The 72,089-nt window shown below is 44.5% G+C and overlaps 2 protein-coding genes across 2 annotated transcripts; both read left to right on the top strand.

Annotated features, from left to right (window-relative positions):
* Nucleotides 1-39,092: 39,092 nt before the first annotated feature.
* LOC149436100 (hydroxycarboxylic acid receptor 3-like) lies at nucleotides 39,093-40,101 on the top strand. Its single transcript, XM_089661965.1, has one exon. The coding sequence runs from the start codon at nucleotides 39,093-39,095 to the stop codon at nucleotides 40,071-40,073; it is 981 nt and encodes a 326-aa protein (XP_089518091.1). The 3' UTR covers nucleotides 40,074-40,101.
* A 16,941-nt stretch (nucleotides 40,102-57,042) lies between these two features.
* On the top strand, nucleotides 57,043-58,335 carry LOC149436099 (hydroxycarboxylic acid receptor 2-like). Its single transcript, XM_089661964.1, has one exon. It carries the CDS (start codon nucleotides 57,049-57,051, stop codon nucleotides 58,063-58,065), a length of 1,017 nt encoding a protein of 338 aa, XP_089518090.1. The 5' UTR covers nucleotides 57,043-57,048; the 3' UTR covers nucleotides 58,066-58,335.
* Nucleotides 58,336-72,089: the final 13,754 nt, after the last annotated feature.

The raw sequence follows: 72,089 nt of genomic DNA, 5'->3' as shown, positions 1-72,089 counted from the left end.
CATTCTCCTTTGACATCAAGGCATTTCATCCACACAACTGCAGTTCACTGAATATTTTCTCTTTTTCGGACCATTCTCTGTAAACCCTAGAGATGGTTGTGCGTTAAAATCCCAGTAGATCAGCAGTTTTTGAAAAACCATTCCACATTCAAAGTCACTTAAATCCCCTTTCTTCCCCACTCTGATGCTTGGTTTGAAGTTCAGCAAGTCATCTTCACCACATCTAGATGCTTAAATGCATTGAGTTGCTGCCATGTGATAGGCTACTCCAGAACCTTGATATGCTTCTTACGGAGCCACTCCTTGGTTATCCTGGCTGTGTGCTTCGGGTCGTTGTCATGTTGGAAGACCCAGTCAAGACACATCTTCAATGCTCTGACTGAGGGAAGGAGGTTGTTGCTCAAAATCTCACAATAAATGGCCCCATTCATCCTCTCCTTAATACAGTGCAGTCGTCTTGTCCCCTTCGCAGAAAAGCACCCCAACGCATGATGTTACCACCCCCATGCTTCACAGTAGGGATGGTGTTCTTGGGATGCAACTCATCCTTCTTTTTCCTCCAATCACAACAAGTGAAGTTTAGACCAAAAGGTTCTACTTTGGTCTCATCTGACCACGACTTTCTCCCATGCCTCCTCTAGATCATCAAGATGGTCATTGGCAAACTTCAGACGGGCCTGGACATGTGATGACTTGAGCAGGGGAACCTTCCGTGCAATGCATGATTTGAAACCATGACGGCGTAGTGTTCTAGCGACAGTCACCTTTGAAACTGTGGTCCCAGCTCTCTTCATGTCATTGACCAGCTCCTCCCTTGTAGTTCTGGGCTGATTCCTCACCTTTCTTATCATCAGTGATACCCCACGAGGTGAGATCTTGCATGGAGCCCCATTCCGAGGGAGACTGACAGTCGTCTTTAGCCTCTTTTTTTTTTCTAACAATTGCTCCAACAGTTGATCTATTTTCACCAAGCTGCTTGGCAATTGCCCCGTAGCCCTTTCCAGCCTTGTGGAGGTCCACAATTTTGTCTCTGGTGTCTTTTGACAGCTCTTTGGTCTTGCCCATGGTAGTAGTTGGCATCTAACTGACTGTGGGGTGCACATGTGTCTTTAAAGAGCTCAGACAGGTGCTACTAAGTTAGATTAATGAGTGGAGTAGAGGTGGACTTTTTAAAGGCACAGTAACAGGTCTTTGAGAGCCAGAATTCTTGCTGTTTCTTAGGTGTTTGAATAATTATGTTTAGCAGTGCAAGACAAATAAATTCTTTAAAAATCATACAATGTGATTTCCTGAATTCTTTTTAAAATTCTGTCTCTCAGAGTGGGAATGCACCTACAATGTAAATTTCAGACCCCTCCATGATTTCTAAGTGGGAGAACTTGCAAAATCGCAGGGTGTTCAAATACTTCTGTTCCTCACTGTATATCACAAATTTTTGCATTCTACATTAATTTCTTCTGATTCCTACTGCACTCTGCTCTCTGCCATACTTTTGATCCCTTAACTGTGTGTTACTTAGTCCTGACCCCTGTGCTATGTGGGCATTTTTACTAATAAAGTGGGCTTGCAGATTCTGATAAGCCACCAGCTCACAGACCCCCACAACTACCAGGTTGTAGAGAAGAGGCCCTTGTCTTCATCAACATGGGGGCAAAGTGATTTGGAGGTACTGAACCTGGCGAAGTACCCCCCAATGTTAAGGGCATGTGGCCTGGTATGGTTCAGCAGGGGGGAGGGGCTGTATGGCTGTCTGGTATGAATTTTATTGGGGGAAACTTTTTCCGCGGGCCCCCCTTCCAGATCACGCCAAACCTGAAAAGGCTGGTATGAATTGGAGAGAATCCAACTTTTTAAACTATCCCCAGCATCTTTGTGTACATAGCTAGGGATATAAGTGACATGGCCGGCTATATAAGGGAATGGCACTCAGTGGTGCCTGCACCCATCCGCATCCTCAGAAGGATCCAGTTAAAAGCCATCTTTATTTCAAATAAACATATGAAAGCAGTGAAATCACAATGGGGGAAAGAAAGACATAAAAACACATTTCATCCTAGATTGTAAGCTCGAAAGAGCAGGGCCCTTGAACCCCTCGTGTTTTGTTTTGTTACTGTAGTGTCTCATTTGGACACACCCCCGGGATCAATCCTCGCCGGTGATTGGCCGCCGGAAATGTAGCTCAGGAGAGGCACACAGGCGCCCAATCACCGGCGAGGAGGTGGAGCTTGGAGAGGAGGAGCCGAGCGGCACCGCGAAGATCGAGCGAGTGAAGAGGAGGAGAGCGGCTGGAGAAGGAAGACATCTGACCGGTAAGTGTGTACCATGGGAGAGGGAGGGAGCGAGCGAGCCCAGGCTGGAGCAGGGGTCACCAACGATGGGGCACTATTCCTCCCCCCACTGACACCAACGATGGGGCACTGTTCCTCCCCCCACTGACACCAACGATGGGGCACTATTCCTCCCACACTGACACCAATGATCGGGCACTATTCCTCCCCCCACTGACACCAACGATGGGGCAGTATTCCTCCCCCCCACTAACACCAACGATGGGGCACTATTCCTCCCACACTGACACCAATGATGGGGCACTATTCCTCCCCCCACTGACACCAACGATGGGGCACTATTCCTCCCCCCACTGACACCAACGATGGGGCACCATTCCTCCCACACTGACACCAATGATGGGGCACTATTCCTCCCCCCACTGACACCAACAATGGGGCACTATTCCTCCCCCCACTGACACCAACGATGGGGCACTATTCCTCCCACACTGACACCAACGATGGGGCACTATTCCTCCCCCCACTGACACCAACGATGGGGCACTATTGCTCCCCCCACTGACACCAACGATGGGGCACTATTCCTCCCCCCACTGACACCAACAATGGGGCACTATTCCTCCCCCCTCGGCTTATACTCGAGTCAATAGTTTTTCCCATTTTTTTGTGGTAAAATTAGGTACCTCGGCTTATATTCGGGTCGGCTTATACTCGAGTATATACGGTAATAATAATAATAATGTTATGTTCAGTGCCTACTCATACCTACAGTATGAATAAGCACTAAATCCAGCATGAAACACGTTACCATCTCTTTCTTTCCCCAACTGTGATTTCACTGCACTTGTATGTTTATGTGAAATAAAGATGCTTTTTTTTTTATTTGAAATGGATGGTCTTTATTTCTGTTTCAATAGTTTTTATTAAAAAAATTTTGTTTTAAAAATACAACAAGCTCAACATACGCCCACACAGGGGCAACAGGGGCAGAGCAGAATAATAACACATAAACAGAGACATCCTGCTGACTTGTGTTAGTCTAATAATGAAATATCCAGTGACATCAAGGAGGGACGGCAAAAGCCGAACCAAATAGCAGCAGTAATACAACATAATATCGGAAAAAAAAGAGAAAAGAAAAAAGGTTAGAAGAAAGGAAAAAGAAAATAGAACAAAAAGGGGAATCAGAAAGAAAACATGGAAGAAGGGAAACTAAAAGGATCACGGATCCAGGGCTAGCACAGGCAGTGACTATAAGAGGCCATAACTAGTAGGAGGCAAGGATGGCAAGGAATAACGTATCCAAGGTTCCCAAACCTTAAGGAATCTCGGATGAGAATCATGAAGAATGCTAGACATCTGTTCATTGAACAACATAGCATTCATCTGGGTCCTCACCCCCTGGAAGACAACCAAAGGGGTTCTCCAAGCTTGAGCTATAGCACGTTTGGCCGAAATAAATAGGTAGGATGCCAATTTCTGCTGAGACCTAGACAGACCCAAAATTGGGCAATGCAGGAGGGCCACCCTTCCATCCCTATGGACCGTAATATGAAATAGCGTTTGTAGCAAACCAAAAACCCTAGACCAGAAGCTTATCACTCACGGCCACGACCACCAAATGTGCAAGACTTCCCCGTGTAGACCACAGTTCCGGAAACGCCTATCTCCGCCAGTCAGATTAAAGTGAGCAGTCCGAGCCGGGATCCAGTACCACCGCAGTAGAACTTTGTAGGCTGCCTCAAGAGTGACTTATTGAATGAACATTTCGCCACCATCCCCCAGGCCCCACGCCAATCCTCCGCCGCAATCGAGACACCCAGATCTCGCTCCCATTGAGAGACATAAGACAGAGGTGGGGAGGAGGACCTACTGTTAAGAGAGGCATAAATTACAGAAATGAGACCAGGGGACCCTGGGGAATACTGACAGGCGTGTTCAAAAGGCGTTTTGTGGTAAGGGTATGTAGAGGTATGACGGACGGAGAGGACCCAGTGGCACAATTGCAAATACCAAAAATATTCCCATGGCGGGACCCCCCCTTGATTCTTGAAGAGACTCCCATGATGGAAACATACGAGTGCTCAGAAAATCATGTACAATAACAAAGCCATGGGAGGTCCACCAAGAGAAAGAAGGGGGATGTGCTAGTCCTGGTGGAAATAAAGGATTATGCGTAATCGGCAAAAGAGGTCGAAATTATGAAATCAAATTACCTGAATATTTTACAGAATCCCAGGTTCGAAAACTGTGAAGCATGATGGGGCTCAAATCCAGAGGGCACAACTTAGGTGGGAGCCAAAGCAATGTAGTTAAGGAAAGCGGAGCACAGTTGGGTAAGTCCAAGAGTACCCATAACGGGATATCTGTCGTGGCATGAAGCATAGACAACTGGGAAATCTGAGCCGCCAAGTAGTATCTAGAAATGTGTTGAACTCCCAAACCTCCCTGTAATCTTTGAGTATACAGAGTCGCTCTAGGCACTGTGGGACATTTATGAGCCCAAATAAAACTGAGAATCTGGCTCTGTAGTACACGAAGAAAAGACGCAGGTACATGAATAGGGAGAGTACGGAAAAAGTACAGGATCTTCGGCAAGATAGTCATCTTGACAGCATGTATCCGGCAAATCCATGATAAAGAAGGAAACTGCAAAGAATGAAGCAGGGAGGTAAGAGAGTGCAATAAGGGGTAATAATTAGACGAAAATAAGGCAGAGTAGGAGGAAGTAAGTGTAACGCCAAGATAAGCCAGAGAATGGGAAACCCAACGGTAGGGAAATTGTGTCTGCAACCGTTCAACCAGGTCGTCAGGGAGCATAATATTCAATGCTGTGGTTTTAGACAAATTGATGCAAAGGCCAGATATAGTCGAAAAAAGGTCCAATATGACCTGGAGATTGGGGAGAGTGATGAGTGTATTGAGTGCCAGCATAGGGGACACTAGAAATATCTGGGTGATTTTGAATAGCTGCAGCTAAAGGTTCAAGAGTGAGAACAAAAAGAGCAGGTGATAATGGGCATCCCTGTCTCATGCCCCTGAAAATAAGGAAGGATGAGGAAAAAAAACCTGCATATTTAACAGAGGCCGAGGGAGACGAATATAAAGCCGAGATCCAAGCCAGAAATGCATCACCAAACTCCCATCTAGACAGCGTATATGTCAAATATTCCCAAGAAAGTGAATTGAACGCTTTAAAAATGTCTAGGGATAAAAGGAACCCTGTGTCAAGGTCCTACCTTTTCCCTGAGGTTATGTTACTCCATGTGCTGGCGTCCATCTTGGATTCTGCTGTGCATGATGGGAGTCCTTTTATGCCTTCAGGTTTCTGTGGTCCATCCTCCAGAGGGGTGTGGCTGATGACATATAAGCCTGTGGCCCGCACATGCTCTTTGCACTTGTGTCTTGTGTCTTTGTGTTACTATTACTCTGTTCTGACTCTCGTGACTCTCCTGGTATTCTGATTCGGCTTGTCTTGACTATTCTTTGTATTCTCCTTTGATCTGACCCTCTGTTGCTGAACCCGGCTCGTGACCTGTGATTCTCGTCTGCTGTCCTGTACTGTTCTGTCCTGTTGTTGTTGACCCCGGCTTGTCTGACTACTCTTTTGTCTCTTCCACCAGCTACACGCCATTGGCGGCGGCCATTACCGCAGCTGAGGTGTCTCGGGGGCCGCGACCTGGTTCCTGGCTGCGTCAAGTCCATCCCCACCATCAGGGGCCCTGGTGAAGGGCAGCCTGGGACTTAGACTCCGCGCCCTGAGGGACTTCGGTCTGTGGGTGGTGGTTGTCGTCAGCCAGTGCGTTACATTGTTAGGCCTGCCTGTCCGTTCCTCAGCTCCTGCCCTGACATTCAACAAGTGCCATGAACCCTGACGGTGCAGGCACGCCTTCGCTCCCAATGCTAGTTGCCAGACTCGATCAACAGGATCACCTGTTGGATCAGTTCGCTCAGGCGTTGCAAACTCTGCTCGCACGCACTGCACACCTTGCTCCTGGTGCTATTAGGCCGGTAGTCGCTCCGGTGGTCTCTCCCGCTGCTTCTCCGCCTATTGCGTCCACCACCTCGACGGCTGCATCAGCGGTGCCCAGAGGTATGACTGGTTCTGCCCCTCTTCCACAGCGCTTTGGGGGTGAGCCGAGTCAGTGTCGTGGGTTCCTCAACCAGGTGGGTATTTATTTTGAATTAATACCCCACGCCTTTCCGTATGAGAGGTCAAAGGTGGGGTTCCTAATTTCACTACTCTCAGACAAGGCCTTGGCCTGGGCAAATTCCTTATGGGAGAGGAACGACTCGGTGATTCAAGATTTTTCCGGTTTTGTCGATGCCTTCCGTAGGGTATTCGACGTACCGGCTCGTTCCGCGTCGGCGGCCAAGCTGCTCATGACCATGCATCAGGGTTCACGGACCGTGGCCGAGTACACTATAGAGTTTCGTACCCTGGCGGCAGAGGTCGGGTGGAACAATGAGGCTCTGGTGGCTGCGTTTTCCCATGGTCTTTCTGACACATTGAAGGACGAGATTGCAGCTAAGGAACTGCCTGTGGTGTTGGAGGAGCTCATCTCTTTCCTGATCCTGATTGACACCAGGCTCAGGGAGAGGCCTTCACTCAAGGAACGCCTGCGGAGGCCTTCCAATCGACTGGCACCTGCGTTTTCTGTCCCACCCGTTCCTCCCTCTCCTCCCACACCTCCTGGGGATAGCTTGTCTGGTGGGGAACCCATGCAGCTGGGGTTTGCTCGCCTTTCCGAGGGGGAGCGGGCCGCTCGGCGTCGGGAGGGTCGCTGCCTGTACTGTGGCCTCGGTGGACACTTTCGGCAGTCTTGTCCGGTCCGTCCAGGAAACGCTCGCACCTGAGATCATGTCGGGGACAGATCTTGGGTGGAGTTTCCTCGTCCCCGGCGTTCTGCAAGGATAAGCCACTGATCACCGTGGTCCTTTCTTGGACGGGGGGCTCGGTGACGGCCCAGGCGTTGGTAGACTCTGGGGCCGGTGGGTTGTTCTTGGACAGCTCGTTTGCTGCGCAGCACTCCATTCCCTTGCAGGCTCGTGCTGCCCCATTGGTTCTCGAAGCAATAGATGGCAGGCCCCTGCAACCGCCGCAGGTTACCCACGAGACTCTGCCAATAGAGGTAGCCATTGGGGCTGTTCACAGGGAGTTGGCCTGTTTTCAGGTGATTTCTTCCCCACACTATTCGGTGGTTTTGGGGTATCCCTGGCTCCAGAGGCACAATCCAACCTTCAATTGGCAAACAGCCGAGATTCTCTCATGGTCTCCACAGTGTGGGGCCGGGTGCATCCGGGGGCCGGTTAAGGTATTGTGTGCCTCCTCGGACTCTGTGTTGCCCACCGACTATGGGGAGTACTGGGACGTGTTCGATAAGGTACGCGCTGGTACCTTACCACCGCATCGTCCTTACGACTGCGCCATATCCTTGCAACCCGGGGCCACTCCTCCACGTGGCAGGGTGTACCCTCTCTCGGTTGCGGAGAATAAGGCCATGGAGGAGTACGTTGTGGATGCGCTTTCCCAGGGGCACATTCGTAAGTCTACTTCCCCAGCAGGAGCGGGGTTTTTTTTCGTAAAGAAGAAAGGTGGGGAATTGAGGCCCTGCATCGATTATAGGGGTCTCAATCGGATTACCATTAAAAATGCATATCCAATTCCTTTGATTTCTGAGTTGTTCGACCGCCTTAAGGGAGCAACAGTCTTTACCAAACTCGACCTTAGGGCGGCGTACAACCTCGTACGGATCAGACAGGGGGATGAGTGGAAGACCGCGTTTAACACCAGAACTGGCCACTACGAATACCTGGTGATGCCCTTCGGATTGTGTAACGCGCCCGCGGTTTTTCAGGAATTCATAAACGATGTCCTTCGTGATTTGTTGCAGCAGTGCGTAGTGGTTTACCTGGATGACATCTTGGTTTACTCTACCTCCATGGAGTCCCATGTCTAGGATGTCAAGCAGGTGCTGCAATGATTGCGTGAGAATGGACTCTTTTGTAAACTCGAGAAGTGCGAGTTCCATCGATCCCAGGTTACCTTTTTGGGCTACATAATTTCCGCGGAGGGATTTTCCATGGACCCTCAGAAGGTTGCGGCGGTTCTGCAGTGGCCTCGTCCCAATGGTCTTCGGCCCATTCAGCGCTTTCTGGGTTTTGCCAACTACTATCGGAAGTTCATCAGGAACTTCTCCACATTGGCAAAGCCTCTCTCTGACCTAACCAAGAAGGGGAGTAACCCTCACGAGTGGCCATCCGAGGCCATCATAGCTTTTGAGGCTCTGAAAGCTGCCTTTGCTTTGGCTCCGATTCTTTCGCATCCCAATCCTGGGTTGCCCTTCGTCCTCGAAGTTGATGCTTCCGAGACGGGAGTAGAGGCTCTCCTGTCTCAGCGTCGGTCGCCCGATGGACCCTTACTTCCCTGCGGGTTCTACTCCAGGAAGCTTTCCTCGGCTGAGTGCAACTACCAGATTGGAGATCGGGAGTTGTTGGTCATCATTCTGGCTCTCAAGGAATGGAGGCACCTGCTCGAGGGTTCCGCGGTTCCGGTCCTCATTCTTACCGATCACAAGAACCTGACTTATCTTTCGGAGGCCAAGAGATTGACACCCCGCCAGGCCAGATGGGCTCTGTTCTTGTCACGCTTCAACTATGTGGTTTCATATTTGCCTGGTTCCAAGAATGTCAGGGCTGATGCGTTATCACGGCAATACTCTGAGTTGTCCAGGGAGGACTCTGAGCCAATCTCACTTATACCTCCTGATCAGATCCTGGCTGCCATTCGCACCAGTCTGACCTCTCCCCTTGGGGAGCAGATTTTGGCGGCTCAAACTGATGCTCCTCCCGGGAAGCCGGAGGGTAGATGTTTCGTACCCGAGGGATTGCGCACCCGCCTGCTGCGTACCTACCATAACGCCAAAACTGCCGGGCATCCGGGGAAGAACCAGCTGTGTTGGGTCGTCTCTCGCTTATTCTGGTGGCCAACCCTCCGTGCTGACATTGCCTCTTATGTAGCGGCATGTTCGATCTGTGCCCAGAATAAGTCTCCACGGCATCTCCCTTTGGGTCTTCTGCAACCCATTCCCAATGGGGAGCGTCTTTGGTCACATCTAGGGATGGACTTTATTGTAGACCTCCCGGTGTCTCGGGGTCATACGGTCATCCTCATGATCGTCGATCGGTTTTCCAAGATGTGCCATTGCATTCCACTCAGGAAATTACCCACAGCGCAAGAACTGGCCACGGTCTTTTCCAGGGAGATTTTTCGCCTGCATGGGTTACCTAAGGTGATTGTCTCAGACCGCAGGAGTCAGTTCGTGTCCAGATTCTGGCGCACCTTCTGCTCCCAGTTGGGTATTAGTCTCTCCTTTTCCTCAGCCTACCACCCGCAGTCCAATGGGGCTGTGGAGCGTTCCAATCAGGCCTTAGAACAATTCCTTTGGTGTTATATTTCAGACCATCAGGACGATTGGGCCGATCTCCTGCCGTGGGCAGAGTTTGCCAGGAACTCGGTGGTCAACTCCTCCACCGGGATGTCTCCCTTCATGGCCAACTATGGGTTCCAACCCGCGGTATTACCTGAGAGGTTCTCACCACAGGACATTCTGGCCTTTGGAGAACCATCTTGCTGCCCTGCGTTCTTCTTGGGGGCAGATCCAGAGGGCCTTGAGGGACTCAGCTCAGCGCCAGAAGTTCCAGGCTGATCGCAGATGGTTGCCCGCTCCTTCGTACCAGGTCGGCGATCGGGTGTGGTTGTCTACTCGCAACCTCAATCTTCGGGTGCCCACACCCAAACTAGCTCCCTGTTTTGTCGGTCCTTTCCGCATTCTCCGCAAAGTGAATCCGGTGGCCTATGCCCTTGCCCTTCCGTCTGGGATGCGGATCTCCAATATCTTTCATGTTTCCCTGTTGAAACCTCTGATCTGCAATCGCTTCACTACCTCTCTTCCTCGGCCCCGTCCTGTCCGGGTTGACGGTCATGAGGAGTATGAGGTGAGCCGGATCCTGGACTCTCGATTGGTGCGCGGTCGATTACAGTTCCTGGTTCATTGGCGCGGTTATGGTCCCGAGGAGCGTTCCTAGGTTCCTTCCGCGGATGTCCATGCTCCTGCCCTCCTCCGCGCTTTTCATACCCGCTTTCCTCAGAAACCTTTTGTTGAGCCGCGGAGGGGGAGGGGCCCTTGAGGAGGAGGTACTGTCAAGGTCCTACCTTTTCCCTGAGGTTATGTTACTCCATGTGCTGGCGTCCATCTTGGATTCTGCTGTGCATGATGGGAGTCCTTTTATGCCTTCAGGTTTCTGTGGTCCATCCTCCAGAGGGGTGTGGCTGATGACATATAAGCCTGTGGCCCGCACATGCTCTTTGCACTTGTGTCTTGTGTCTTTGTGTTACTATTACTCTGTTCTGACTCTCGTGACTCTCCTGGTATTCTGATTCGGCTTGTCTTGACTATTCTTTGTATTCTCCTTTGATCTGACCCTCTGTTGCTGAACCCGGCTCGTGACCTGTGATTCTCGTCTGCTGTCCTGTACTGTTCTGTCCTGTTGTTGTTGACCCCGGCTTGTCTGACTACTCTTTTGTCTCTTCCACCAGCTACACGCCATTGGCGGCGGCCATTACCGCAGCTGAGGTGTCTCGGGGGCCGCGACCTGGTTCCTGGCTGCGTCAAGTCCATCCCCACCATCAGGGGCCCTGGTGAAGGGCAGCCTGGGACTTAGACTCCGCGCCCTGAGGGACTTCGGTCTGTGGGTGGTGGTTGTCGTCAGCCAGTGCGTTACATTGTTAGGCCTGCCTGTCCATTCCTCAGCTCCTGCCCTGACACCCTGGTATCCTGCGGCGATGTAAAATTTGATCTCGATGAATAAGTGAGAGTAGATATTTATTAATTTGGGTGCTCAGAACCTTTCCCAAAATCTTCAAGTCCACATTTAGTAGCGAGATCGCTCTGAAAGCTTGTGGTTCAAAGGCATCTTCAGTTTTCTTAGAGATCATAGTAATATGCGCCTGAAGAGACTCCAAAGAAAGCCGGGAACCCTGCTTCAAAGAATTGAAAAAGGCCGTCAAATGAGGAACCAGAACAATGGCGGGGAACGAGGATCACCACCAGTACAGACCAGTATTGCCTAGAAGAATATTTCAAACTGTAAAACTAAAAATAAGCAACATACAAAAACATAAGAAAAGTTTGCCCAAAAAGGGCCAGTCAAGGTCCTTGCCCCATCAGAAACGCGGAGAGTCACGGCAGTGGATCAAGCCATCTGAAAAGTGGAAAATCTTACCCATCCAACCGTACCCAACCTGGATAGGAGCGGGAGGATCCGGACAACGGAGGGGTACTAGGGAAGGAGCGTTTATGGCTACCAACTTTCTCCCATATACGCCCCAGCTGAGAGGAAGGAGGATATGAACCGAAGGGCCGCATCGGGCTGTCGGAGGTATCCCGCGAGGGCAGAAGGTGTAGCGCCTCCAGGGTCGACTGGACCTCTTCCGGATTGTGGACAACATGGCTCTGACCTTGGTACGCGAACGTAAGCTTAAATGAAAAGCCCCATTGGTACTTGATGTGACGGTTCAAGAGGACTGACGTGAAGGGTTTCACCTGTCGATGTTTCTGTATGGTGCCAGATCCGCGAACAGCTGGTACGGATGACCTTGAAAACGAAGATCCTGCTTGTCTCGCACAGAGCAAAGGAGCGATTCTTTCGTACGGTAATAGGTGAATTTAATTATGATGTCCCTGGGAGGACCCTCAGACCTCCTCGGCCCCAGGGCCCAATGAATGCGAACGTACTCCAGACGGTCTATCGGTATCGCCGGATTCAACTCTTGAAAAAGTGCGGTAGCGGTGGACATGAGGTCAACGATGGCTTCAGGCAGGCCACGTAGGCGAAGATTACCCCGACAGGACCTATTTTCAAAATCTTCCAAGCGCAAGAGAGCAGCGTCAAGCTTTCTTCTCAGATCTGAAATGTCCTGTTTATGATTTTCGATCGATAGCTGCGGCGTCCATCTTATCTTCAAGAGCATCAGTGCGACTGCCCAACTCGCGAATTTCCTTGGTGAGATGATTCGCTAGTCTTGAGGTGGTGGTGTGAAGCTCCTTCTGCAGCATGGTCTTGAACCTTGCCAGGAGGTCCACATCCCGCAAAGGGGGCTGTGGGTGGTCTGCATCCCGCAAGGATGGCTGTGAGTGGTCTGTGGTCCCCAAGGAGGGCTGTGGGTGGTCTGCGTCCCACAAGGAGGCTGTGGGTGGTCTGCGGCCCACAAGGGGGGTTGTGGGGGGTCTGCAGAGATGTCAGGCATACTCTCCCTGTCCAAGAATGCGTCCGGCCGCCCGAGGGTAGTGGCAGGGATGCAGCCGAAATCAAGGCTGCGGCTTCTGCTGACGAGCAGGCCGCATTGGCGGGCAGGCTCTGCAATTGAGCGCTGGAGGTGCGGGAGGCCGCGTTTTTTTTCCCAATAGGCGGGGGGTATCAGTGGAGGATGAGGGCAAGGGTGGGGGGCGGAACTGGCTCCCCAGGAGGCAGATTAACTAAGCAATGTGCCCGGCGGCGGAGGAGCGTGGAGATCAGGCGGTTATTCCCTGCGCTGCTCACGAGCGCCCCCCCCAATAAAAATGCTTTTTAATTGGATATGAGGAGTGGAGCTCCACCTTTCACTTGATACAGTTATCTGGGTTTGCACCTTCTAAAATCATGGTTGGTGAGTCCTGTGGTGAGGCAGCGGCTTTTTTATAAAGAACAACCACTGACAGTGGGAAGCTGTCATGTATGATAGCGGTAATAACACCGATTTTGACTTGTGTTTGGATTGAACCATAAACTCAAACCTAATCCCGTATAAAATATTTTAATTTAAATTGTACAATAGGCTTACAATATATCTCTTGTTGTACATCCTCTGCCTACAGTGGTGTGCAGGACAAAGGTGTCCCTGGAAACGTTTTTGAAATGTTGGTTGGATGGAAAAGAATTTGTGCTGGAGGGATATTAGGTAGGAATAGGGTTTTTTCTGGGAGGGGGGATTGTTGGAAAGGAGGATTTGTGCTGGGGAAAAACTTGGAGAAAACGATTTGTGCTTGGAGGGGGAATTAAGGGGGGGTGGGATTTGTGCTGAGATGGGGAAGAAGGTGGGGGTTGTGCTGGAAGGGGAATTGAGGGGGAAGATTTGTTCTAAATAGGACAGAAATTTATTCTGGAAGCAGTGGGTAAGTAGAATTTTGCTGGATTATTTTTTTTTTGATGGGAGGGAGTGGGGATTTTTGCTGAAGGGATATCACGTGCAGGGGGAACTCTCCTGATCCCTGCACTGTGTGTTACATACCACTGACTCTTGCACTCTTTTTTTCTTTGTACTCCTTTTCTCTGTATTCTGTACATTACATACACCTGGTCCCTACTGTTCAAGTGTCATGTACTCCAAAACCCAACACCGACTGCAGCTTGTGTTACATCCTCCTGATCCTTGAACACATTGCATTACATACCCCTGACAAACTGTGTTATGTATTCCTAGACTTGTCAATGCCTGCAGCACTCTGTGGGTTACACACTCCTGCACTATATACACAATATTGTACAGTACATTACATTGTACCAGTGTTCATATTGTTCTAACAGTTGCTGGTTGCTAAGAATGTCCCTAAATATTTTAATGAGGTTTTTTTCTTTAAGGTAGGCTCAGGAAAGGTTTTGCTGTCTGTCTACTCAGTGTGTGCAAAACAATAAGTAATGGAAGCTTTTTTTTTTTTTCTTATATAGCTTTATATGTGTATGTGAGACTCATGCTTGTGGTGTAAAGGTTTGGAACCACAATCAGGTTCAGGTTTGGATGTCTGCCGCTGTTTCTAATTTTGAGGTGTGGATGCACGTGCACGCCGGAAAATGATCACACTGACATCTACTCAGTTCAACCACTTTCTCATCTCGGTTTATTGCAGGGCGGTGCTTAACCTTATATACACAGAGAACAATAGAGTAAATGTCACTATTATGTAGAAACAGTCACAATCTAAAAGGCACATCTTGGTTGGCTGTAATTCAGGAAGAGTGCACGAACTTGATGCATGAGGCATGGTTGCCGCTTGTTATCTCTTTACTCCCTCACATATCCAGGGAGTAGTTACAAGATCTTCACAGCTCGATGGGAGGGGTTGCTGAGCAGACATGTTTGAGTTAAGGAGGACTACAAAGCCCAGCAGACAAAAGATATGCACACAACATATATATATATATTCATACAAAATATTTAGAAATATGAAAAAGTATAAAAGTAGATATGTATAAAATGAAAGAAAAATGTATATATTCAACAGGAAACCAAAGAGGCATTTTACCATATCCATCACAGTGGCACAGCAATCAAAGCATTATTATAGGTAGAAGAAACCATGACCCTTTAGCCCCTACCACTGTTAACAGTTTGGCCACACCCAGCTTTTGCCTTATTTCCCTGAAGTGTCCCTCATTCTCAAGCTCTGAAGTTGGAAGGTATGGGCCTGGAAGCTAGTGGGGATTACTGTAGTCCTACCACAGTGATTTCCAGCTTCCATGGAGATCTTCCAGGTATGACACATACAGGAGTACCTCGGTTTATGAACGCCTCGGTTAACGTAATTTTCGGTTTACGAATGAAAAGCCATTGAAAATAATGGTTCGGTTTACAAATTTTTTTCGCAATACAAACGGATTAATTGGTTTTCAATGCATTTAAAAAAATTTTTTTAATCTTGTCCCTGTATAGTACTATGCCTTTAAAGTGCACTTTATAAAGAGTTTTGAACAGATAAGACTTTTTTTTACTTTTTTCTGACCTCTGGAACGGATTAATTGGTTTTCAATGCATTTACAATTTTTTTTTTAATCATGTCCCTTTATCCCTTTAAAGTGCACTTTATAGAGACTTTTGAACAGATAAAACTTTTTTCTTTTTTTGACCCCCGGAACGGATTAATTGGTTTTCAATGGATTTACGATTTTTTTTTAATCATGTCCCTTTATGCCTTTAAAGTGCACTTTATGCCTTTAAAGTGCAAATTTTTGATGGTTTATATATTTTTTGGTGTTTGGTTGAGCAGTAGCATTTATTTATTTATTTAGCATATAATTTCATGGTTTTGGCACTGGTGATTTTTGTATAAACACTTTATAAAGAGTTTTGAACAGATAAAACTTTTTTTTTCTTTTTTCTGACCTCTGGAACAGATTAATGCATTCCTATAGGAAAGCACATTTCGGTTTATGAATTTTTTTCGCAATACGAAAAGTCCCGCAGAACAAATTAAATTCATAAACTGAGGTACGCCTGTATATACATACATTGATGCAAGCTGGACCAAGGTAACTATGCAAAAATATATATACTTACACTTCAGCTTTACACAAATATGTGTTGGAGATTTGTTGGAAAAATGTATTGCTGTAGTATGTGTTTTCTTATAATTTTCAGTAATCTACAACAGTGTTTCTAAACCTTTTTTTAGTCAAGGCACCCTTTAAAATTATGGATGGCTTTGAGGCACCCCATTCTCAAATGTAAAAGCTATTCTAAATGCAGCATCATCCACACACGTAGGATACCCAACGTTAGAGGTGATTTATTGTTCCAAAGCAAATACACTTTTGCACACTGGTACTGACTAGTATTCCATTGTTTCTCTTCTCCCTCAATTTTTCTCCATCACTGAGCTAATGTGACCCCAACACTGATGGAGAGGGTCAAACAAGGATACTGTGCAAGCAACCAACAGCCTCCTTATCAACTGATGATGTCATTGATTGTCAGGATGCCAGCGGATAGAAGGTCGTAATGGTGCACAATGAAAACCTGTGGCTTTGTGTAACTAAAAGACAGGCTTGTTCTACCAGCTGGCTTGTATACAAGTTTTGGGCAATTTTTAGACATTTGGCCAAGGCACCCCTGAAGAAAAGCTGTAGGTAGCTTGATAGCATTGTGTATGCAAACTGTTTAAAGTGGAATTAAACTCTCAAGAACCCCAGTGATCTTTTCTGTCATAACAACTTCTCCCTGTCTGTCAGTGTAAATGTACACTGAGCAACACATGCGCAATGCACATACATTGCTTTGTGCTGGTGATGTGGCGCACAAGCACATGCATAGGAGTGATGTCATCATAGCCTGACTTCAAGCAGTCCAAGAGTCCCAACCTAAATGGAAAACTGGCAGAAGATGGAAGTGCTTGTGAAAGCCGAGAGCGCTGACCCTGTAGCACTGGGAGGATTGTTAATATGCTGTGTAAAGCTATAGTGTGTTAATATGCTGTGCATTATGGCATATAGCTCTCTAGATTCAATAATAAAGGTACATTTTCTTTAGACTGTGTGCCTGTCTCATTTTTGCAACTTCATTATCACATCTCTAAGCATGTTTGTTTAATTTAAATAAATTAAAAATTAATTCCAGGTATTGATATTTTATACGTAGTTATATTGATCCAGCTTTTTATATTTGCCTGTAGTATGCATTAAAGTGGTTCTAAAGGCTCAAGGTTTTTACCTTCATGCATTCTATGCATGAAGGTAAAAAACCTTTTGTCTGCAGCGTCCCCCTCAGCTGGAGTCTTGGTTATCCTGGGACTCTCTCTTCTCATTGGCTGAAACAGAAGCGGGAGCAATTAGCTCCCACCGCTGCCAATCAACTCCGTGTGTGAATGGACACGGGCAGTGGTTGCTGCTTGTTGTGGCGGCACCCGACAGGAGGGAGGGGCCAGGAGTGCCAGCGGGAGACCCAAGAAGAGGAGGATCTTGGCTGATCTGTGCAAACCACTGCGCACAACAGGTAAGTATAGACATGTTTGTTATTGTTTCTTTAAAAAAAAATAAGCTTTTAAAATCACTTTAAATATATAAATTGAAAATACACTAACCAAAGACAGAAAAAAAATACTACTACAGGAAGAATAACCAAAGCCCAGAACATAGCAACATTTTCAAGTTTATGAAAAGCACATAAGTGCAACTTATCAATATTTGACCAATGAAAGAAAGAGAATGGATATATTGGATTGTTCTTGGCCTCTGTGTTTAATTAAAGAAAACTACTCAACAAATCAAACAGGTGCTATAGAAACAGCTGCTAAATGGGTGATAAAACTCACAAAGGAAAGGATGCGTGAAAAGGACCTGAACATCGCTGGCCTATAAAGAAAACATTGCCTAGTCGTAAAGAACACACAATGATTTTGTATGCTGCATATGCTGCTAAAATGTACAAAGTCTGTTGAAACAGTGATGTTTATACTTTGGCGTATCTTCTAGTTCAATTCATCAATGATGTCCACATGCAGATCATGTATAGGCTACAGTGGATGGTGGACGTTTGCGGGGGCAGTTGGTGACGGGATATTCACAGAGTTGGTCATCCACTCTGTAATGTAAAGGGGCACTGTGAAATGAAGGGACTGCACTGTAAAGGGACACAATAATGATTATGGTGCCCCTTTACCTTTACAGTGCAGTCCCCTTTATATCACAGTGCCCCTAGCAATCACAGTCCCCCATCACAGTGGCCCTTGCAGTCTTGCCCCCCCCCCACCACCTTTTCTCTGTAATCACTGCCCTCTTTTACTCTCTGCCTCCCCTGCACAGTCCTATCTTCAGCAGGGCAGAGGCATGATTCAGCCTGTGTGTTCTCTCCAGTGTCTCCCACCTTTCCGACAATGTCATCCTATCAGGGCAGGGCAGGAGGAACTGCAGATCTGGGTCATATTAACAAGCGGATAATTTCCCAATTTGTTAATATGAAGACAAAGGCATAACTTGAAGCTTGTGGGCCCTGATGCAAAAATTATCCTGTTTCCCCCCCTCCCCCACTATCACCCATCTTTTTCACTGCGAGCCAAGATGCTCTACCGTGTGCCAAGATACTCAAAGTGATTAAAGCAGAGGTAGGCAATCTTTCAGAGGTGGTGATCTACCTGAACAACATGAAAGAGATCAAAGATCACCAGGGTTTAGCAGTCAGCAAGGCAATGGACGATGTGTGAACAGATTCAGTTGGGCAGTGGATGGTGTCAGTAGGGCAGAGAACAGTGTCCGTAGGGCAGAGGATGGTGTTAGTAGGGCAACAGACTGTGTCAGCAGGGCAGAGGACTATGTCAGTACGGCAGTAGAGATGAGCGAATCGAACATGACGAAGTGGAATTCGTTCCGAAGATTTGGAAAAATTCTATTCGCGACGAATCCGAAGATTAGCAAACTTCGGATGCACGAATTGAATTTTCCCAAAAATGGCAGCGACATGTGTGGCAACGGAGAAAATGGACAGAGAAGATGGGGCGGGGATCTCTGAGAAGGCGCGCAGACAAGGCGCGCTGACCCATAATGCATTCATGACATGTGATCGCATTAGCCAATCAGCAGCCAGCCAGCACTGTGTAATGGTGGAGCTATAAATCGCGGCCATCTTAGAATTCTCCATTAGCCTCCGGTCATTCAAGAGAGACAGACCTGTGTGTATTAAGGGACAGAGTTAGGGCCACAGAGACTTTAGGGCCACAGAATCGTTACTCAGGGACACAGAATCGTTACTCAGGGACACAGAATCGTTACTCAGGGACACAGAATCGTTACTTAGGGCCACAGCTATCAAAGAATCAAAAATTTAAAGTGACATACACCCTTTTTTTTTTGGTGGCTGTCGTGCACAGTTGGTGCTGCAGTTTGCCGATTGTGCAAAATAAACTGACTTTCTGCTTCACAACCACTATTGTACGTTCAAAGAGTTAAATCCATTTACACGCCGGCTGGCGGTAATATTTTTTGGGTGATTAGTGCATTCCAGTGACACAAACGTACAGTTTCCAGCCAACGGCAAGCTGCAATTGACCGATTGTGTACAATAAACTGACTTTCTGCTTCACAACCACTATTGTACGTTCAAAGAGTTAGATCCATTTACACGCCGGGTGGCGGTAATATTTTTTGGGTGATTAGTGCATTCCAGTGACATAAACGTACAGTTTACAGCCAACGGCAAGCTGCAATTGACCGATTGTGTACAATAAACTGACTTTCTGCTTCACAACCACTATTGTACGTTCAAAGAGTTAGATCCATTTACACGCCGGGTGGCGGTAATATTTTTTGGGTGATTAGTGCATTCCAGTGACATAAACGTACAGTTTCCAGCCAACGGCAAGCTAAAATTGACCGATTGTGCTAAATAAACTGACTTTCTGCTTCACAACCACTATTGTACGTTCAAAGAGTTAAATCCATTTACACGCCGGCTGGCGGTAATATATTTTGGGTGATTAGTGCATTCCAGTGACAGAAACGTACAGTTTCCAGCCAACGGCAAGCTGCAATTGACCGATTGTGCTAAATAAACTGACTTTCTGCTTCACAACCACTATTGTACGTTCAAAGAGTTAGATCCATTTACACGCCGGGTGGCGGTAATATTTTTTGGGTGATTAGTGCATTCCAGTGACATAAACGTACAATTTCCAGCCAACGGCAAGCTGCAATTGACCGATTGTGCTAAATAAACTGACTTTCTGCTTCACAACCACTATTGTACGTTCAAAGAGTTAAATCCATATACACGCCGGGTGGCGGTAATATTTTTTGGGTGATTAGTGCATTCCAGTGACATAAACGTACAGTTTCCAGCCAACGGCAAGCTGCAATTGACCGATTGTGCTAAATAAACTGACTTTCTGCTTCACAACCACTATTGTACGTTCAAAGAGTTAAATCCATTTACACGCCGGCTGGCGGTAATATTTTTTGTGTGATTAGTGCATTCCAGTGACATAAACGTACAGTTTACAGCCAACGGCAAGCTGCAATTGACCGATTGTGTACAATAAACTGACTTTCTGCTTCACAACCACTATTGTACGTTCAAAGAGTTAAATCCATTTACACGCCGGCTGGCGGTAATATTTTTTGGGTGATTAGTGCATTCCAGTGACCTAAACGTACAGTTTCCAGCCAACGGCAAGCTGCAATTGACCGATTGTGTACAATAAACTGACTTTCTGCTTCACAACCACTATTGTACGTTCAAAGAGTTAAATCCATATACACGCCGGGTGGCGGTAATATTTTTTGGGTGATTAGTGCATTCCAGTGACATAAACGTACAGTTTACAGCCAACGGCAAGCTGCAATTGACCGATTGTGTACAATAAACTGACTTTCTGCTTCACAACCACTATTGTACGTTCAAAGAGTTAGATCCATTTACACGCCGGGTGGCGGTAATATTTATTGGGTGATTAGTGCATTCCAGTGACATAAACGTACAGTTTACAGCCAACGGCAAGCTGCAATTGACCGATTGTGCTAAATAAACTGACTTTCTGCTTCACAACCACTATTGTACGTTCAAAGAGTTAAATCCATTTACACGCCGGCTGGCGGTAATATTTTTTGGGTGATTAGTGCATTCCAGTGACAGAAACGTACAGTTTCCAGCCAACGGCAAGCTGCAATTGACCGATTGTGCTAAATAAACTGACTTTCTGCTTCACAACCACTATTGTACGTTCAAAGAGTTAGATCCATTTACACGCCGGGTGGCGGTAATATTTTTTGGGTGATTAGTGCATTCCAGTGACATAAACGTACAGTTTCCAGCCAACGGCAAGCTGCAATTGACCGATTGTGCTAAATAAACTGACTTTCTGCTTCACAACCACTATTGTACGTTCAAAGAGTTAAATCCATTTACACGCCGGCTGGCGGTAATATTTTTTGGGTGATTAGTGCATTCCAGTGACATAAACGTACAGTTTCCAGCCAACGGCAAGCTGCAATTGACCGATTGTGCTAAATAAACTGACTTTCTGCTTCACAACCACTATTGTATGTTCAAAGAGTTAAATCCATTTACACGCCGGCTGGCGGTAATATTTTTTGGGTGATTAGTGCATTCCAGTGACAGAAACGTACAGTTTCCAGCCAACGGCAAGCTGCAATTGACCGATTGTGTACAATAAACTGACTTTCTGCTTCACAACCACTATTGTACGTTCAAAGAGTTAAATCCATATACACGCCGGGTGGCGGTAATATTTTTTGGGTGATTAGTGCATTCCAGTGACATAAACGTACAGTTTCCAGCCAACGGCAAGCTGCAATTGACCGATTGTGTACAATAAACTGACTTTCTGCTTCACAACCACTATTGTACGTTCAAAGAGTTAGATCCATTTACACGCCGGGTGGCGGTAATATTTTTTGGGTGATTAGTGCATTCCAGTGACATAAACGTACAGTTTACAGCCAACGGCAAGCTGCAATTGACCGATTGTGCTAAATAAACTGACTTTCTGCTTCACAACCACTATTGTACGTTCAAAGAGTTAAATCCGTTTTTTTTTTTGGGGTGCTTATTGAATTAAAGAGTATGTCAGACAACACGCAGAGGAGTGGCAGAGGAGGCAATGTTTCAGGAGCGAGCAGACGTGGCAGCAGAGGAAGGGGTCGAGGCAGCACTAGTCGCAGCCAGAGGCCAGTGCTCCCGGTGTCATCCAGCGGTCGTGTCTCCACCGACAACCCTGCCGTCATCGATTGGTTGACTCGGTCGTCTTCCTCTTCCCAGGTCACCTCTGACACCTACAGCCAACGGTCGGTGGGTACGTCAGACACAACCGTTAGTTGGCATGGCCCGGGAGCAAGCCCACTGAAATCACGTGTCCTCGACCTGCCCCTGTCCTTTGGTGTTCCCTCACCAAGCGAAGTATCGCATGCTGTGGGCTCAGCCCCACTGTACAGTGAGGAAGAGCTAACAGAGGGCGGTCAGGAACGGGGGGAGACATCCGCCTCTTCAGCAGCCAGGCGAAGAAGTACTGGCGAGGAGAGTGGCTCGGTAGCCGGTCTAGAGACAGGTCTGTCTCCTGACCCACACGCAGCCGAGGGGGCTAGTAGTGACGCGGAGACCCTAATTGATGATGATGAGGCTGATCGCACTTGGCAGCCTCGTCGTCATCAGGCTATTGCTTCCGCATCATCAGGAGAAGAGGGTGCCAGCTTGCCAGCGAGCAAAACAGTCGGTGGGTTGCCCAGGAGGCAGCAGGGTCGCAGCAGTGTCAGTGGAGCCAAACGGCCACGGAGTAGAGCACCAGCTCCACTGCAGCCTACCACCACGGCCAGTAGTGGTGCCGGTGTGCACGGAGGAAGTAGCAGTCAGCCAGTGAGGAGTAGCGGGGGCAAAGTTTCCTACTCGGCGGTGTGGCAATTTTTCGTCAAGCCGCCCGAGGAAGTAAACGTAGCCGTATGTCGACTATGTGGCCAGAAAGTCAAGCGTGGCCAGGGGGCCAATGTTGGGACTACAGCGTTGCGGCAGCATATGCAGCGTCGCCATTCGGTGGCCTGGGAAAACCGTGATAAAGATACGGCGGTTCTGCCTGCCCCAGCCCCCGCTCCATCACCCGCTCCGTTACTTGCTCCGTCATCCAACGTCAATCGCCCTCTATCAGCCAGTCAAGGCTCCAACACCTCTGCTGAGGGGAGTTGTCGCTCGTTGGCATCTTCCGCTCGTTCAGATGCTCCTTCTCCTGCTACTCCTCTTCACGGATTCCGTCAGCAGTCTTTCTTGGAATCCATTTCCAAGAGACAACAGTTTGCGAGCACGCACCCGACGGTGCAGAAGCTGAACGTCCTCCTGTCCAAGTTGCTGGTGCTGCAGTCCCTCCCTTTCCAAGTGGTGGACTCAGCACCTTTCCGAGAAATGATGGCTTGTGCCGAGCCGCGGTGGAGAGTGCCAAGCCAGCATTTCTTCGCCAAAAAGGCAGTGCCAGCCCTGCATTCACATGTAGAAGAGATGGTGGGCCAGTCTTTGAGCATTTGCATTCTGCCAAAGTGCACGGCAGCGCCGACGTGTGGAGCTGTAACTACGGTCAGGGACAGTACATGTCATTTACGGCCCACTGGGTGAACGTGGTGCCGGCACAGCCGCACCAGCAACTTGGACAGGTCACGCCGCTTTTGCCTCCATGTTTGCACGTCCTTGGTCCAGCAAAGATGTCCGCCTCTACCACCTCTTCTTCCGCCGTGTCCTCAGCCGCCACCCCCGTGCCAAGTCCCATTACCCGACCGGCATATCACATGTGCAGGGCGCAACGGTGTCACGCTGTGCTGCACCTGGTATGCCTTGGCGAACGTAGTCACACAGGGGAGGAACTTCTGAGTGTAATGAACAGAGAAATCGACAGATGGCTGTCTCCGAGCAAACTGAAAATCGGAACCATGTTGACCGACAACGGAAAGAACATGGTGTCTGCTCTGCGTCAAGGAAGGTTGTGCCATGCGCCATGCATGGCTCACGTGTTCAATCTGGTTGTCAAGCGGTTCCTAAAATCCACCATCCCACTGCAAGACATCCTTAAAATGTCACGTAAACTTTGCATGCATTTCAGCCATTCCTACACTGCAAAGCACACCCTCCTTGAGCTGCAGCGGCAGAACGGAATTCCACAGCATCGCCTGATCTGCAACGTTGCAACAAGGTGGAATTCAACCCTACATATGTTAGACCGCCTTTACGAACAGCAAAAGGCCATCACCGATTTCCTGATGTTACAAGCGGATAAAGGTACTCCCCTGTGTAACTTAGATGTCAGCCATTGGCAGCTCATGCGTGACACCTGCCGCTTGCTCAGGCCCTTTGAGGAGGCCACGCTATTCGTGAGTCGGCAGGACTATGGGATGAACGACGTCATTCCTCTGTTGCACGTCCTGGAACAAATGCTGTTAACAATGGCTGGTCAGGGTGCGGTAGACGTGGCGCACAGATCTCAACGCCACATGACCCCTGTGGGGGCAGGACAGGAAGAAGAGGAGGAGGTAGAGGAGGACATTGGTGCTCAGGAATTATTGAGTGAAATGGGTGGTTTTTCCACTCAGCGGACAGGAGTGGAGGAGCAGGAGCATCTGGTAGAGGAGGAGGAGGAGACAGAGGACCCAGACGCACCGTGGCAGTATGCTGTGGAGATGGAGGCAGGGAGTCCCTCGCATTCCTTGGCACAAATGGCCCATAGCATGCTCGGTTGCTTGCGTAGCGACAGCCGAATAATAACCATCAGACAGAGGGATGACTTTTGGCTGTCCACCTTGTTGGACCCTCGCTACCGTTCAAAAATGGTGGCCTTTTTCACACCTGCTGAGAGGGAGGCCAAAATAAAGTACTATAAAAACCACCTATGTAGTCAGTTGGTCTCTGCCTTTCTGCGCCAACGTCCATCCTCAGACACTGTGGGCCCTGTGCACTCGCGTTCCGCTGCCATGGCAGCAGGGGAGGGGTGGGGTGGTAGGAGCAGTGGCAGCTCCACCAGCAGCGGCTGCCTCAGTCTGCAGTCGATGATGAGTAGCTTTCTTCACCAGCGCAGTGAGGAAACTACTAACCAGCCGCAGCAGCAGCAGCATCAGGTGGACCTGGAGCAGGACCTCAAACAACAGGCTTGGGCCTACTTGGACAGCACCCTGCCAACCGAGGTAGACAATCCCCTTGACTACTGGGCAACGAAACTTGACCTTTGGCCCCAACTAGCTGAATTTGCCCTTGAAAGGCTGTCATGCCCGGCCAGTAGCGTGGCATCGGAGCGCGTGTTTAGTGCGGCAGGAGGTATTGGAACTCCGCGGAGGACACGACTGTCCACCCAAAGTGTGGAGAGACTCACGTTTGTGAAAATGAATCAGGCGTGGATTAGTCTGGATTTCAAACCACCAGTTCCTGACACAACTGACTAAATCCGCCATGAATCATGCCCCAAACATGTTATTAGGGACAAATGGAAGACCTCCACCTGATCCGTACATTTGTATATATATTTTATTGAGAGGCTGCTGGTCGGCCGACTCATGTTTTGCACATTTTTAATGACTTATACTCTGCAGGTCGGGCCCCTCGTGAATTGGGGTTTTTAAATTATTTATACTTCGCTGGACGACCGTCACATGAATTGAACCTTTTTAATGACTTATACTCTGCTGGTCGGGCCCCTCATGAATTGGTGTTTTTAAATTATTTATACGTTGCTGGACGACTGTCACATGAATTTAAACTTTTTAATTATTTATAGTCGACCAGTTCCAGACCGATGGAATAGCAATTTTTTTAAATATTTATTTGACACGTGTTGTCCATCTCATCAATGAGGTGGACTGTTTATTTGTTGGCCACGGTTTGGCCCCCTCCTGTTTCTTACATTGTTAACTTGTTGTATCGTTCACGGTTTGGCCACATGTTTGGTTGTCTTGTTAAGATTTTCTGTAATGTACACAGTTACGCTTGACTTGTCGACTTTCCACAATCTACTAAGGTATAGCATCGCATCAAAGTTTTTTTTTTTTTTTTGGTCTAAACCATTTCTTATAATGTCAATTTGTAGGATACGCCGCTGTAAGGCGACCTACTTTTTTGTCACTGTGTAGACATCTATTTATAGACCGATGTTTGGCCAGAAAGATATATTTAGTAATAACCTAGCCGTTCAAGCCGCTCACTGAACACCTCGGGAATTGCTTTGTATATCTGTCGCCTTAGGGGCCGCTGTCTGGCGACATAATTTTTTGTCACTGTGTAGACATCTATTTATAGGCCGATGTTTGGCCACAAAAATATATTTAGTAATAACCTAGCCGTTCAGGCCGCTCCCTGAACACCTCGGGAATTGCTTTGTATATCTGTCGCCTTAGAGGCCGCTGTCTGAACAGCTCATGAATTGCTTTCTATATGTGTCGCCTTTGAGGCCGCTGGCTGGACAGCTGATGAATTGATTTGTATATATGTACTTATTGTCCGCTGTCCGGACAGCTCATGAATTACTTTTTGTATATAGCCTTCCAAACCACTCTCAGAATAAGTCATGATATTCATGCTGTGTATAGCCTTATAGGCCAATGGTCAATCAAGTCATGATTGGTATAGTGTGTATAGCCTTATAGGCCGCTGTCTTTACAACTTTATAATTCCATGCAGTATATAGCCCTATCGGCCACTTTCTGGCATCCAGTTGCTGTAGCCCCCATCACCACACTGTGCCACGGGCCCCTGTACCGCCTTCTCATACTGCTGCCAGATCCATCCTCTGCCATGTGCGTGTTTGTCGTCTGCTCACGCTGCTGGGTTCCAGTTTTAAACCTAGGCCTGTGTATGGCTTCCGAATACTGCTGCCTCCACCGCCACCCTGCGCCATGTGCCTCTGTCGTCTGCTCACGCTGCTGACGGCTTCCGCTTTTTAACCTAGGCCTGTGTATGGCTTCCGAATACTGCTGCCTCCACCGCCACCCTGCGCCATGTGCCTCTGTCGTCTGCTCACGCTGCTGATGGCTTCCGCTTTTTAAACTAGTCCTGTGTATGTCTTCCTAATACTGCTGCCTCCACCGCCACCCTGCGCCATGTGCCACTTTCGGGTCTCCTCACACTGCTGCCAGGTCCATACCGATTCATGGCCCCCTGTACCGGCTCCTCATGAACGTGGTTCAGCGGGTTTGCATCACTTAACGGCAAATCGTTGACAAATGCTGGGACGTTCAGTGTTGTGCGCATTAAGCCAGACACCAAAGGGCAGCACAGACCTGTTATTACTCGCTCAAGCATGGCTGAACAAAACCAGTCTCTACCACAAATTGGACCCAGACCTGCCCAGGGTCTCGTAACTAGATTGCACGGAGGAGTAGAGTCCGTTATCGGAATTAAATAGACAAAACGCCACACCAAAAAGAGTGGCCATTTCCAACACTTATTCCAGAAAGAGGAACAACCCGTTTCATATACGGCCCGTAGACGTTTCACGTCTGCCACATTCAGTCGATTTAAGACGCAAGCTCCACTTCCTGTGGTCTCTGACCGTCGATATACCTTTAAGTGTCAGCTTTGAAGCTATATTCCCTCCGGAGCACTGACACTGGTGCCCTTCCGTCAACATGCCTTTAAGTTTCAGTTTTCAACCATATTCCCCACAGAAGCCAAACTCTTGGGTATCCCAGAAGCTGCTCAGCGGGTCAGGGCAATAAAGCTCCCGGTTCGCAGGTTGTTCCGTCTTATGGATGGAAGTACGACGGTATATGATCTTCTGCGCACCCACGGCATTACCTCATAAAATTTCTGCATTGCATCTGCAATCACAACGCTGACTTCCCGGATCGCCACTCAGCCATTGGACTCTTGATAGTCGTCTCCCCACACTGCTGCTGGGGGGACTTTTTAACCTAGGCCTGTGTATGGCCTTCAATTGAAGCTGCTTCCGCTCCGCCACTCTGCCATTGGACTCTTGATAGTCGTCTCCCCACGCTGCTGCTGGGGGGACTTTTTAACATAGGCCTCTGTATGGCCTTTAATTGAAGCTGCTTACGCTCCGCCACTCTGCCATGGGCCTTTTGGGTATCCCAGAAGCTGCTCAGCGGATCAGGGCAATAAAGCTCCCGGTTCGCAGGTTGTTCCGTCTTATGGATGGAAGTACGACGGTATATGATCTTCTTCGCACCCACGGCATTACTTCGTAGAATTTCTGCATTGCATCTGCAATCACAACGCTGACTTCCCGGATCGCCACTCAGCCATTGGACTCTTGATAGTCGTCTCCCCACACTGCTGCTGGGGGGACTTTTTAACCTAGGCCTGTGTATGGCCTTCAATTGAAGCTGCTTCCGCTCCGCCACTCTGCCATTGGACTCTTGATAGTCGTCTCCCCACGCTGCTGCTGGGGGGACTTTTTAACCTAGGCCTGTGTATGGCCTTCAATTGAAGCTGCTTCTGCTCCGCCACTCTGCCATTGGACTCTTGATAGTCGTCTCCCCACACTGCTGCTGGGGGGACTTTTTAACATAGGCCTCTGTATGGCCTTCAATTTAAGCTGCTTACGCTTCGCCACTCTGCCATGGGCCCCTGTACCGCCTCCTCTTGCTGCTGCCAGGTCCAGAGTGTGTCATGGGTCCCTGTACGGCCTCCCATTGCTGCTGACTTCATCGCCAGACTCTGCCATGTGCCACTTTCAGGTCTCCTTACACTGTTGGTGGGTTCCATTTTGTGATAGGGTGCTGTATGGCCTTCCATTGTTGCTGCCTCCACCGCCACCCTGCGCCATGTGCCTCTGTCGTCTGCTCACGCTGCTGACGGCTTCCGCTTTTTAACCGAGGCCTGTGTTTGGCTTCCGAATACTGCTGCATCCACCGCCACCCTGCGCCATGTGTCTCTGTCGTCTGCTCACGCTGCTGACGGCTTCCGCTTTTTAACCTAGGCCTGTGTATGGCTTCAGAATAATGCTGCCTACACCGCCACCCTGCGCCATGTGCCTCTGTCGTCTGCTCACGCTGCTGCCAGGTCCATACTGATTCATGGCCCCCTGTACCGGCTCCTCATGAACGTGGTTCAGCGGGTTTGCATCACTTAACGGCAAATCGTTGACAAACGCTGGGACGTTCAGTGTTGTGCGCATTAAGCCAGACACCAAAGGGCAGCACAGACCTGTTATTACTCGCTCAAGCATGGCTGAACAAAACCAGTCTCTACCACAAATTGGACCCAGACCTGCCCAGGGTCTCGTAAGTAGATTGCACGGAGGAGTAGAGTTCGTTATTGGAATTAACTGTGAGGGACTTTTAAACCTAGGCCTGTGTATGGCCTTCAATTGAAGCTGCTTCTGCTCCGCCACTCTGCCATTGGACTCTTGATAGTCGTCTCCCCACGCTGCTGCTGGGGGGACTTTTTAACATAGGCCTCTGTATGGCCTTCAATTTTAGCTGCTTACGCTCCGCCACTCTGCCATGGGCCCCTGTACCGCCTCCTCATGCTGCTGCCAGGCCCGTAATCTGCCATGGGCCCCCGTACCGACTCCTCATGCTGCTGCCAGGCCCGTAATCTGTCATGGGCCCCTGTACCGCCTCCTCATGCTGCTGCCAGGTCCAGAGTGTGTCATGGGTCCCTGTACGGCCTCCCATTGCTGCTGTCTCCATCGCCACACTCTGCCATGTGCCACTTTCAGGTCTCCTCACACTGCTGGTGGGTTCCATTTTGTCATAGGGTGCTGTATGGCCTCCCATTGCTGCTGCCTCCACCGCCACACTGTGGCTCCACACTCTGGTTTTGGCCCCGTGACTGCCCAAATGAGTGAAGTGTGCGGTGATTCTAAGATCGACGGCACTCATCTGCATGTCATACTGACTGACAGTATTATTTCTCTTCCCCAGCAGACTCCAAGGGCATTTAAATTAAAGGTACAGTGTTCTGCACTAATATAAAGGCTCTCTGAAGCCTAGAAACACCCTTTTTATAAGTTAAATTCGCAGCGAATATATTCGGCTCGAAGCGAATTTATTCGGCGAATTCGGCGAATCAGCCGAACCGAATTTTTGAATAATTCGCTCATCTCTATACGGCAGTGTACTGTATGAGTAGTTTTTTATTATTTTTTTATTGTTTTATTTTATTTTTTTCTTACAATATTTTAACAGCCCTGTTGGGGGAAAGGGGGGCTTTTCTGAAACATCAGGCATCTAAACTCACTTTTGAAACAGAGAAAGAAATTGAAGATATTGATTCTTCAATTCCTTTCTCTGCAGCCTCAGCTGCACTGAAGATGAAAGGAAGGAAGGGGTCAGGAAAAGACATATTAACCGGCACCTTCCCCTGCTTTCTATCCTGAAGATCCCCCACAGATGATGCGAGGGAAGCCATCTGTGCTGCTGGAGTGCCACTTCTGCCAATACCAATGTTTACTATCTGCTCTGCACCACCTTTCACTTACTTTGTCCACTACCCTCTTCCCATTTTGCCCACTTAACCTTCTACACACTTTGTCCATAACATATATCATTCATATTCTGCATTCTATCTCCTTCCCATTCTGTTTCCTCCAACTTCTGCCCAGTTTGTCCCCACCAACTTCTACACACTTTGTACATCAAATATTCCTTCAACTTTGTGCATTTTATCTTCTTTCCATTATGTCCATGCCACGTTCTGCCTACTTTTGCCATAAGTCTTCTGCCCAATTTGTCCACATCATCTTCTGTACACTTTGGCCGCTTCAAATTATGTTCTGTCTGTCTACACCACCTTTTTTCCACTTTCTCCAAACAATCTTCTGTCCATTTTCACCATACCATTGTCTACTCACTTTGTCCACACTGTCTTCTTTCCACTTTGTCCACTCTAGCTTCTCTTCTGTCACCTCCATACCACATTAAAAATCTTTTGCTCGTTTTGCCCATCCATCTCCTGTCAACTCTACCTACCAGTAATAGAGTAGAGTTAGAGCTGCAGCTGCTACTTCCTCTGCTGACAGCTTGGCAGATCTGGGAAAAGGCGCATCAGATTGGGTGTGCCCTTCATTCAAACACCCGATGACATCACCATCCACAAATTGCCCTGCTGCCTTAGGAATCCGGCGGGTGTGGCCAGAGAGCCGGGAGAGGAGACACAGACATGGCCACATGGAAAGAGGTGAACAGTAACCGCTGTCTATATTAGCCCTGTCCGGACCATGATTGCTGCTTACCTCCCGCTGTGCGGCCAGGTCATCAACAGGCTATGGACCGGGCAAATGTCCGGTGTACCCTATGGCCAGTCCTGGCCTGGTATGCATTAAGGTAAAAAACCCTCTGCGTGCAGCTCCACCCACCCAGCCCGCTCTCCTTATACTTGAGCCCAATCTTGATCCAGTGCTGTGCATGAGAGGAGGATTGCTCTTTTCCTCTCTCCTTCATTAGCTCAGACACCTCAGCGGGAGCCATTGGTTCCTGCTGCTGTCATTAACAGCCAGTAAGCAGACAGTGGGGGTGAAAATGGACACACAGAGCACGCATTCGTGTCCCCACAGCAAGTGGCTTGCTATGGGGGCACTCAGCAGGGAGGAGGAGCCAGGATCACCGACGGGGACCAGACCCTTTTATGGGAATGCTTCTAAATGCCTTGTATGGGAATCACTTCTAAATGTCATCAGTTGTGAACACAATTTGAGTTGTCTTTTTTCTATTCCCCTCCTGCTCCTCCCCTCCTCTCCTGTGTTATAGCTGGTGGTTAAGGAGCAGGCTGGCAAGTCAGCCGCTGCGTCCTTAACAACCGATGACTCATCAGCTGTCAGTTTGGTTCCCGCTGACAGCTGAATGTTAACAAAAGAATTGCTGGCAATTAAAATTCAGGGAAAACAACAGCATGGGTTCCCCCCCAAATCCAGACCAGGCCCTTTAGGTCTGGTATGGATTTTAAGGAAAACCACATGCCAAAATGTAAAAATAAAATGGTGAGGGGGTCCCCCCAAAGCCCCTATCAGACCCTTATCCAAGCATGCAGCCTGGCAGGCCAGGAAAGAGGGGATGTTGAGCCCCCTGAACCATACCAGACCACATGCCCTCAACATGGGGGGGTTGCTTTGGATGTAGAGGAGCTCCCCCCAAAGCACCTTGTCCCCATGTTGATGGGGACAAGGGCCTCTTCCTCACAACCCTGGGCAATGGTTATGGGGGGTCTGTGGGCAGAGGGCTTATCAGAATCTGAAAGCCCCTTTAACAAGGGGGCCCCCAGATCCTGGACCCCCACCATGTGAATGAGTATGGGGCACATTGTACCCCTACTCAATTACCAAAAAAGTTAAAAATAAATAAAAATACAGAGACAGTTTTCGACAAGTCCTTTATTAAAAAAACAAAAAACCTCCCACAAAAACCATATCCCCCGAAATAAATCCACATCTATCACGATGAACGTTGCTGCCACTGAGCTGAAATAAAAAGAGCCTTGTACCCGATGCTAAATAATCTAAGGGGTGGGGGCCACCCAGTGACGTCATAGGGTGACCCCACCCCTTGTGACATCATTGGCCGGGGGTAACATCACCGGGTGGGCATGCCCTTAGTTTATTTAGCGGCAGGAGGAGATGAGAGGTACAGAGCTTTATTTGTTATTTGGGTGGGTGGCGGGTGGGATCTGGTGGCCCCCTTGTTAAAGGGGGCTTCCAGACTCTGATAAGTCCCCCACCCACAGACTCCCACAGCCACCATCCAAAATTGTGCGGAAGAGGTCCTTGTCACCATCAACAAGGGGACAAGGTGCACTGGGGGAAGCTCTCCAACCCCAAAGCACCCCCCACATGTTGAGGGCATGTGGCCTGGTATGGTTCAGGAGGGGAGGGCGCTCACTTGCCCCCCTCTTTCCTGGCCTGCCACGCTGCATGCTCAGATAAGGGGAACCCTACGCCATTTTTTTTTTAAATTTGGAGTGGGGTTCCCCTCAAAATCCACAGCAGACCTAGGGGTCTGGTATGAATTTGGGGAAGGATGGGTCAGGCCGTTTTTTTTTTATTTTGTTTGGAGTTCCCCTTAAAATTCAAACCAGACCCAAAGGGCCTGGTATGCATTGATGGGGGTTCCCATGCTGTTATTTTTCCCTCAATTTGAATTGCTGGCAATTGTTTTGTTTACATTCAGCTGTCAGCGGGAAACCGCTGTCAAGGATGGGGCGACCAGCTTTCTGGCCCGCTCCTTAACAACCAACTATTGTTAGGACACTGGCGGCCACTCGTTCCTAACATTCGTGTTAGAATCTGACTTGCCAATTCACTTCAGAGCTGTATCTAAATCGCAGCTGAACTGCTGAACAGCTACTTTGGAATGTCTACTTCGCACTGCACACGTGTGAACCTGGGCTCAGACCTGCTGCCCACAGGCATTGTTGATCATATTGTTTACATACTGAATTCTTCTTGACATGAAAATACATGGGATTTTTTTATGCTTCGTCCTTTCTTTAGTGATCATCTTATTTAGACTTGGGCTGTGGAATGCTAACAGGAAACAATACTGATGTGAACAGAAGAGTGTGCAAGATTTACTGGCTCTTGTATCTACAAGACATAGAATAATCATTAATCCATGTGGTGGATGTATGTCAGGGAGCTGTCTGTGCCAGCACTCCACCTCCTATATAACATGCTAATGACAAGTCTTCCAAAATAGTACAGTCCACACAGATCTCCAGATCTAAGCTTCCCATAGCATAGCATGCATTGCTTTCTGAACGATACATAATGGAAACATGTTGAGGGACTTATTTTTGAAAGTGTACAATGTATAATCAGGGTGTCCTTAGGCAGGTGCGGGGGTGCGCACCACAGCGGGTGACACCGGAGTCCGGACCCGCTCCACAAAAAGGTAAGCTGTAAAGCAAGCCGACGATCCCCCCAGGATGGATCGGATCTGCGGATTGAGCATAATGGATCGGAGTCCGATCCATTATGCTGCCCAATCTGCAGATCCGATCCATCCTATGGGGATTGTCGGCATGCTTTACAGCTTACCTTTTCGTGGAGCCGGTCCAGTGTTACCCTGTATGGGCTGCATGCCGACGATCCCCGCAGGATGGATCGAATCTGCGGATTGGGGAGAATAATCGTTCAGACTCCGATCCATTATGCTCAATCTGCAGATCTGATCCATCCTGCGGGGATCATTGGCACGCAACCTATATGGGGTGACACCGCACCCTCTCCACGAAAAGGTAAGTTGTAAAGCAAGCTATCGATCCCTGCAGGATGGATCAGATCTGCGGATTGAGCCTTATGGATTGAAGTCCGATCCATTATGCTCAATCCTCAGTTCCGATCCATTCTGCGGGGATCGTCGGCGGGGGTGTCACCAAGTGTTATTGCACCGGGTGACACCAACCCTAGGGACGTATGCTGCTTTTATTTTCTGGTCTGGTTGTTTTTTCTCCCTGTTTTTCAGGGAGGTGAAATTACCAGATCGCTGTTCCCTGTACACAGAGTTCTGTGTTTTTGTAAACACAGAACTCTGTGTGATTGGATACAGCCATTCAGCTGGTTTTGGCTGAAATCATTGGCTGAAATGTTCTGCCGAACAGGTGCTGTGTCCAGTCACAGATTGGTTTGGCAGGGGGCACGCGCATCAGCTCCCAAAACTGGGGTGATGGCCATCACGTACGTGATTGTGCCTGTACCTGCCACTCAGTTGCAGTATATTTACTGTGAGCAGTTGGCGGGTGGTTAAGGGGAAAAGAACCCCCTGTCTACTGTCACTGGGGGAGGGGGGGGTTGGAGGCTTGTTACCCCGTAAACACTTCACAGGCATTAGAATTGTCAGGCCCCCCTTTTTTATGTGGTGTATACCAACCAGGCTAGGTATGTTTTTTACTGCAGTTCACTGCATTGTTTATTTTGCGCCATAATGTTTTCATATTATTCAATAGGCTTTGTATGTGTACGCCTATATTTTATTTACAATGATTTTTGTCATTTCAATGTAGAAGTAATTAAACCCCAAAACAATAATTGTATTATATATAATTGCTTACCTGTCCTTAGATGTAGGGACCACGTTAGTTTTCATTTTGTAGGCTAAGGACATTTCAGCAAGTACAGAAAATACCTTTTAAATTTTGCCAGAAATGCAGTGCCCTTTTACTGAAAGTACAGGACCTTATTATGTGTATGTGACTTACCAATCCCATTGTAACATACCTGGTGATGGAGCCGGAAGAGCTGGGGAAGGCCTCTCTTACAGCTCTGGCTCCGGAGCCCTGGTAAAGTGACAGACAGAGCTGGAGTACAGAGCGGCACGAGTGCCTGGTGGGTCTCTTGCTGGCAGGTGTTGCTGTGCGTCTGGAATGCAGAGATGGCTGGATTGGATTCCACAGGCTGAAGGGCTGGAGCAAGGAAATAATGCAGGCTGGCTTGGCACAGGAGCAGGATGGCAGCAAGGTGTAGTCAGACAGTCCAGGTTGGCAACTGGCAGGCAGATCATGTTCAGACGGCAGGCAGAAGAGAAGTCAGGTGACAGGCCAAGGTCAATAACAGCAGGATGAGCAAGCAGCAGGAGCAGGCAGAGCGTACTCCAGAGACAAGCCAGGGGTTGGTACAGGCAGCGTTCGAACAGAGTCAGAGGCGGATCAAGTCGGCAATGTGAGATCAAATCAGGAACAGATAACAGGAACTCAGGGAATGTAATAGATCACACGGCATTGATACACTGCATTAATGCTGTTTAAATAGCCCTCTTGGCACCATGCGCATTCATTTGTGCATGAATGTTCGTTCGTGCATGTACACCTGTGAACCGCCAAACAGGCAGAGTTCCTTAATCCAGGGCGTCTAGCTACCCTCTTGAGGACCGCTGAGTTTTTGGGTCCCCCTAAGTTCTGCACAGCCATGCAACATGCATTTTCCACACTTTCATCCACAGTCAGTAAAATGTCCATGAGCTTGGTTTTTGTTGTTTTATTAGGGGTCAACAACTTAGATGGGGTCTAGGGGTATATGGGATGCCCAATGGAACTGAACAACTTGGAGGATAACTACTTAGACAAAAATGGCAAGAATCTAGCAAACAGCACAAAAATGGATCCTAGGCTATCTACTCCTTCAGGAGTGGCTCTTTCCTTCTGACCAATTAGCACAGTCTTTGCAAGGAGCACTTGGTCCCCTTAAAGTGTTACTAAACCCACAACAGTAAAATCGGTCTGTATATGCATTAAAGAATGCTTGTTATACTCACTGTGGAACCTAAGGGGTTAATCCTCTGCATTGTGTAAAAGTGACTTCTCTGATCCTCCTTTTTTCCAGTGTCTACATCTTATCTCCTAATAAGACATATCATGTGAAGACATTGCATATGCTCAGTTTGGTGTGTATTGCCAGAGAGTTTTTTTTTCTTGGGAGAGTGCATGTGATCAGCACAGGACCAATCAGCACTGCCCAGACGGAGGCCAGGGGTTCTACATCCTCCTAGAGAAATCTCCTCCTACAAGCTTTAACCAGTGCTAGCTGGACACTGATAGAAGTCACAAGACTGCTCTAACTGCTGATGAGAAAAGGTATTTAGCCGTTTATATTTACTAAAATAATTGCATTTCCATGTTCTGTGTACTGTGGGAGACCAGATATAGTGAATGCAGAGTCCTGGGTTTAAATATACACTTTAAATGAACCTCCTCGGACCCCAGATGAAAATCCCCTCATCCACCTGGCTGTCTTGAGAGTATCCCAGGGCAAGGGATTCTGAGACACACACAAGTAATGTAGTTCCAGGGAGAATTAGTTGGGTATACTGTGGGGCAGTGGAGGTCCTTCTGTCCATCTTCAGCCTGCAGGCAGACCCCCCTCCACTAGTGTCCCCTCCCATGCAACACACCAGCAGCACTTCCTCACTCCATCTTCCACATGACTCCCCTGCAGACCAGGCTCTCGCATATTTAAGGGATGATCTAGCCACCATACCAGGCCTCCTGCCTAAGTATGCAGATCAGCCCCTCCTCACCCTCATCCACTGCTTCTAGAAACTTCTCCATGTTTCTAGAGCAGGGGCAGGTATCAGATAAATGACCTGCAGAGCCCTTCAGCCTTAACCTGAAGTAACCTTGCTGACTCACTCCCAGGCTTCTAGCAAGCCTCTAACTATGCACACAAAAAACTATCTTACACTAGAGGGCGTTACACATGTAACGTGGATAGAAAAAGGCAGACAAGTTTAGAGTCAAGCCTGTGTGACAACTATGACTGCCTCTATAAATACAGCAGAGAAAAAAGCATAACCAGGAATGGACATGCAGTGTGTTATTTGCAGGATATTTAGATGAAAATAAAGGAAAAAATTGTCTGAGAAAACATTGGCACTCACCACATCTAAGGACTGGTAAGCTATTTGCTTTTGTTTTTGGCATTTGGGTACCCTTTAAACTGGAACAACAGCCATGACACCCATCTTTCCTCACTCCCAAATTCTCCACCCCATCATATTTTTTTAACCCACTATACTTATTGTTTTTCATACATTCTTCCAGGACAGGTGACAGTCACGTATTGACCTGTAAGAACTGCTCAGTCCTGGAGTTCTGCAAGCCCAGCCTGCATGATAACATGTCCCCTGGGGGGAAAAGGGAAATGCTTGAAATGAGCAGAAAATCAGAGTCATAGGACCAACGATCCTGGACTGAGGAGGAAGCCAGGGACAATACTGGAGCATGGAGAGGGTGAGTGAATTTTGGTATTATTTTTCTTATACAGGAGGTGGGAAATCCTGGAGTTCTGCATTAAGAAAATAAAACATATAGAACATATACAGGATTTTTTGTATAGTACTGACTTTTGCATTTAGGAAATATATTGTGCGCACATGTGCAGGTAGACCCCAATTTACAGCAGCATCAATATTTATACCACTATGGCTACATACAACTATTTACTTGTATGGCAAGCTGTACACACCAGCTGTGGCTAGCAGGACAAGGGAAAACTTTGGGAATGTTACACTAGACTAGACATATAAAATGCCTGCAAATGTCCACATGCATGAGTCCTCAATTGTTATCAGGTTTGTGTTAAAAAATGTTCAAAGCATAGAACATTATTCACAAGTAGATTATTGTATTAATTATTATTACAGGTACTTATATAGCACTATCAATTTACTTATGCTTTATATATAGTACATTTGCATCAGTCCCTAACCCTCATGGGGCATACAATCTGAGGTTCCTAGCTCACATTCATACATACACATACTAGGGCCAATTTAGACAGGATCCAATTAATCTATTAGCATGTCTTTGGAGTGTGGGAGGAAACTGGAGTATCGAGAGGAAACCCACGCAGACACACGGAGAACATACAAACTTCAGGCAGGTAGTGCCATGGTTGGGATTTGAACCAACGACCCTAGTACTGCCAGGCAGAAGTGCTAACCATTTAGCCACTGTGCTGCCCAATATTCATGTGCAAGTATGTTCTTTGACAAAAATCTAGGATAAAACAACTTTTAATAAAAACCTCCTATACAGTATCACACTATTTCCTGTTCTGTTCTCTTCCTTTTGAGCGTATATGTTATATGAAGATCCGTACATTATAAGAAACATCTTCTGTTGCCGGTCATCAGTCTGCAGACCATTGCTCCCAGAGCCAACATGCAATTTGCTAGTTTATAATTTCATTTAATTGAATTCTATTGGTTATGGAGTCTTGCACAATTGGTGGTGGATTTTCAACAATTATGAAGCTTTTGAATTGAAGAATATTAGGGACATTTTTATTTGAGTCGTTTATTGAATATTTGTGGTTTTGAACATTTATATATTATTTTGTTATGAATATTTGCACATTTTTTTGGTTTATGTATCATTGTCACAACAATATGTTTGCTTAATTAGTGCTACCTTTTTCTTTTGATTTTTATCATTATTACCTCTAGCAGAGGGTGAGGTTTAGCAGCTTGATTTTTGGATTTTAATTTTATTTTTGTTTGGTGCTGTTCCTACTTATATACTATTTCACAAGGGTGTTCTTTACTATATTTTTTATTATTATTGTATTCCTTTATTGTTATTATATCTCCTCCTCTAGCATGTGCAGTCGTTGTGCACAAATCAGATATGATGAATATGAAAGCAGGCATCACTGGCAGTACACATTGCCATACTAGAGAGTATCATAATGACTATGCAATTAATGTGTGAATTGTTTGCTAAGAGGCATGGGTTTTTGGATTGTTTAGGCTATGCTATGTGTTAGACTACAAACCTCCAGAGTATGTTCTTGCACTGTGTCTATGGGTTTTGAAGAACTTGTGCTACTGCCAGCACTGTTATCACTACATCTAAATAGCTTTGGCGCCAGAGTGTGAGAACTGACATTGTAACATAGAGACACTAAATTTAGAAGTGTAATCACCTCCAGGATCCGGGGAATCACAAAGCATGCTGAGAACCAGCTCAGTTCACTCTTCAGTTTTCCCTGTTTATACAACTTCCTGTTCTTTGGCCAGAACAGACAGCTTGTGCTTCAATCCATCATAAACTCAGATAAGAAGGTTTATACAATGGTACTGGATGGACTGCAGTCATCCCACAACCAGAGCAGCTGCACCTGCTGCTTCTTTGAGGACCCTCTTCTCGCCTACATGCTTCCTCCAATTCTGATTATCATCTTTGTGTTGGGATCGATATTTAATGGCGTAGCTTTGTGGGCCTTTTGCTTTCACATTAAGACATGGAAATCTAGCACAGTCTATCTCTTCAACCTGTCAGTGGCCGATTTCCTGCTCATAATCTGCTTGCCCTTCAGAACAGACTATTACTTGAAGAAGAAAATCTGGATCTACGGAGATATTCCTTGTAGGGTGATGCTCTTCATGTTTGCTATGAACAGGGCAGGAAGCATCTTCTTTCTCACGCTAGTTGGCTTGGATCGATACTTTAAAGTTGTCTACCCACATCATAAAATTAATTCTATGTCCATCAAGGCTGCTGTGGTTATTACCTGTGCTGTATGGATTGTAGCTATATCAGTGACTGCCTTCATTCTCACCAAAGACCATACTGGAGGAAACATGTCCAGGAAAGCATACTGTGACAGCTTTCTTGTGTGTCCTGCAGACTCATGGTGGCATGATCTCCTTTTCATTTTTGAGTTTTTCCTTCCCCTGTGCACCGTCCTGTTCTGTTCTTACAGCATTATCTGGAAGCTCAGAAAAAGGAACTTAGACAAAGACTCAAAGATTAAGAAAGCTGTCAAATGTATCACACTTGTTGGTGTGATGTTCTCCATATGCTTCTTACCAAGTGTGTCCTCCAGGATTGAAATCTTAAGACTCAAAGAATCACCACAGGGAAAAAGCTGTAGCATTTACAGAACTGTAGAAACTGCTTTCTTCATCACTTTATGTTTCACATACATGAACAGTGTGTGCAATCCTTTGATTTATTACTTCTCTAGTCCTTCAATGAGAACTTTTTATTTGCAGATTCTAATGCAATTTAGAATACGACACAAATTCTCCTGTCCAAAATCACATGTGTGACGAATTCCAGCTTCAGACCTATCCTAAAACCAGTTAAACTGTTATGGACAAGGCATCTGAACTAAGGTCATTGCCTTTCATTTATTGTTTATTATTGGGGAAATGCTGATTTGGATATAGAGGAAATTGGAAAGAAAATGTAAACTTATACATTCAAGAATATGTTATACAGTAGTGTCATGATAGTTACTAGGCACATTGTACATAGGTTAAAGGTTTATTATGTATATGTGAATATATTGAAACTTTGATGTTAAAGCATATCTCAACCTAAAAACAAAATATTTATATGTTGCAGCTTACCAGTCCTTAGATGTGGTGACTGCCTTAGGTTTCTATTTTTATGCTTTTTTCCCTATTATTATCTTCTGGTAAACCAGCCAGTAACAGATTTATTGTCTTTGGCTACGTTAACACCTATGCAGTTTGCTTTTTGTCCGTTTTTTGCAGTGCTTTTCGCAAGCTCGTTTTGCATTTTTCTACGCGCATTTTTTGCAGTGATTTGCGTTTTGTTGTTGGTTTTTTTTTTTCTGTAAAATGGAATTTTTTTTTTGCTGGGCAGAATAAAAATGCAAATCATGGCAAAATTGTGGCAAAAATGCACTACTATGCATTTCAGTAGATTCTCCTTTGAACTCTATTGTAGCAAAAACGCTGCTTTTGGCTTTTAAAGTCCCTGATCCTTTCCATAAAATGCAGCAGCTCAAAAGGCATAGATGTGAATATGTTCCATAGGAAACCATGTTAAATGGACTGTAGTGCGTTTCTGCAAAAAGCACAAAAAACGCATTGGTGTGAACAGAGCCTTAGGGTGGCTACACTCAGTTCTCCACTATATGTGGAGGAGTAGCAAAGCCACCTTTAGACAGGAGCACTGTCAACCTGCGGAGGGGGCATTGTTAGTTGCACTAGAAGATTTAGGTGGACTTTACATGAGTGACTAACAAATTAAAGCCAAGCTCCAGCTAACACTTATGAGCAGTTACAGCAACAGTTTTTTTTCTTTTTAGGATAAAGGTTTTACATAAATAAAAGCTGATCATTGTAAACACCCCTGTCAGTGTTCAAAGGTTTGCCTCAACTCTCGAATTGCCACTTTGGTAAACACCTCAGTCTGGTATAGGACGATGAAAAAAAAACAGACTTATTGGCTGGATCATTAGGTTAAAATAAAGGGGAAAAAGATTAAAAAATCATGCTGCAAGCACATCACAAGAAATGTTCGGCTGCAATATATTAAATTTCTGTCTTGGGGTTTAGAAACACCTTAAGAATTTATAATTATGTTTTAAATGACTGGAATAATTGTGGGGTGTTTATAATACAGAGAGATGCCCATGGTGGTTCCTCCTCCCCAATTATATAGCTCAATCTTGGACACCCAATGGGAGTGGAGGCTGTCTCCTTTCGAACTTTATGTTACATCTACTAAATATGTGGTTCCTTTTCTTATCCTTGTTTTCATTCCATGTTTATACAATTTTTACAGCATCACTAGCTGTCATCTTTTTGCACAAGCTTTTCTGCTTTTCCCTCTTATATATATACCATCTGGCTGGTCTTGGCACTTGTCAGGCCTTGGCGATAACGTTCAGAATTTACAGCTTAACTATGTACTATGTAATATATATTTCAAGTGGGACCCCCTGTCTACCCACATGTAAATTGGTTTACAAGATCTGCCCAGGTGGAGGGAAATGTACAGGGTGGTCCCACTGAATTAAATTGGTTGTTGAATTTGTCATATTTTGTTGCATTATATATTTGTTTTACAGTATCTTAGACCATACATCTCATCTGTACTCCTGAAGAAGCAGAATCTAATTCAGAGAAATGCGTTGAGTTATGGGATGAACCCACCCCTAGATTAATGTGTTATAAAGTTGTGGTTTTCTTGTGTTTATATCTATTATGCCCTTTAGAATGTATACATTATGTATGATCAGTTTATATTTTTGCTGGTATAATTTTTTTAACTTTACATTTTAATTGACTGTAAAATAAAATGTTGTGATTTTAAAATATAGTTGTCTGGGTACCTTAAAAGTCCATTTGAGTCTGTGCTTTTTTCAATACCTTTTTGATCTAAAATAAAATTAGGAGGTGGTACCCTCTTTTTACATCTTATGCCCACCACTGGTGTTCCTCTTTTTCTGACTGGGTGTTTCTATGCAAGGACGGTTAGACTGATATTCAAAATGTTTTGAATCATTGTATTAAACTAGTGTTTCTCAACCTTTTTTCAGTCAAGGAACCTTTAAAATTATGGACAGTCCTGAGGCACCCTTTAAAATTATGGACAGTCTTGAGGCACCCCATTTTAAAATGGGGTGCCTCAAGACTGTCCATAATTTTAAAATGGCACCTATTCTAAAACTATTCTAATAGTTTTATATAACACAGCAACATCCACACATGTAGGACAACAAACGTTAGAGGTGATTTATTCTTCCAAAGCAAATACACATTTGAAAACTGGTACTGAGTTTTACTCTTCCCCCTCAGCTTTCTCCATCACTGAGCTAATGTGACCCCATCGCTGATGAACAGGGGAAGGTGAGGGTCAAACTAGGATGCTGTGCAGGCAGCTGACATCCTCCTTATCAACTGATGATGTCATTGCTTGTTAGGACTTGTTCCACTAGCTGGCTTGTATACAAGTTTTGGGCAATTTTTAGAAATTTGGCCAAGGCACCCCTTAGGAAACCTCAAGGCACCCCTGGGTGCCTGGACAGACTGGTTGGGAAAGGTTGTATTAAACAATTGCTTGATAAAATTATTAAAAAGTAAGACTGTTTTTTTTCAAAAGCCAGTGGTCAGAATAGAAATATGGGTGCTGTCAATGTTGATTTGTCTTTGAAGTCGCAAAGTCAGGGTTGTCATCCTTATTTTTTTTTTACTACTTGTTGGGCCATTGACATGGAAGAAGCATTTGTATATCTGGTGGGTCACCCATTGTGTTTAAACCTATACCTGGTTAGAGGCTTAAAGCTGAACTCTGAAATATTATCTAAATACAGGACTCATGTATTGTTATTTGAATCTTGGTGTGCTTTGAATATTTCTTCCAGATCTATGAAGTAATCCAGTGTGAAACTTTACCTCTATGCAGGAGCTTTTTGAATTTTATCTCAGAATTGTTTAATTTATGGAAAATTCTACCAAATATAAGTGGCATCTGCTAAACATCACATACTGTATAGCCTATAGGTTGTTCTCTGCCTGCAACTTAACAATTTAAACATTTCTTTCCTAGACAATACTAGCCATGCTTAACTGCTGCACTGTGGCGATGCAGGCTAATGTACCTGTATGTCGGCCCATATCGCTCCCAGAATGCGTACCCTGTAGCCCGGCGATCAGTGTGTCGCCCGGACACAGCAGATCACATTACTGCTGTATCCACGTGATCATGGTGTTTTACCATGTGATTGCTGTGACCAGGGGTGGACTAACAACTCATGGGGCCCCCAGGCAATAGGGGATCGTGGGGCCCCTATGTCCTTGCCCACACTCAAAAAAAGCCTATAAAAGGTACCAGGGGCATTTTATGGGGCCCCCTACTGACCCCAGGCCCTCGGGCAGTGCCCGAGTGTTCCAATGGTCAGTCCGCCCCTGGCTGTGACCAATCTCTGCAATCACATAGTAAACACTGAAAGTGAGTTGATCCAGGGAATATCCTCTTGGGGGCTCAGCAAGGAATTTTTTTCCCTGCAGGAGCAAATTGGATTGTGCTTTGCTGGGTTATTTTGCCTTCCTCTGGATCAACTGTGGGTATAGGATTATAACCCTTTTTTTATATATGGTTGAAATGGATAGACTTTTGTCTTTTTTCAGCCAGACTAACTATGAAAGTAGAGATCGGTTTTCTCTGTTCTCAGGGCTGGTGCTAGAATATTTTGGGCCCTAGGCAAGACCAGCTACTTGCACCTCCCCCCCCCCCAAAAAAAAAAAATAAAGCTCCAACATTTTTAAAAACAGTAGAAATAGGGAAACCTGTCAGTCCATCACAGTGTTTTGTTATATAATGACACTTTTAATTATTTCACTGTGTGCCCTTATAAAAAGTATCTGTGATGAAGTTCTGCAGACCCTAGCATACAATGTCTCAGTCCCAGCATGGCTCACACACGTGGCATTGTACATACATGTCCATCATCACAGAAGCAGCAAAGCCAATGGTCACAAAACTCCAGAGTGCCTGTCTAGCTCTGATTTATCAATGAACTTACACAATGAAACCAGTAGCTATCTTGTTAGCTTCATTGTCCTCTGCCCCCCCTCGCCAGCACACTCACCCTGTTGTCAGCTAGCACCAGAAGCTGCACCCACTGTACTTCTGACACAGTCATTCCAGTTGCAACAGCAGCAGATACACACATAGAACAACAAGGAAAGTGGAACAGCAGCCCTGGCACCGATGTCAATCACAATGACTTCCAGACAGGGGCGTGCCAACTGGAGTCATGACGTAGGGTTGTTTGTCAGTGGTCCCCACATTGGTCTTACAGGGTGCAAAGATCAGGGGTAGAATGCTGGAGAAGCTCCGAGGATCGCTTGTCAGCTACAGATTACACGCTTTTGTTGTCTGCAGCTTTTACATCTTACAACAAACGATACATGGCTCACATCTGCGTTTGTTTACATCTGATTCTCTCGGGAGATGTTATCTTGAGCTAGCAAAGAGAGATTAGGGAAGCCAGTGGCCGTGCTGTGCCCTAGGCAGATGCCTAGTTAGTAGAGCCGGCCCTGTCTGTTCTCACTGTGAGAGCAGAGAGAACCGATGCAGCAGTCAGTGAGTATACAGCAGTCTCTCAGGCTTCATGTACACTCACAGACTGCTGTGCCAGCCACCCCAGTGTCCTCGATTACTGCCCCATTGTCCTTGATAACTGCCCATTGTAGTCAATAATAAACATGCAGCTAGCACCTGTCACCTGTCCCAGTGCTCACAATAACACCGCCATACACCATACCAATGACTGCCATACCAGCGTCCTGTTCATCACCATATCCCATACCAGCACGCTAATTACCACCATATGTCATACCAGTGTCCTTATCACCGCCATATGCCATATCAGAGCTCTGATTACCACTATACGCCATACCAGCATCCTGATCACCACCATACCAGCACCCTAATTACCACCATATGCCATACCAGCGTCCATATCAATGCCATATGCCATACCAGAGCTCTGATCACCACCATACAGGCGCCCTGATCACCACCATACACCACATTAGCACCTTGATCACTGCCATACACCATACAAGTGCCATGATCACCGCCATACCCCATACCAGAATCCTGATCACCGCTATGCCGCATACCAGCATCTTGATCACCCCATATTCCATAACAGCGTCCTGATCACCACCATACCCCATACCAGTGTCCTCATCACCACCATACCCCATATCAGCGTTCTGATCACCACCATACCCCATATCAGCATCCTAATCAACACCATATTCCATACCAGTGTTCTGATCACTGCCATACTGGAATTCTGATCACCACCATACCCCATACCAGAATCCTGATAACCTCCATACCTCATACCAGCATCCTGACCATCCTGATTACTGCCATACCTCATGCTAACTTCCTGATCACTGCCATACCCCAAACCAGCGTCCTTATCACTCCCATACATCATACCAGCGTACGGCATTTTAGGGTCTCAACTGATCAATTTTCAAATATATCTATATATTTTCAAAAAATTTTGCAGAATACATTTTGGACTAAATTTATGAAGACAAATAATTTATTTACAAATATTTATAACAAAAACTAAGCAACAAAATGTTTTAAAAAAAACCCAGTGGTGATCAAATGCCACCAAAAGAAAGCTTTATCTGTCTTGAAAAATTATTAAAAATTTCATAATGGTGTTGCATGACTGAGTAATTGTTGCTGTGTGTGCTGAAAGTTGAAATTGGCCTGGACTAGGGGGTGAAAGTGTCCGGACTTGAAAAGGTTAAATATTGGGTGAGTAGGAGACATTTAAGAACATCATCTTCTGATATTAAGATATTCAATTCTGGTATTGTTGATTAGAAAGAAAATTATTATATAAAAAGGGAAATTGTATAGGATGGGACTTCCCCAGAAATACATATCTATGCAAAAGAAGTGAATAAGTGATACAGTTGCTTATAGCTAGCAATTAAGCTAACAAAATGTTTTAATTGAAAATATTGCAACCAAGCTCCTCTTGATATAATTGAGGGATAGAATAATTGGGAAAGTGGTTGTATAACACATTCCTAAAGACATGGAATCATGTAGGAAGGTTCAAGTGTTCGCCAATGTTAAAAGGATGAAGAGTGGAGTGGCCTTCAACTACACCATTTTCTTCACAAGCTCTCCAAACTGCCAGGCATTGCACAGCCTCTTACTGAACTAGAGTCTGTGCCATAAATTCGAACCAATTTGCCAATGTCTTTCCTCTATGTAGGCTTGCCTACTCTGACCAGAAATTGGGTACACTCCACCTCTACCTGGCAGATACTGCTAGCAGTTATCCTGTTTCTACTCCTGCCCTTTTCACTGTACCTCGTATCCTGCTGACTTGTACCTGCTCCTCCTTGTTCCTGATCCCAGTTTTGTTTCCCCTTCCCATCCGCTCCCTGCATCTCCAGTTTTCCCCTGGTTTTTGGTGTTCCTCATTTTGTATATATTGTATATAGTTCATTGTTAGGCTTTTGTTTGTTACTGTTTAGTTTGGTATTCTGTCACTGGGTTTTTGGCTCATTTATAATTTTATGTTTGCTGTTTGCTGATGTGTGGATGGATTTTGTTTCACTGTAAATAAATCTCACTTAACACATACACAGTCTGATTCCAGTTTCCTGAGGGTAGCCATGTAGATCTGGCCATCCCTGCTGCTGATTCCTAACACAGAGCTCCACTAACCCATACATAACCCATATATAAGGCCATTATTTTATCCGCCTCCAGGACTTCTCCAGGGTGTCACTCATCTTCTGGAACTCCCTGCCCCAACCCATCAGATTATCACCTACTCTCCTCTCCTTTAGGCGCACCCTGAAAACCCATCTCTTCAGGAAAGCCTACCCCACCCCCTGCTAACTTGCCGACCTCCTCCACTCTTCCTACCACTCCATCCCCCACAGCTATCTCCTCCTGTACCACTATCCCCTCCCTCCTAGATTGTAAGCTCGAAAGAGCAGGGCCCTCGATCCCCTCATGTTTTGCATTGTATTGTTATTGTTCTGTCACATGTTCTGTCCCCCTTTGTAATGTGCAGCGCTGAGCGAACCATTGGCGCTTTATAAATACTGTATAATATTAATAATCCACAAACTTGTGAGAGAAAACTGCATGTAACAACATAGAGTGTAAAAAGCGCCAATTAAGGCCTCTTGCATGTAATAATTTACTGATGTTTATGCGCAGGATCTTGTTGACAAAAAGATCCAGTGTAAAATGTTCCATAAAGACCTTGCATATTTGTATATTTGTATACATGCATATAATTCTTCTTCATCTTCTTCTAATGGCCATTACTGCAATATATGCAGGTATGTGCGTGTAAACATGCATCTACACGCATATGTCCGCAAAATACTGCACTCAAACATTAAATGTTCTTTTTTTTAACAGGAATATATTTATTGAATTTTTAATACAAGAAAAATGTAGAAAAAATGTTTACTATCAACCAGAGTACGTACTGTAAGTTGGCAAATGTATGTATATAATTGGGCAACGCCAAAAAGAAGAGAAAAAGAAAGATATTAAGTCATAGCATTATAGGCATGCTACTTTAGAAATATACAAAGTATACTTCTAATGTAGCCCAGTTAGTAGCAGTTGAAAAAAGCAGTGTGTAGTATCTCAGCAAGGTGTGGGGGAGGTAAAGCAAAGAAGAGCTATGAAGGGGGGAGGAGGGAAATGGAGAGGTCTCGGGAAGGGGAGGGGGCAAAAAGTAGGGGTAGTGGAGGAAACAACAATAGAGTCTCTGCACCAAGACTTAAATCAATTTAAACAAAGAAGGGGGGGGGGGGCAGAAAGGGGATTCGGCTATAAAAATATCAACTAGTAGTGGATTATGCTGGGTTTCTCCAGCTGGCCTAGATCTTACTGATTTCTATGGGCAGTGTCTACTCAGAAATGACCACTACCTCTTCTCTCCTATAATTGTGCACATGGGGACAAGCCTTGAGGACCTGAATAAGTATACCTGTTTCCATACCACATCTATTAAACGTAGTTGATGTTTGAGGGTATATAATTGAGAGCCTTTGTGGAGTTCTAGTATGCCCAATGCAGGAGTATAAGTTGGACAAACATGTCTTTAGCCGAAATCATAGCAGGAAAAAACCGTTGCAGATATTTATCCCAGTCTTCTTCAGTTAGAGATGGGATGTCCCCCAGCCATCACTGAAACAGTACAAATAACCTAGATGTAAGGGTAGTGTTCAACATGCAATATAGGGAGAAGTATGAATTGATCAAGTTATCAGAAGTCAACAAAGTTTCCATAGGGTTGGAGGTCAAAGCATTTTGAGATGGAAATTGTGCTTCCACTGCATTTCTCAGTTGTAAACAATGAAAGAACATAAAAATTAGGGAGTTGAAAAGTAGCTTTATCCCCTTCACGCCTAACGGTAAAACAAATCTTAACACCTAAGCACAATTTTGCAACTTTGACATGTGTTAGCAAAACCTGCATATCATCACAACTACGTTGTACATCCGGATGGATTATACCTTGTTTTTTCAGGACAAATTGGGATTTCATTTGGTGGTAAATGGTAATGGATATCTCCTGATTTTCTTTTTATTAAAAAAGGAAAGTGTCCCAAAATAGTAACAAAATTTTTTTTTTATATTTAGGTGTATATTTCTTGCTACTGCCATAAGCTATCACCAAAGAATAACCAAAAATACTTTTTTCTGCTCCTGACGATCGCAATGATACCACATGTGTGTATGTTGGTTGTAGTTTGTACCAGTAGTACAGCCCAGAAACTATGCGCAATTTGCTTTTTTTTTTTATTCTGCCACTAACTGACAGTGATACCAATTTAAAAAAAAACAAGCCCGACCCCCCTCCCAAACCCCCCTGATCATGACCTTTGACCCTGATCTTGACCTTTGACCCTGACCTTGACCAAAACACTAACCCTGACACAGACCTAGATCAAACTTTGATCTAGGTATTTTAGTTTATTTTGTAATTACTTTATTTTATTTTTTACATAATTTTTTTTTCTCTCTGAAAGGACAGAGAGAGAAAACAAGGAGGGCGAGTTTCACAGTGACTGATCACTGTGACAACCAGTCAGAGGCTATCACTGTGATCAGGTGACCTGGAATCAGGAGTTCCGGGTCTCGAAAATTAGAATGGGACCAGGGGCTCTCAGTGAAACACTAGTCTTTGTGTTGGGAGCGCACCTTGCGATGCACTCCCAGCAAAAAGACAGGTATGCAAATTACAGAAAAAAAAACCAGTTCTGTGAGACCGCTAATTTGTGTGCAATCGGTGTCAAGGGGTTAAAGTTGTCAAAAGTTAGCAAAGACCCATGAGGCATGATAGGTTGATGGAGTTTAATTCCACGTCTCACCCATATTTGAGGGTCCTGGATTTGTGTGGAGATGGGGGAGATTAGGATTCCTCTGTACAATAACAAGCACTAGCTTGTCTCCAATCATAGGAATAGTCCCAACTGGATTAGAGCGATGGCCAATGAAGGGTAAGTTTCCCAGTACAGAAAAAGAGACCATGAGGGCAGCCTCCAACATAACTGCTGCATTGTCTCTGGGCTGGAAGAACCAACACAGAATTGTACTTAGGACTTCCACTCACTATTACAATAAGAAGTTAGGGTGAGCCAACGCACCCAACCCAGAGTAAGTGGTACATATTCTTTCTCTATCTATCTATCTATCTATCTATCTATCTATCTATCTATCTATCTATCTCAAAGTTATCCTAAAAGTGCATAGCGTGTCAGTCCAAAAAATATATTGACTAGAAAACACATATTATAGGAAGAGGAGCAATACTCCATAGTCTAATTTTGCAAGTGGAATGTTCTATAACAGGGGTCTCCAAACTTTCTGATCATAGGGCCAGTTTACTGTCTATCAGACTTTCGGGGGGCCAGACTGTGGCCATTGGGTGTAGAAATGATCCTGGCATCAGTGGGAGCAAACACATCTTTGGTGTGAGGGGGATGAATTCATTCCCTTATTGGTGTAAGTGGGAGGAATAGTGCTCAATTGTTGGTGTCAGCGGGAGGAATAGTGCCCAGTTGTGTCATTGGGGGGAAATAGTGCCCCAACGTTGGTGTCGGTGGCAGGAATAGTGCCCTATCATTGGTGTCAGTAGGAGGAATAGTGTCCTATTGGTGATGTCAGTGGGGGGAAATAGTGCCCCATCAATGGTGTCAGTGGGAGGAATACTGCCCCATCATTGGTGTCAGTTTGAGGAATAGTAACCCATCGTCGTTGTCAGTAGCAGTAATTATGCCCCATTGTTGGTGGGAGGAAAGGAATAGTGTCCTGCTACAGTGAGAGGAAAAGTGCCCTGAGGGTCGGATAAAGGCAAGCAAAGGGCCATATTAGGCCTCCGGGCTGCAGTTTGGAGTCCACTGTTCTATAACATTAGAATAGCCTCAAGCCTTATACATATATCATACTCGCATAAGGAAAACTATATACCTTATTTGTCTCATTACAGAGCTCCTCCTAGTTGAAGGTGTAATGATATCATGCATTGGGCACATGAAAAAGTATGAGGCAGCCATTTTGTTCAGGTCACAAGTCCCCCATGCCATTTTATCATCTGAAGTGACATAGCTGCAGTGCCCTTCCCCCTCCCTTCAACTTCAGTTTATGCAATCAACAAATTCTTAGCTGCATGCCAAACACCCTTATCAGTACTTTGATAGGATTAGCAGAATCTAACCCCTATACACATCTCAGTGACCTGTCAGACTGGCAAGCTGCAGTAATAAGAGTTTTAACACATACCCGGCCTGGGCTCAGTCATATCAGTCATTTAACTGTCATAATTAGCTCAGCTGGTGGAATGGCCAATACACATTCCTGATTGACTGGTTATTAGCAAAGACTCAAACACTTCAGTGTATTTCATAACGTCTGAAATAATAACAGAACAGTAAGGTCATATTTACCTCTTAAAGCGGAGTTCCACCCAAATGGGGAAGTTCCGCTGTAAAGATTGGTCCTCCACTCCCCATTAAGGATTGGCACCGTTGGGGAGCAGTGGGTACCAGAAATTGACAGGTATCCGCTCCAAATACCACTGTGATCGCCTAGGTGATCGGAAGCGGAAGTTGTCCTCCTACCCTCCCTCCCCGCAGTCTTGTGGGACACGTGACAGGTCCCAGAAGACGACGGGGCCATTCAAGAAGCGCAGCACAACTCGCACATGCGCAGTGGGCACTCGGCTGTCAAGCCCCAAGCTGTCACAGCTGGGTGCCCACACTGAAGATGCCGGCACCTGGAATACAGGACGGCCAGTGAAACGGGCTACAGCGGGGGCACCACGGGATCGTGCAACAGGTGAGTGGCTGTTTTTTAAGAGTCAGCAGCTACAGTTTTGTAGCTGCTAACTTTTATTTTTTTACAGAGTGAGTGGAACTCTGTTTTAAGGTCATATTTACCTCTGTCAGTTAATTGGTAGCATTTTGAGCCCAAACATCCCTATACTAGGAGGTACCAGAGTGGATTAGGCTCCATAGGAGAAACATATCTGACACCCCTCATATATATATCAATTCAAGACATAATTGCATGCTGGACAATGATATACAAGTTAACAGACTGAAAAAATGCTGTAAATATATCATCAACGTAAACATGAGTAATGTTACTTCAATGATAAAATACCACATCTTAAGAATCAAAGTATTAAGATACCTCACAGAATAGTCTCATGTAAATAAAAAAAAAGGAAATAATAAAAAGCGGGGCACAAATAGTGGTAAATACCTAACCACTCATTACAGAAACCTAATCTAGAGTCACCCTATTACTACTAATTACCCCTCCAACAGTGATCCCATAGTACTAGTATTAATAATACAGCACTTAAAGGAAAAAAGTGCTATAAACATACCATAAATGTGAACATGAGCAGTATAACTTTAATGATAGTATACCACATCTAAGCATTAAAATATTACAATATCTCAAAAAATAGTCCCAGCAAGTGAGTCATATTATGTTCCAGAAGGAAATTTTTGAAGCTATACACTCATTTACCTTTCCCTTCAAGAGTGAACCCTATAAACATACTCATAAATAATATTACTTAAATAATAAAATACCACATCTAAATATTAAAATATCTCACAAAATCCCAAAAGGCGTAGTTTGCAAACAGTGATCAAGGTAAAACATTTTAAGGTCTCCCATAGGTCACCATTAAACATGTTTACAAAACATCTACCTGGTTCACGCTTAGGCTACGTTCACATACATGCGAGTGCAGTGATGTGTGTAAATCGCACACATTCCCACATCCACAGGCAAAATGTGCTACTATTTAGTAGACATATGGGGCACCCCCATACTGCGCTGCGTTTTCAGGTCCAGGTCACAATCACATGGTGCAAAAGCACCATATGATTTTTCTGTGATTGTGATCTTAAAAAGGTGCAGGGATCTCTTTTCCGCAGGAACAGCAGCCCATTTAAATTAATGTATATAACCATAAATCACCAGCGCCAAAAAATAAAAATACATAAATTATAAACCAAAACAAAATTAAATGCTGCTGTACATAAGTGTACCTTACACCAAAAAATGTATAACATCACAAACAGCGCAAAATAATTTGTTATAGTGCTAAATCAATAATTAAGAATATTATAAGATAATAAATTCACTATAAAATATAGTCCCACTCCAAAATTCATGAAGAAAAATATGTCAAGTGAAAAAAAATATATATAAAAAATGAAGGAAAAAAAAATGAAGGAAAAAAAATCCTTAAATATTCAGAAAGTCCTTATTCCAAAAACGTGTGCTTCCACCAGAAATTAGTGCTCAAACCAATATATACCGCACTCACCAGATTAAGGTCAGAGAAGTTTAAGACGTCTGTGGATTCCATAAATATACTGGTTTATATCTTATATAATGTGAGTGGCCTGGTGTTTTGACGTTTGATTTAGCCGGGTGTTGCAGTATTATGCTATGTTATTTTATCTCTTCTACATTACATTGAGTTTCTCTGGGAAGTGGAGCCTGGTGGTGTTGAAAATTGGAGGAAAGCTTTCTTGTGGTGGAGTGGAGTTCTGGAGGCATATCATAAGGGTCTAGGATCCCATAAATACCTAAAAGGCGTTTATTTCACCTTAATCTGGTGAGTGCGGTATATATTGGTTTGAGCACTAATTTCTGCACTTTTTTTTTCTTCATTTTTTATATATATATATTTTTTCACTTGTCATATTTTTCTTTACGAATTTTGGAGTGGGACTATATTTTATAGTGAATTTATTATCTTATAATATTTTTACTTATTGATTTAGTACTATAACAAATTATTTTGCACTGTTTGTGATGTTATACATTTAAATTAATGAATGATTAGGATTGGTATAGCCGACACTCGTCTTCCCAAATAATAAACTTTAGTGAGCAAATAAAATGTGCATATAAAATGGCTTACACTTTTCTGCAATAAGCCTTAGTCATAGCCATGATGCCATAGCCAGATAGCTATGACTAAGGCTTATTGCTGAAATGCGTAAGCCATTTTATAAGCACATTTTACTCGCTCAATAACGTTTATTATTTGGGAAGACGAGTGCCGGCTATACCAATCCTTACCATTCAATTGCATCTCTGCTGGGAAGACACACAGAGCCAGAGCACTGACATTCCACCTCCATGGGGATTATCTCTGGGCGTAGCACCTACTTGTTCATTCAAATGAATGGGCTGCTGTGCCCGTGCAAATGCACCACCCAAAAAACCGCACATAAGTGAACCTAGTCTAAGACCCTTAAATCAGTCCAGGATGCTACAGAAACTTGCCAAATGTTATTGGTACATTCTCCACACCACCGGCAAGTCTCACTTTTGTAGCAAAGTAGTACTGAGAGCATGATCATAACCACTGAGGAATGAGACCTCTGTCCCATAACAGATTTTAAGAAAATAATGTTATGGTGGGTACAAATTTCTAATTTTCTTTGTCTTGAGGGGTGGGCAACAGAAAACAAATGCTAACAGCCCCCCCCCAAAAAAAAAAAAACAAACAAACAAAAGAAATGGTAGCTTATGAGGGACAGATGACTGACGGTGACCGAAATCACTGTAGATGGGCAATAGGAATAGACCAAAGATTGGAGTTATATGTGGCTCTTGGCATCTTTACCAGATTTCTGCTGTCTAGGAGAACTAGTAAATCCATGAATTACCTTTGTTAAGGTAGACATTCACAGTATACACTGACAGAAATATAGGATAAAAGCTGATTTAAAAAAAAAAAAATATATATATATATATATATATAATGTTCAAAAAAAATTAAAGGAACGCTTTTTAATCAGAGTATAGCATCAAGTCAATTAAACTCCTGGGATATTGATCTGGTCAGTTAAGTAGCAGAGGGGGGTTTAATTCATTTTCAGCTTCTTTGGTGTTAATGAAATTAACAGGTGCACTAGATGGGCAACAATGAGAAGACCCCCTAATAGGAATAGTTTTACAGGTGGAGGCCACAGACATTTTTTTCCCTACTCATCCTCTCTGAATGTTTTTCACTAGTTTTGCATCTGGCTAGGGTCAGTGTCACTACTGGTAGCATGAGGCGATACCTGGACCCTACAGAGAATGCACAAGCAGTCCAACTCCTCCAGGATGGCACATCAATACGTGCCAGAAGGTTTGCTGTGTATCCCAGCACAGTCTCAAGAGCATGGAGGAGATTCCAGGAGACAGGCAGTTACTCTAGGAGAGCTGGAGAGGGCCATGAAGGTCCTTAACCCATCAGCAGGACTGGTATCTGCTCCTTTGTGCAAGGGGGAACAAGATGAGTACTGCCAGAGTCATACAAAATGACCTCCAGCAGGCCACTGGTGTGAATGCCTCTGACCAAACAATCAGATACTGACTTCACGAGGGGACCTGAGGGCCCAATGTCCTCTAGTGGGCCCTGTGCTCACTGCCCAGCACAATAGAGCTCAATTGGCATTTGCCATTGAACACCAGAATTGGCAGGTCCACCACTGGCACCCTGTGCTTTTCACAGATGAGAGCAGGTTTACCCTGAGCACGTGACAGACGTGAAAGGGTCTAGAGAAGCTGTGAAGAACATTATTCTTCCTGTAACATCGTTCAGCATGACCGTTTTGGTGGTGGGTCAGTGATGGTCTGGGGAGGCATATCCATGGAGGGACGCACAGACTTCTACAGGCTAGACAATGGCACCCTGACTGCCATTAGGTATCGGGATGAAATCTTTGGACCTATTGTCAAACCCTACGTTGGTGCAGTGGGTCCTGGGTTCCTCCTGGTGCACGATAATACCTGGCCTCATGTGGAGAGAGCATGCAAGCAGTTCCTGGAGGATGAAGGAATGGATACCATTGAATGGCCCCTATGCTCGCCTGACCTAAATCCAACAGAACACCTCTGGGATATTATGTTTTGGTGCATCCGATGCTGCCAGGTTGCACCTCAGACTATCCAGGAGCTCAGTGATGTCCTGGTCCAGATCTGGGAGGAAATACCCCAGGACAACATCCTTTATCTCATTAGGAGCATGCCCCAACATTGTCAGGCATGCATACAAGCACGGGGGGACCATACAAATTACTGAGTACCATTTTGAGTTGCTGCAATAAAATTTCAGCAAAATGGACTAGCCTGCTGCATCTTTTCACTTTGGTTTTCGGGGTGTCTTGTAATTCAGTCCTCTGTAGGTTGATCATTTTCATTTCCATCAAATGATGGGGCATCCTTATGTTCCTAACACATTACCCAGTCCATATCAGTACAGATATCCAGCATGAGATGTTTCCGCATTGAGACCTGATGTGTTTTCAAAGTGTTCCTTTAATGTTTTTGAGTAGTGTATTTTGTAAGAAATAGCTGTGCCTATAGAAAATTATGCAATTAAATGTGATGGTAAAAAATGTTTCCCCTCCCCCCTCTAAATTAAGTTCTACGCAATAGACATACATGCACCCAAATACTGTATATTTAAATTTGCAAACAAATGAAAGTAGAACTAAACTTACCTTTCCTTCGGCGATCCCGTCTCTTTGTGGCACCGGCATGTTCTTCTGGTTGTGGGCCTTCGGCCATCTTCATTGGTTGGCATGGCCTGACATCCCTCCTGCACATGCACATGCTACACTGGGACGGTGTCAGTGATATAAGCTGAGCTGCACATGCACAGCTCAGTTTACATGCTGGAGAACGCTGAAAGCAGGCAGGTAGGTGTATTGTATTGCAGAAGAGACTTTGCATGTCTCTTCTGCAATAAAGAGCTTGCCTTATCCCAGTTGGTAATAGCAGAACTTTAGTTCCATTTTAAAACTCTATCTGTTCCTGAGAAGCATTATCTGTCATCATTTTCATAACTGATGCTAAAACAGTCAATTGGAATTTGAACAGACAGGAAACAACCACCAACATTTAACCAAAAGTGTAACTATAAGAATTGTGTGTAAAAGAAAAAAGAACTATTTTCTTGTTTTGTGCAAACACAAAAGAGGAAATGTGAGAAGAAATGTGTGTTTTAGTAAATGCACAACAAAATATTTTGCATGATGGTAACTGGCCAGTTTAGATACGTGATCACTGATGACCAATATCCTTTTTAGCAAAAGCTAGCTTCTAGCTGCAGTCATTCTTCAGCTGTTGTTCTGTGTGTACCTTCCTGTTATCTGTGCAGTAAAGACAGCAGATACTGAAACTCTTTGAGCAAGTAAGAAAATCTTGGCAATGCTGGAACAAGGATTTGAGGGCTGCCAAAATGGCAGCAACTGCACTTGCTGCATGTTTGAGGACCCTCTTCTCTCCAACATACTTCCTTCAGTTCTGATCATAATTTTTGTGTTTGGGACACTACTTAATGGCTTTGCCTTGTGGGCCTTTTGCTTTCACATGAAGGAATGGAAGTCTAGTACGGTCTATCTCTTCAACCTGTCAGTAGCAGATTTCCTACTCATGATTTGCCTACCCTTTAGAACGGACTATTACTGGAAGAACATGACCTGGATCTATGGAGATATCCCATGTCGGCTGATGCTATTCATGCTTGCCATGAACAGGACAGGAAGCATCTTCTTCTTAACTCTAATAGCTACAGATCGGTATATTCGAGTTGTTTATCCTTATAGTAAAATCAACTTCATACCAACTAAGCTTGCTGCTGTTATTGCTTGTGCTATTTGGTTTGTTACAATACTAATGACTGCTCTCATTCTCACTGAAGTCCATACTGGAGGGGCCATGTCAACAAAACCATCATGTGACAGCTTTATGGTATGTCCTAAGGCCTCATGGTGGCATGATCTTCACTTCATCTTTAATTTTTTCCTGCCTCTCTGCATTGTCATTTTCTGTACTTGTTGTACCGTCTGGAGGCTTAGACAACGAAACCTGGACAAAAATGTAAAAATTAGGAGAGCTGTAAAATGTATCATGCTGGTCGGGATGGTGTTCTTCATATGTTACTTGCCAAGTGTGTCAACCAGGATTGAAGTCTTAAGGATCCGAGCTTCTTCAGAGAGAAATAAATGCAGCATCTACAGAACCATTGATAATGCATTTTACCTTACAATCTGCTTCACGTACATAAATAGTATGTGTAATCCTTTGGTTTATTATTTTTTTAATCCTTCATTCAGAAAATTCTATTTAAAAATTCTGCAATGCTCAAGCCCAGCAGAGTCGGAATCAGAAGCAGGACCAATCGACAATAATACCAGCATGACTCTGAGGAATAACCGGCTCTAGTAACATACATGGACAAACTAAAGACTTAGAAATGATTAAGTCACATACTGTACTATGCAGAGATAGATTGTCCACAACGCGTTGTGTCCAGGAAGCTATTTTGTCTTCATGGTCCTTTGTATTAACTTCTTCCTACACAGTTGCTAGATGCAGAGTATCCATTATTATAATAGTTCTAACATGATAACCCTTTTCCATTTAAATACAGAATATTATTAACCTGTTATCTTTTAACACAAATTCTGTGCTATGCTTATTTTTTTACATATAATGCTGATTAATTGCTGTTTTTTGTGTACCCTAAAATTTCAATTAAAGATTTGAACAGTTTTTTGTGTACACTAAAATTTAAATCAAAGATTTGGACTGTTTTTTGCGTACCCTAAAATTTCAATTAAAGATTATTTTGTGAAGAGCAGTGAAGTATTCTACCAATATCAGTATTTGTATTTTCTTATGTATGTATAGCTTTAACATACCAGAATGTATCTAGCCAGCTTAACTCTAAAAAACTGCAAATAATTTAGAGAATGTCATCCTTATGCCTTAAGGCTTTGGTCACATCGGTGTGATCTGCATTCTGCAGGCAGGGCATCCTATTCCCTTCACTAGGTTGCCCTACCCACAGAACAATTGGTCCTGGACCCTTTTTTTTAAAGTTGTGCCTCATGGAATCAAATTGTGCTGCAGCACTATATGGTTTTGTACATGCAAAAAAGCAGGTGTTGGGAACGTGTGGGTTGGGAACGTGCAATTTTGCAAATGTTTCCGACCTGCACAAGTGTGAACGTAGCCTAAAATGGTGGTGTGATACTATTAAGAGAATTGTTTTATTACACAGTAGTGATGGGCTGAACACACCCCTGTTAGAAAATAATGCAAGTCTATGGGACTTGAACTTGAAAATTCAAAAGTGCTCATTATGAAGGCTTATTTGCACGTTATTGGCCATAAAAGGGGTATGGGGATTCAGGTACTGCCCTGAGGGACATGAATCAGTGAGAATTTTTTTTTCCAAAAATACCGTTTTTAAAGGGGCAGCAATTTTTCATTGCCTAAAGTAAAAACAAAAAAATATCATGCCTGGGGGGTCCCCTTAAACTACCTGCAAAGTTGCACATCTATATAATGTATAGAACCTGTTGCAGCAGGACGAACATTTTTTTTTTTTAAATTACATTTTTATTAAAAAACAAACAAAAAAAAACAGCATGGGGTCCCCCTAAAAGCCATACCAGAACCTTGATCAAAGCACAGGCCAAGCGCCCCTCCCTCCTGAACCGTACCAGGCCACATGCCCTCACACCAGGCCCTTTAGGACTTTTAAGGAGAACTCCACCTTCCAAAAATGGGGGGGAGTGCGTGGGGTTCCCCCTAAAAGCCATACCAGGCCCTTTAGACTTGGTGGGACTTTTAAGGGGAACCCCACCCCAAAAAACGGGGGAGGAAAAGCATTCCAGACCCTTGATCCAAGCACAGGCCAAGCGCCCCTCCCTCCTGTACCGTACCATGCCACACACCCTCAACATGGGGGGGTGGTATGGAGTAGAGGGGCTCCCCCCCAAAACACCTTGTCCACATGTTGATTTGGCTAATCACAATGCACTGTCAGAGTGCAGTGCATTGTGGGGCGTGGCCCCAAACACCCTTACCATTCATGTGTTCACTGAACACACGAACGGCCGATGTTGACTTCTCTATTCCAAGTGCAGAGATGTAAACCTGTAAAATAAAAGCATTTAAAGATTTACATTTTGAACTTAAATGCAGGATTAAAGTAGAATGAAACAATGTTAATATAAACAGTAATATGCATTCAAATACCCCTATAGTGGAACTGCACTTTTTTTTTTTAATCTGTCGCACCCTCCTAGTCAGCTAGGGGGAGCTAGACTCCAATTGTTAGCAAGAAGGGCTGAATAGCAGTCTGGGTGTGATAGCTCTCAGGGGTCAAATTGTGGTCAGAGCTGAGAGGCTCTGCAGACCAGCCCTCTGGAATTTCCCCCTGCTCTAGAACTTTAGAGAAAGGGAGCAGTGGGTAGATCTGAGGAGTGGCTGGTCTGTACTTTAGAGGATCCTGCCAATCCCCAACAGGAGGCTTGGCAAGGGACCAGAACAACCTTTAAGAGTAACTGAGCATGCTCAGCAGGAGAGGAGAGGAGTTTTGGCGGAAGTTGGAGATGGAGTGAGGCTGGAGAGAGGAGCCTGTATGGGGGCCCAGATGGAGAGGGGCTCACCAACAGGCAGTGGAGCATGGAAGGAGGAAAGCTCAGACCTTCACCGACCCCCAGAGAGAGGACCACCTTTTTAAAAAGGAAAGAATGGCTCAGTTAAAAGGCCTGGTACCAGCCACCAACCCACTAGCAGCACAGGAGAAGGACAGAGTGAGTAGACCTGCATTCCCTGGGCCAGAAAGGGGAAGGAGGCACTCTAGTGGGAAGCTGGATTAGCCTGCCACCCAGGACTGTTTCACTATTTATGAAGCAGACATGGGATTCCCTGCTCAGGGATTCACCCAGAACAGCTGGATAAGGAACACCTAGGGTCTGAGGTGGTACTACAGGAGATGCTGGCTAGCTCTCCTGAAGAGACTGTTTGACGTAACCTCTTGTACATAGTTCAAGAAGTTGTCCTCAGTTTCTCAGTTCCATTGGGCATCCCGTACACCCCTTATCCTACCCAAGTTGAAATCCCCCTAATAAAATCCCAAAAACAAGCTCAAGGACTGGTTACTGACTTTTGAATGCAGGTTGGTGTGGAAATACGTGTTGCCTGGCTGTGCAGGACTATAGGGGGGACACAAAATGTCAGCAAATCCTAATAGAGAGTAATACAAATCCTATTAATTATAATGAATATAACATTTTAAATTCCTACCTCCATGCACATTAGTTCATTAAGATATGTTTTTGTGCACCCATGCCGGAACTGCGGGTGCACATTCAAAATTACACATGCAACCTGAACTACAATTTCAAGTGACCTCAGTGTCTCTTTACTACTTTGCATGATTGAATTGTGGGATAGTTGTGGCTTTTACTATGCTCAGACATTAGCATGAGCATCCCCTGGAGACAATTGTGGTTCTGCAAAAGGGCTGTGTCACCCAAAGAAAAGGAACAGAAATAGGCTGTTCCATTCACCCTGGATATTACATAAGGAGTCAGCATCGGCAGCAGGAAGAAATGGAGAATATGAAGCACTTGACTTGAATCTTTTGCCCGTCAATCAGGATGCATTAGCTGGGCTCGATGGCTAAACCTCAGTAGCTCTACCACAACACCCCCCCCCCCCCTTCCAAAAAGGGGGAAAAGACTACAGTGAGAAGTCCATGTGAGAACAGGCAAAAAGAGTGCAAACCAGTAATATATTATGAATCCATAAACATTTATTGTGGATAGAATTGAAACAATTGGAAGATAGAAGCTGGCCAACACATTTCAGGGTCCAAACAATCCCCCTTCACAAGGGCTGAAACAAGACACATCAAAACTTTTGATGATCATAAACTTCATGATAAACATATATACAAGATAAAGTGTACATAAATCAATCATTGTTACAGAAAAACAGAAAATAGCTATATACACTAAAATTAATTTGAAAGAGTAATTGATGATATAAAAGTAAACATGAATAATATCAAACTTTTGTACCAATAAGGTACTCAAAAATAAGAGAACATTTAAAAACACATTCATTCAGGGGTGTATCTCACAGCACTAAGTCAATGTATCACCAGGGTAAGGCTATTATCATAGGACACAAGCATACATTCTACAACAGCCTTTTTAAACCAGGGTGCCTTGAGGTTTCTTCATGGGTGCCTTGGGAAAATGTCTAAAAATTGCCAAAAACTTGTATACAAACCAGTGGGTGGAACAAGCCTGTACTGGACTACTACTCAGTACCGATGAGCAAAAGTGTATTTGCTTTGGAAGAATAAACCCCCTCTAATGTTGGGTGTCCTCCATGTGTGGATGTTGCTGCGTTATAAAAAACTAAAATAGTTTTTCACATTTTAGAATGGGGTGCCTCAAGACTGTCCATAATTTTAAAGGGTGCCTCGGGACTGTCCTTAATTTTAAAGGGTGTCTTGACTGAAAAAAGGTTGAGAAACATTGTTCTAGAAATCGCTTGGGAGGTTATATAAGTAGGGTTTCTTCCCGGATCGCTCAGTCGCCTCAGAAGACATGGGCTGTGGTGCTCAGAGAGTCTCTCCATAGAGCAAGAAACACTTTCTGAGGCAAAAGAAGGATGAAGACTCTTCTTAGGCGGCTCAACGTGCGGGCTGGCACAGGAGATGAGGATTGGCTCCGAAGATGCCTGAGCTTACCGCGGTTGGCGAGTCAATATGAAGTGGATGTCCCTGCATCTTCCTCGACCACTGCCTCCGCCATCACCGCCACAGCCTCCACCACCTCTGCTACAGCCTCATCCACCTCTGATTCTGCCGCTGTCCCCATCAATGCCGGAGATGCCACCCTGGATGCCGGTTCTCTGGTGGAAGATGACTGGAGCTTCGGGTCACGACAGGAAGAAGATAGGACAGCCGAAGATTGGATCCAGGCTAGCCTGGGTCACTTCCTGCCAGGAAGGAGGGCCGGCGAAGAGGCGGTATATCCGGAGGGCAAGATGCTCCCCTTCACCGCCCAGCACTGTCTCTGCCGACCACATTGGAAGATCTCTTCCATGCATGTGCAGTACGACTGGCAGTGGGGTGAGCTTCACGTCATGGCTTCCTAGAGCCAGGAGCATTGCCAAGGAGACCCCTGAATTGGAGGAGAGGGGACCGGCGCAAGTACAGATTCACTGCCAGACTGCCCAGCTGGAGGATGCCAGGAGACCCATACCCATCATCTGGTCTACAGCTGATCAGCATGCAGGACCTCCGCTCCAGATACCCGATGCTGGTGAGTTACAACCTGATGTGATGTCTGTATTTAAACCAATGTTGTTGCAAGCTGTTAGAGAATTGGATGCAGGGAGACAGACAGTATCTTCCAGCATGTCTGATCCTCTGGCCTCTGTGCACCTTGCATCTACTTCTCTAGCTGGTAATGTAATGGAGAATTCTGCTGCTTTGGTATGGTCGCCATCTAGTGACACAATACCAAATGACACAGTACAGAGAAATTCTAGGGAAAATTGTAATGTAGTTAAATCAGCTAATGTTCCTAAGACCCATTTGAAGGAGGCTTTGCCATGTGATTTATCCCCACTTGGTTTTCATCTTTCAATCGGTATAAAGGAAAAGATTTGGAGGAGAGAATACACTGATGTTTTATTTCTCCTTCCGTTTTCAAAAGATGGAAGAAAGATAAAACAGAGGAGGATAGGAGAAGGCCTGTCACCAGATCTTTCAATAATTGGTTACAGGCTTTCTGCATATTCTCAAGTGTAATGTGTGAAAAATTTCCAGAAAAAAGTTCTGTTTTTTTTTCAGCGTATTGACATATTTTGGTGGGGTTGCCTGGTTTTTATTTGATGAGTTGTTCCATCAAACATTACCTGTACACCCTTCCCATAGATGGGGATCTAAGGATGTGCGCCTTTGGCTCAATCTTTTTCTCCCCCAGAGATCAGCTTTTTCCAAGCAAAAGACATCCACAGTTTTCAGTACTAACAGTCACTACAGGAAAGGAGTCTCTTTTAATTGCAATGACAGCCAGTGCAAATGGCCAAATAATTGCAAATACCAGCATGAATGTGCCTTTTGTGCAGGCTCTCACCCAATTACAAAATGCTTAAAAAAAATGTCAGCTGTAAACCAACAATGACGTTGTTCCGAAAGGCAATATCCCCAGTGAAGTTGCACGCTCTGGCTCCTTGGCTTCAAGTTTACCCAAACAGATGGCTCTGCTGTTATTTGAAGGTTTCCAATTTGGGTTTTTATAACCGGTATTTTCCAGTTCTGGCTGTACAATAGTTTGCAATTTAAAGTCCATCTCCTGGCTTGAGTTTGTGGTTAGGGCAGGAGCGGACTGACCATTTGGACACTCGGGCACTGCCCGAGGGCCCAGGTTCAGTAGGGGGCCCCATGAGATGCCCTTGGTACCTTTTTCAAAGGCTTTTTTGAGTTTAGGCAAGGACACAGGGGCCCCATGATCCCCTATTGCCCAGGGGCCCCATGAGTTGTCAGTCCGCCCCTGGGTTAGGGATAAGATTTGTAAAGAAATAAGGGAAGGTAGGGTGGAAGGTCCTTTTAGTGCCCCCCCCCCCCTTTCCGTAATTTTAGAATTTCCCCTTTAGGCATCGTTCCCAAAAATTAGCCTAATTCCTATAGACTTCCTCTTTCCTATCCCAACATCACATCAGTTTCTTATACATCTTTTGAAGATGCTTTAGTTTTGCTTAAAAATATAGGCACAGGAGCATTTTAGCCAAAGCAGATATTAAATCTGCACTTAGATTATTGCCTATTAACCCTTTATGTTTTAATTTTTCTTTGAAGGTTATTATTTTTTCGACAAATGTTTGCCTACGGGCTGTTCGTTATCCTGTTTTTATTTTGAATCATTTTCATCTTTTTTGGAGTGGGTTGTGTCTCATGTTTCCGGTTCAAATTTTTTATTGCATTTTCTTGATTTTTTATTCTTGGGTCCTACTTCAACTCCTGATTGTTGAAATTTATCAAATGTATTCTTTAAGGTATGTGACAATTTTGGTGTCCCTTTAGCTATGGAAAAAACAGTTTGGTCTACTGTTTGTCTGGATTACTTAGGTGTTACAATTGACACCATGGCCATGGAGTTTAGACTTCCTGAAGAGAAAATTATTGAAATCAAAAATTCTTTGATTATCTTAATTAGGAAGAAAAAGTTTCCCTAAAAGAGATGAAATCATTATTGGGTCTGTTGGCTTTTGCTACACGCATTATGCCCATTGGTAGAATTTTTTCTACCAATACACCAATACATAGCTATACATAGCTTTTTATGGCCTCAAATTGCTTTCAGCCCCAGTTTGGGTTGCACGTGATAAGAGGGAAGATTTATTGGTATGGTGGCAATTCTTAAAGCATTTTAATGGTAGAGCAGTTTGGCAAAACGGCTTTGTGTTAGATAGAGACTTTTGTCTATTCACTGATGCCGCTGGTTCCATAGGTTTTGCAGCCATTTGGAATAAACATTGGTGTACGGAACCTTGGAATCCTTCAAAGGATATCCTCTTCATGCCGGTTGCACACAAATGTACGGCCTCCCGGCATCTGGGCCTTGACATCAGGCGGCCGCAGATTTGCGTGCAATTAACAAAAAAAATATGTGCTGAGAGCGCACGCCCTGCGGTCTCCTAGCACACATGTCCGGTACTTACGGAAAGGTCCCGATCTCCTCTTTCGATTGGGACCTTTCCCGATCATGTGACCACCGTGATGGCAAATCACATGACCTTAAAACCCAGCCCTGCCTCCCAGCTTCTGAACCCCTTAAAGGGCTGGGAGGCGCTGACGCCAAGGGGGTAAGCAACATTGTGTTGCTTGAATTATTCCCTATTATAGTTGCTATTGAGATTTGGGGTAAAAGTTTTCAAAATAGACATCTTCTCTTTGGCACTGACAACAAAGGAGTAGTTTTGGCCATCAACTGTCTCTCTTCTAAGTCTCCACCAGTCATTGGCTTGTTGAGGTATCTGATATATAAATGCTTGAGCCTTCATATTTGGTTAAAGGCTAAGCATATACCTGACAAATCTAATGACTTGGTGGATTCATTGTCTCACCTCCAGATGGATCAGTTTTTCTCTCTGATGCTGGACGCGGATCCATTGGGATTAGCATGCCCATCCCATTTATGGGAAATTATTTATAATTGATTACAGACAACATTAAGAAATCTTTGGCACCTTTGACCTGGGCAGGATATCAGTCAGCCTGGTTGATGTGGATTTCGTTCTTAAATTCCTATGGTCTTATCCACTCTTCCTATTCTGAAGGTTTAATTTTACTATTTTTGAATTCTTTATTAAGTAAAGGTTACTCTTGTGCTCATCTGAACAAAATCATCTCGGATTTCCTTCTTTTTTAAGCTGAGTAATCTTCCCTCCTGCTTTACCTTTTTACGGTTCCACAGACCTTGAAAGGATAACAGGAAAAATAATTTATTGGCTGATACTCGCAGGCCCATCACTCCTGATATCCTTCAGAGGCTTTGTTTAGTGATGGATGTTGTTTGCTGGTCTTCTTTTGAAGCAACATTATTTAAGGCAGTTTTTTCTGTTGCCTTCTTTGCTGCCCTACGAATATCAGAAATCCTTCTGCCAAATAAGTACTATAGCACAGGCTTTTGTTTCTCCGATATTATGTCATCAGATGGATGTTATGGAATATTTATAGATCGTTCCAAGATGGACCAACTAGGTAAAGGTAACTGGATCTGCTTACTCTCTTGCAACATCCTGAATGTTTGCCCAGTTTTTTTAATAAACTCTTATATTAAGTCTCGCTCTTTATTTTCTGAGCAGTTTTTTTATCCACCAGGACGGTACCCCTGCAACCCTATACCAGTACGTTAGTGTTTTTAAAAAACTATCAAAAAGAATTGAAGCTGGAACATATAAGACTAACATCACATTCATTTAGAATAGGGGCAGCCACGGAAGCGTAATGCCTAGGTTTTGAGTCAGGTATGATAAAGAAGTTAGGTAGATGGAAGTAGAATAGTTTTCAATTATATATTCGCCTTAATGTGAATATATAAGGCATTTTAGGTCCATTATGAGTTGTGTGGATTATTGGGCACTCTTTCATCTTTTGGGCCCACAAACGAGCAGAAGGAAGGGTATATTCAGAATACTTGGGCTTGGATCCGGCAAGATTCAAGATTTTTTGGTATGGTTGGCATGGTATGTTATGGTCCAATTTGATGTTTGAACAGAGCAGGTTATTTCAGCATTTCATTCCTCCCAATATTTTAATTGTTCATGTAGGGGCAGGGTGGATAAAAATCAATGATTTTTAAAAAAAAAATCGGATTTTTTTAATTTAAATCGGATGTTTTTGATTTAAATCGGATTATTTTGAATAAAATGCTTTTTGAGGAAAATATATTACCATCCAAAGGTTATTCCATCATGAAATAAAGATTCGTTTTTAAATTTTGTAGAATAAGGCTGTATATGTTTAATTTTTTTGGTAAAAAAATTCCATGAATCCATTCACAATGTCATGCTCTTCCAGAGGTTTTTGTAAGATTATTGGGCAGTTTCTCTGCCTACAAGATATTATCACAGATGCTTGGTTTACTTTTGCAGTTCTCAAAACTGAATTTGACTCAGCGGAGATCACATGCCTCTTCTTCACAGCAAAAATGTTATAACATGAACAGAGTTAAGAAAAAGACCTTAATCCTAACTTCTGCAAACCTATGAATACAGAATCAACCCCTTCAGTGCTAAGTTTCAAGAAGTTCAGTGAATAGAATAGAAACAATATTTTTCTGATTGGAGTGGAATAGATCTGCACAAGAAGAAAGTGAGACTAAGGGTGAGGAGGAAGGGGCTGACAGTCTAAGTTTCTTAAAATATATATATTTTGTTTAGCCAAATTAGTTAACAAACATGGATGTTTGTTTAAGCAAATAAATATGCTGTAATGTTATTGTTTCAGTTGAATAAATCTATTTAAATTGTTATTATTAAGGTAATGATTATTTTTCTCCTTCCTAAGTACAACAGAAAAGTTGTCCAAATATGAATGATTAACCTATTAAACTAGGGATAAAAAAACTAATATGAAAAGTTGTTATTCTAAAAATCTTCATCTACTTGCATATTAAAGTTATACCAGCAAGAATTAGTCTATGTAGAAAACTAGACTAATGATTTAAATCGTGATTTAAATCGTGATTTAAATCAGTTTGATTTAAATCAAATCCAACCTGTGTAGTGGGAAACGATATTGGGCAGGTCAAGACTTTAGATTTAATGTTCAGTATCAGAGATGATATCATCCGTTTTCAACTTTCTTCCCCTAGGACGGTGGTGGTTTTCTCTGAGGTTGTTCCTCGATTGCGCTGGCTGGAATCAGGTTCCCTTCATCCTCGTGAGAAAATTCAGAAAAGATTAAATAGAGCAGTTCAGAAATTTTTGATACCCTTGTGTTTTTATTTACAGACACACCGAATTGGAAGGTGGCATATCGGGTCTATACAGAGACGACGGAGTCCATCTTTCCAATATAGGGTTGGCTATGTTCAATACAGGTTTGCACACTTGTATTGAAATGGTCGTGGTGTGGGGGTTTTGGTGACAGGTGGTCTTTCCAATCCCACCTGACTTTTGTAATTTAAAGTGCAGAGTAAATACACAGCTTGAGTCGTAGTAGCTAAGCTGTTTGTTCTTGAATTTTATCTGTTGAATTTATATGGCGTGTATTTATTTAATAATTGGCTTTTATAACAACAATAAAGGGCCAAGGCCAAAACATTTTATTCAACTCTTAGTGTGTCTCGGTGTCTTTTATTTCAGAATGTTTTATTGCTGTCTGCTGTTCCATGAGAGGAAAAGGGGTTTCCCAGTGGCAGGGGTTCATTCTAGAAATCGGTTGGGGGGCTATTTGAGTAGGGATCTGCCCCGGATCACTCAGTCGCATCAGAAGGCACAGGCTGTGGTGCTTCCTCCCTCCTTTCTAGCGGCCATTTATTGTGTGGTGGTGTCACCTTTGCTAAAGCAAAGGGGGACTAGTTAATGTAACTTGAGTCGTAGTGGCTAAGTTGTAGTAAGAAGTTAGTATATTTGAAAAGTTAAGTATGGAATTTAAAGTATGGAGTAAATCCATGGCTTGAGTCATAGTGGCTAAGCTGTTTGTCCTTGTGTTTTATCTGTTGAATTAATTTATATGGAGTGTACCTATTTAATAAATGGCTTTTAAACCAATAATAAACAGCTGCGGCCAAAAAATGTTATCCAACTCTTAGTGTGTCTTGGTGTTTTTTATTTCAGAATGTTTTATGTGTCCTTGTTAGGGAGATTCACCCTCTCTATTTGTCATGTTTAAGGTGAAGGAGAATCCCAAATCTTGAGTTGTCCCCAGAACAGTAACTGAGTTTTCCCTCAATTACTGTTCTGGGGACAACCCAAGATTTGGGATTCTCCTTCACCTTAAACATGATGGGAATGCTAGTTCTGGTGACAACCAGGGATTCCCTCATTTTGGAGTTTCCTTTCACTTCCTGTTTTGTCTATAGGACAGATAGTGAAGGGAAATCTCCCCAATATGATGCAGGAGCTGGCAAAACCCAGGTGTGTTCCTATGGCTGTATCTCTGTAGAAGAAGGCAAGTGGAGTGCAGCAAAGTGCTGTGTGGGGCAGTGAAAAAAGGGGTGGGAATGTGTCATATGGGAGGCGTGATGCAGTTACCTCATCCTCCTGACACTATGACCAGATGCACATAGGTGTAAAAACTTACTGATGTTTATACTCAGGATTTTGTTGGCAGAAAGATCCTGAGTAAAATGACCATAAACACGTGTATAGGCGAGTAAAATTCTTCTTCATTGCCAGTGTTGTAATATACTCATTTATTCTAGTGTGAAGATTCTTGTAAACATACATATGGGTGTAAATTGCTGCAATCAAATGTAACATTTTCTATTTTTGATTTATAGCACTTTACCCTGCTGTGTGCATTGTTCTATAGACAACAATGCATCTAAATTCAAATCAGTCAAAAAGTGGTGTTTTTTTTACTCCCGTGTGCAAGAGGCCTAAGTTTAGATAAGATATGGAAAACTACCAAATTTAAATTGTTTGCACCAAGAAAGGTTAGAGAAAAATGGTTAGGGTTACGACAATTAAGTGAATAACTCCCAAATCCTCTACCAGAGCTATTTTCTTATAAAAGCCAAGATCCTACTTACTGGAGGTTAAGGTTTCGCCTGTCATGGTGGGCATACCCATTTCAGTGTCTGGGAACCATAGCAATGGACCCAGACCTTGAACCCCGGTATAGCACTCTGCAGCTAATACACACGTTGCACTATGTGCCAAGGTGAGCGCCTAATGCAAGATTCACTGCCTGAAGCAAACATTACAGGACACCTACAATTAGTAGGATGAGGGTATGATCCCAAGCTACACACTGAGGGTAACATATCCAGAAATTGCTAAATTGCTCAGAGCAATAAGCAGTCATATCTTGATAGAAGCTTCCGACATGGAAGAAAAATATATTTGAAATATATTTTAAAAATATTCTTCCCAAATATATTGCCATATATTTGAAATACTACAATTTTGGCAATATTCAATATATTTTTATATATATATATATATATATATATATATATATATATATATATATACTGCATGTTGAAATGCATTTTAATTACAAACTATATGAAAAATATTTTTAAAAATACATTTCAAATATACTGTATGTCTTTAAAAATACAAATCTACATTTCTGGAATGCATTTACAAATATATGTAAAAATATATGTTAAAATGACTTTTTTATATGTTAAAAAAAATCTGAAGAATATTTTCAAAAATATGATATATATTGTGTCCAAACACCTGAAGGTAACCCGCATATAGCCCATGGTCTATGAATACAAATCCTGTATCCTGAGCTGGCCCAACAGAACTATTTAGTACACTAACAGGTGCACCTGCTTTTATCAATATTTATGGAGCCCCAGCTACTTACAGTATACAGCCTTGAGTTCTGGCTGTGAGACCATACCTTTCTGTCACACACCCGGAGCAAAATAGAGTCCAGCTGAGCCGCGCTCAGTGATGCATAGGCAGCTTTATATTCACTGAATGAATACAAAGTTTCCTGTGATTGGCTGAAGTGGAGAGGTGGGTGGATGATGTCACAATCTCTAACTCAGGCAATCAGAGGCCTGGACCATTGCTATAATATTGTCTTTTTAAAATCAAGTCAGGTAGGTGGGTGGTTAACTACTTCCCTACCGGGCACTTTCAGCCCCTTCTTGCCCAGGCCAATTTTCAGCTTCAGCGCTCTCACATTTTGAATGACAATTGTGCGGTCATGCAACATTGTACACATATGAAATTTTTATACTTTTTTTCACACAAATAGAGCTTTCTTTTGGTGGTATTTACTTGCCACTGGGGATATTATTTTTGCACTATAAACAAAGAAAGAGCACAAAATTTGAAAAAAAAAATTTTTTCTCAGTTTCTATTAGAAAATTTTGAAAACAGATAATTTTTCTTCTTCACTGATGTGCATTAATGAGGCTGCACTGATGGGCAGCACTGATGGGCACTGATGAGGCCTCACTGATAGGTAGCACTGATGAGCACTGATGAGGCGGCACTGGTGGGAATTGATGAGGAGGCACTGATGATGCACTGATATGCAGCAATGATGGGCACTGATAGGCGGTACTGATGGGCAGTGATGGGTGATACTGCTGGGCACTAATGGTTGACACTGCTGGGCACTGCTGTGTGGAACTGATGGGTAGCACTGCTGGGCACTGCTGGGTGACTGATAATCAGGGAATGCTCCAGGAACTGGCACATTTCCGGACTCCCGATGCTTTCCAATAGACTGCAAGGCGCAGCAGTGCTCCTCAGCGTTCTGCAGCAATCATGGAGTATTCTCTTGAATGGGACTCACTGGAACCCATCCTTCCCCCTTTTTATATAACAGGGTGGATAGGCTGGGTCCAAAAAGCCCAGGAAAAGCAATGTATAATAACTCTTTCCCCAACCTGGGCCAGCCAACTACCTATTTATCAGATTGCAATACTGACTCTACACATTAGAAGGATGTGGTAAGTAATAAGTCAATAATCAAGTAAAAGTCAAACATACCCAATACTGCAGCTTCTGGGTGACTGCATCCACATCTATGCTCCTATGTAGATATAATATGATCTGCTGTTGTAAACACACCTGCAGTTATAGGACAGTACATCTGTACAGTACCATAAACCTCTTTCTTGTACATGATTTATAGAGCAAATATGTCACTAATTTTCCATATCGTATCTTTAGGACAACATTTACTGTACTAAGCACACAACAGCAATGACCGTTTTTACATT

This window comes from Staurois parvus, unplaced genomic scaffold (assembly GCF_062004578.1).
Source record: "Staurois parvus isolate SC_StPar_1 unplaced genomic scaffold, SC_StPar_1.0 ptg001418l, whole genome shotgun sequence".
Lineage (NCBI taxonomy): Eukaryota > Metazoa > Chordata > Amphibia > Anura > Ranidae > Staurois > Staurois parvus.
Note: the sequence above shows the minus strand (reverse complement) of the source record. Positions and strands in the feature narration are given on the sequence as shown.

Excerpts from the sequence above, each read along its gene's own strand:
- LOC149436099 (XM_089661964.1), top strand. The coding sequence starts at position 57,049 with ATGCTGGAACAAGGATTTGAGGGCTGCCAAAATGGCAGCAACTGCACT.
- LOC149436100 (XM_089661965.1), top strand. The coding sequence starts at position 39,093 with ATGGTACTGGATGGACTGCAGTCATCCCACAACCAGAGCAGCTGCACC.